The 72089-nt window shown below is 35.1% G+C and overlaps 1 protein-coding gene and 1 long non-coding RNA gene across 3 annotated transcripts; one reads left to right on the top strand and one right to left on the bottom strand.

The window, feature by feature from the left end:
• Positions 1 to 42271: 42271 nt before the first annotated feature.
• Positions 42272 to 71226, bottom strand: LOC149568993 (uncharacterized). The gene is made up of 2 exons (XR_016362676.1): positions 70969 to 71226; positions 42272 to 42567 (listed from the first exon to the last, which is right to left on the bottom strand). It is a non-coding gene; the product is annotated as an uncharacterized LOC149568993 (long non-coding RNA).
• On the top strand, positions 58156 to 70218 carry LOC149568994 (uncharacterized). 2 transcript variants are annotated; one of them, XM_089821806.1, is made up of 8 exons: positions 58156 to 58279; positions 58457 to 58791; positions 67177 to 67254; positions 67350 to 68171; positions 68235 to 68477; positions 68583 to 68686; positions 68973 to 69324; positions 69507 to 70218. In XM_089821806.1, the coding sequence occupies exons 2-8, from the start codon at positions 58462 to 58464 to the stop codon at positions 69900 to 69902; spliced, it is 2325 nt and encodes a 774-aa protein (XP_089677932.1). In that variant the 5' UTR covers positions 58156 to 58279; positions 58457 to 58461; the 3' UTR covers positions 69903 to 70218. The 2 variants fall into 2 exon arrangements, with proteins under 2 accessions (XP_089677932.1, XP_089677933.1); XM_089821807.1 differs by lacking the exon at positions 58156 to 58279 and having other exon boundaries at positions 58347 to 58791.
• Positions 71227 to 72089: the final 863 nt, after the last annotated feature.

Here is a 72089-nt window from a genome sequence, read left to right as displayed (position 1 = left end):
TGCTCATCATCTGATGTCTTCTTACAAGGTATGAAATGATCCATCTTAGAAAATCTATCCACAACAACAAATATAGAATCATACTCCATTGTTTTAGGCAATCCAAGAACAAAATCCATATTGATGTCACTCCCTCAAGAACAAAAATAGGTGTATACAAACCAGTATTTTGACTTAATCCCTTTTCAACTTGATAAACTCCACAACTCTTTACAAACTTTTGAACATCCTTATACATCTTAGGCCAATAATACTTCTCTTTCAACAAACTCAATGTCTTATCAATTCCAAAATGTCCATCCAATCCACCACTATGTTTTTCTGTAATCAAATTTAACCTCATAGAACTCTTAGGAATACACAAATGAATACCCTTAAACAATATACCTTCTTGAATAAAATACTCATCAAACTTACTTGGTTAATCTGTCAAACTAGGTGCTCTACACTCTCTCCACATCTTAGAAAAATTAGGATCAGTATCATACAACTCCTTCATCTCATCAAAACCAAGAACTTCAACCTTCATCTCGATTAGCAAAGAATGTCTTCTACTCAATGCATCAACAACTTAGTTAGTGACTCCACTTTTATGCTTAATCACAAATGTAAAAATTTGCAAATACTCAACCCAGTTCATATGTCTCTTATTTAACTTATGTTGACTTTCCAAGTATTGTAAAGATATATGATTAGTATACAACACAAAATCCTTAGGAATCAAATAATCTCTCCACTTTTTTAATGCTTGAACAATAGTATAAAATTCTTGATCATACATAGAATAATTCCTTTTAGCATCATTCAACTTCTCACTAAAGAAAGCAATAGGTTTTCCTTCTTGACTCAATACAGTTCCTACCACACTACCACTTGCATCACATTCAATTTGAAATACCTTGTTGAAATTAGGAAAAGCTAATACAGGTAACTTAATAACCTTTTGTTTCAAAGTCTCAAAACTATTGTCAACTCCATGTGTCCACTCGAATTCTTTTTTATCTCCTCTCATTGTCTCAATCATAGCATTACAAACATAATTGAAATTCCTTATAAACTTCCTATAAAAACTAGCCAAACCATGAAATAATCCTACCTCACCCACATTCTCAGGTGTAGGCCATTCCAAAATTGCTTTAACCTTCTTAGGATTTATTTTCAAACCATCATCTGAAATTACAAATCCCAAATACATAATCTCCTCTTGAATAAAAGAGCACTTCTTCATATTAATCATCAACTTTTCCTATTTTAATCTCTGCAATACTTGTCTAACATGCTCAAGATGTTCTTCCCTAGTCTTATTGAATATAAAAATATCATCCAAATAAACAATAACAAACTTACCCAAGAATCTTTTCATAACTTCATTCATCAACCTCATGAAAGTACTAGGTGCATTAGTCAAACCAAAAGGCATTACCAACCATTCATACAAACCATCTTTTATCTTGAAAGTAGACTTCCATTCATCACCTTCTCTGATTATGATCTGATGATAGTCACTCATCAAATCAATCTTGGTAAAATGCTTTGCTCCACTCAAATAATCCATTATGTCATCCATCTTCAACATAGGAAACCTATATTTCACTGTGATCTTGTTAATAGCTCTTGAATCAGTTCACATTCTCCATTCTCCATTCTTCTTAGGAGCTAATATAGTGGGTATAGAAAATGGACTCAAACTTTATATGATCAAACCTTTTTGCAAAAACTCATGCACTTTTCTATTAAGTTCTTCATTTTCAGTAGGTGTCAATATATATGGTGTTTTATTAAGAAAACTAGCTCTAGGAATTAGATCCATACAATGACTTATACTTCTCATTGGAGATAAACCATCAAGTATATCCTCTCCAATAATATCTTTATATTCATTTAATAATTTCTACTAGTACTCAATCAATACTGCCAGTTTCTAGTGTCACTCAGTTACTGCTAGCTTTTGTCACTCGGTCACTACTGACTAGCACTCAGTTAGCACTATTTTCTAACACTCATTTTCTACTAGCACAACTTGGTCTCCTATGAATTATGGAAAAATAAACTTAGTTCTTCTCCATTTCCTTTTCAAATTTCTTTCCATTAACCATGCAAATTTTCACAGTAGTACACTTAACCTCATATGGACTTTCAATCAAAGGCAACAATATTTTCTTTTTTCCATTCACCCAAAGAGTATATTGATTCAATCTTCCATCATGTATAGCATATATATCATACTTCCAAAGTCTATCCAAAAAAATATGACAACAATCCATAGGCATAATATCACATAGAACTTTATCAAAATATTGTCTACTCTTGAACTTCACAATGCACTATTCACTTACCAATATCTTGTGCTCATCTTTGAGCTATGAAACATAATAAGGTTTAGGATGCTCCAACCTCTATAATTGAAACTTTCTAACCAATTCTTTTGATTCCAAATTTGTAGAACTTCCACTATTAATGATCACCTTGCAACATTTTTCAACCATCTGACATCTGGTATTGAAAATACTTCTCCTTAGGATAGGTTCCTCATCACTTCTCTAATTACATAAGGTTCTTCTCACCATCAGATTTTCTCCAGCCTCAGGTCCACTTGGTGAACCCTTAGTGTCTCCTTGAACTACAACATTTATGTTACCTCGCCCACTTTCAAAAGATCTACATTCAAAAGATATATGCCCTTCTTTACCACATCTAAAATAATTACCACAAAAACCACCTCTAGAAAAAGAATTACCTATTCCTCAGTAAGAACCCGTACCTCCTTAGTAAGATTCACCACCTTTCCACTCGGTCTTGCCTTTATCATCATTCTTCCATTCATATTTTCCCTTATCTTGCACAAAATTATCAGATCTATCACCTTCTCCATAAGATCTACCTCTATCTCTCTAGAATCTACCAACTCTACCTCTTTGTCTTGTTCATGCTTCTTTGTCAATATCTCCTCAAATTTCAAGGCATATTGATATACTTCTTCCAAAATTTCCAATTTCAAAAAACTTATCTCATCTTGAATCCCAAATCTCAATCTATTTATGTACCTTGCAATTTCTCAACATCATCATCCACATGTCAAGATCTGATTACCAATCTATAGAATTCCTCAATATACTCCTTTACAATCATGTCTCTTTGTCTTAAATTTTGCATCTTTCTCAACAAACTAACTTGGTAATCAACAGGAAGGAACTTGTTCTTTACCATGTTCACCATCTTCGACCAAGTCCTGATCTTTTCCTTTCCTCTCCTTTGTCTATCAATTTGCAAATGCTCCCACCATAGTGAGGCATGTCCTTTTAACCTAGTAATTGCACTCTTCACCATCCTATTTGTTGAAAGAGGAAGATTATTGAAAATAGATTGATAAAAGTATGATAAATGTGTTTCAATCATTGTTTTGTCACTGATGTCAAACCTGCTATTTTGCTAGTAAGACAACTACTTATATGATTTAAGTACTATCACTTATTTGATTGATGAAGAGGATTTGATCAAAAGATATAACAATAGCACCTAGAGGAAAGGTTGAGTTATGATATAAAAATGGAGTACAAGAATTAGCTAAGACTATGATACCATAGTGCATTGATAATCTACTTAAGGTTGCAAAGATTGGTTACACTTAGCAAGTTCAGAAGAACAAGTTAAACAAAGTTTGTCTGCCAAGCTTAATAGAATGGATAGTAGGTATCGAGCAAAGATAGTGCAAGCTGAGTTGAAACTTGGTTGGAGCCAAATAAAAGTTCATTTTAGTATATGCCAAGAAAAATAGAGGATGCCAAGTAAATTTTAGTTGATGTTGACCATCCATAAACTTTAGTTCGTGCCGAGTGAATTTTTAGAAGATGTCGAGCAACGCAATTCGTGTTGAGATTCAGAAGCAAGTTAATGTCAAGTGTCAACATTATTAGAAACATCGTGAATTTGATGGATCTAAGTCAAAAAGTTTATTTTCTTGGATTGTGTGAACCAGATGGAGAATAAGATTTATGAGCTAGTGGCACAAAATTCATGATAAACTATTTTGAGGTGAATTCAAAGAAGATTGAAGGAAAAGTTTCTAAAAGTGATATGAAATGAGGGGTAGATTCATTGAATCCTATCTAATCTATCCTAACCCTAAATTGGACAATGGAGAATGAATGACAAAAGATTTTAATTTTTTATTTATAGGATGGCTAGTTAGAAGCAAGGGTTGTCATGTGCGAGAACTTAAGGAAGACAAGGATTCTAGGGTATTGCTTCATCAAGTGACCTAATTGAGTGTCTACATTGGCAAGTTACGCAAGAAGGCTTAAGGGTATAAATTCTTGAAGGGTGAACAAGCTATCACAACTTAAATGTGTGAGAGCCAAGCATAATGGAGGACTGAAATAAAGATTTGTAATCTAAAAATGGAGTTGTAAGTTGTTATTAGATCAAGCCTTACTATTACTCTCTAATAATTGTATCAGCCTAGGGTAAATCTTTTGGATTAAGGTTGGCCTAACAGTCATTTGTAAATCCTTTAACCGGATGACATTCCAAGTGAATGGTCTAAAGTCCTCTAACAAGGCTCACTCCTAATAGGGTGATTGAAATCCTTTTACAGGGTCACATTTAATAGTGTGCATTGTAACCTTTAACATGGTTGGCCTTTCACAGGGCATCACTTCAGAAGAGTGAAAAAGAGTGGCATATTACTGGTGGTTTTTCCCAAATTGAGTTTTCATGTAAATCATTTTGTCAAGTGTGTTGATGAATTAGTTATGTTTCATGTTTACATTTCTACAAATTGATTTGACAGTAACCTACAAGTTTTAAGTGATTGCATAATCTTAAGGATGCATGCATGATGATAAATGTTTTATGGGTTCACTAAGTTGTGAAAGGTTTTATTTATACATTTGGACCTTGAATAAATGATTCACCCCCCCCTCTTAGTTATTCTAAAGAATTCCAAAAATTGATATTAGATCCATCTGCTTAAGAGGACTAGTTTGAAGGTACTAAAAGCACAAAGATCAAGATGTCAAAAAGAGATTTACCTAAGCTTAACAAAGATAAATTTTTTGCTTGGAAAAGTTTGATGAAGTTGCACCTTGGAGGACTTGGAGATCATGCACAATCTACCATTACTATGGAGCATGTTGATCCTATTAGAACCCTAAGTACTGAGGATCTAAAAAAGAAGAAAGAACACAACCAGGCAATGTTGGAGATTGCCTCTGCCCTAATTTATGATGAGTTTGATGATATCAAAAGTCTTGGCAGTGCAAAGGAAATGTGGGTTGCTTTACATACCATCTATGGAGGAGACAAGAATGTTCTAAGAGCCAAATCTAAAAGCCTCAGAGGTAAGTTTGATGATATGAGAATGCAAGAAGGTGAAAATATTGCTCAATATTGCTCAAGGATAAAAGATTTTGTTAATGCAATAAGAGGAGCTCTACATTTAAAATAGATGATGATACTATACTAAGAAAAGTTTTAAGAACACTACAGCCTATATAAGCTATTAGAGTTTTTGCAATTCAAGAACTGAGATGCATACCAGGGAATCATCTAACTATTGAAGGTTTGGTAGGTAGACTAATTACTTTTGAACTATCTAACTTTGATAATTACAAACCTGAAAATATTGAATTTTCTTTCAAAGCTAAGTTGTCATTGAAGAAACCTAATGAGAAGAAGAAAAAGAAGAAAAAGAAGAAAAAGTATGTGTCCAGTGACAGTGATACAAATGAGGAGAATATAGATCAACTTGAAGCACTACTAGCAAGGATATTTCACAAAGGTAAAGGAAAGTTTAAAGATAAACTACCTATCATTTGTTTTAATTGCAATGAGGTTGGTCATATTGTTGCTAGATGTCTAGAGAAGAAGAATTATAGAGGTGGTGACAAGTACAAAAGTAAAAGAGATGAAGACAACAAGGATTACAAAGACAAAGGAAAGAAATCTTGCTACATTGCTAAAGAGGAAACAAGAGATGAATCTAATGAACATGATGATGAAGTGGTGTATGTTGCAATGAAGTATGAATATGATGAATATGAGGCAATTGCACTTGTGTCTTGTGTGAACAAGCATGACAAATGGATCATTGACAATGGGTGTTCACATCACATGACTGGAGATAAAAATAAGTTCATTACCTTGAATTGTTATGATGAAAATAGTGTAAGATTTGGTAATGATGCACCATGTTTGATAAAAGGAAAAGGTTCTATCAAACTCACAGAAAAGATTTTATGTGACAATGCTTACTATGTTTAAGGACTTAACTATAATTTGTTGAGTGTGTCACAATCAAGTAATTCAGGATGTAAGGTTGAGTTTGAAAACAAGATTGCTAAGATATATGATACTGATGGAAAATTGATTAGAAAGGGTGATCAATCTAGAAGTAATCTATCATACCTTGATATAGAGGATGCTACTTGTCTAGTTGTAAAATTTGATGATGTGTGGCTATGGCACAAAAGGTTATGTCATGTTAATTTGATAATTTGGTCAGTATCAATAACATGAGAAAAGTTAGAGGTATTCCTAAGTTGAAGAAGCCTAATAATATAATGTGCAAACAATGTCAATTAGGCAAAATGACAAAGTCAAGTTTTAAGAGCATAAATCATACCTCTAAAGGAATACTAGAGATTGTTCATACTGACTTTTGTGGACCAATTGAAGTAAAAAGTTACAAAGGAGATAAGTGCATTATGCTACTTATTGGTGATTATTCTAGAATGATGACAATTATATTTTTGAAACAGAAATCTAATGCTTTTTAAATGTTTAAGTGGTACTTAGCAAGAGTTGAGGAGGAAATAGGTAAAAGTCTGAAATGTTTGAGATTTGATAGAGGAGGAGAATTTACATCAAATGAGTTTGAGATGTTCTATAATGACAAAGGAATTAAAAGATAGACATGTGCTCCTAGAACCCCTCCACAAAATGGAATTATTGAAAGGAGGAATAGGTTTGTAATGGACTATGCTAGGACACTCATGATGGAGAAAAATGTTTCTTTGAAATACTGGAGAGAGGTTGTAAGTACATCTGTCTATACCTTGAATTGGGTACAAGTCAAGAAAGGTACTCACTCAACACCTTTTGAACTAGGGTATGGATACTCACCCAATGTAAAATATTTTAAGGTATTTGGAAGAAAATGTTTTATTCTCAAAGATTTTAGGAATGGTAAACTAGATGCAAAAAGTGAAGAAGGTATATTCTTAGGTTATTCCAAAATAAGTAAAGCTTCTAAGTGTTTAAATAATAACACTGACAAAGTTGTGGAAAGTGCAAATGTAAAATTTGATGAATATATAGAAGTATATGAGGTTGAACCTATGAAGGAACCAGAAGAATTTAAATCATGTGTATACTTTTACAAAGGTATATCTACTGAAGAAGATGCTAAAAATCAAGCTACAAACCAACAGCAAGTTTCAGTGACTATCGAATCGCATACTAAGACTGTCGAGTTACATTTAGGAACTGAGCTACATTCAGATGTCGAGTTACATAATGAAGTTGAGGCACATTTTGATTATGAGGTTAGTATACATGAGAGAGATGCTAAAAAATTTGACAAAGATGTACATAATGACTCTAAAGTTGAGAGACAAAATGACATCATCCTGCTACACAAATCATTGGAGATAAAGATGCTAGACCAATGACAAGAAACAAGTTGAAAAATTATACATATTTGTTGAGCATGAAAGAATCCAAAATAGTGAAAGATGTCTTAGAAGATGTGGACTAGAGTAAAGCCATGGAAGAAGAAATTGGACAAATTGAGAAAAACAAAACATGGACTCTAGTTCTTAGACCAAAAGACAAAAATGTGATTGGCACCAAGTGGGTATATATAAACAAGCTAGATAAAAATGGTGAAGTCACAAGGAACAAGGCAAGATTACTCTGTAAAGGATATGCACAAGAAGAAGGAATTGACTATGGAGAAATATTTTCTCTTGTTGTTAGATTGAAAGGAGTAAGAACTCTACTTGCTTATTTTGCATACAAAGGTTTCAAAGTTTATCAAATGGATGTTAAATCTGCATTTTTGAATGGCATATTAAAGGAAGAAGTTTACATAGAATAGTCAGAAAGATTTGTTGATGTTAAAAATAAGAACATGGTATGTAGATTACACAAAGCTTTATATGGTTTGAAACAAGCACCAAAAGCATGGTATGAGAGACTTCATAATTATCTTGTGTAGATTGGATTTGAAAAGATTGATGATAAAAATAATCTGTACTTAAAGACAAAGAAAGTAAAAGGTATTTTGTTATCTAAAATTCTTGTTGATGATATCATATTTGGAGGTCAAGATTCTTTATGTAAGACTTTTTCTAATGAAATGAAGCAAGAATTTGAGACATCTATGTTTGGAGAGATCAAGTTCTTTGTGGGTTTGCAAGTACGCCAGATGAAATATGGTATATACATCACTTAGTCAAAGTATGTTAAGGAGATACTGAAAACTTTTAGATTGGAAGATTCAAAACCAATAAGTACACCTATGGTGACAAGAGATAAATTATCGAAGAATGATGATTCAATTGAGGTGAATCAAACATTATACAGGTCTATGATTGGCAAATTATAACATTTAGTACATAGCAGACCTGATATTGCATTATCTGTAGGGATAGTTGCAAGATTCTCTACTAATCCTAGAGAGAATCATTTGATGGTTGTAAAGAGAATAATGAGATATCTAGAAGGAATAGAGGAATATGGTCTATACTATAAGAAAAATGAGAAATTTGAATTAAGAGCCTATATTGATGTTGATTGGGTTGAATATATTGATGATAGAAAGAGCACCAGTGGAGGAGCATTTTTCTATTGCTACTATAAATTGTACAAACATTGTATGGATTAAACAACTACTCAATGATATGAAGGAAGAGATCACTGAACCAATGATACTTAGTTGTGATAATACAAGAGTTATAAATATATTAAAGAATCCTATGATGCACACAAAGACTAAGCACATTGCAATAAAGTATCATTACTTGGGAGAATTAGTTCAAGATAAAGAGGTGAAGATGGAATGTGTTAACACAAAAGAGCAAATTGTTGATATCTTCACAAAAGCATTACCTAAGGATGTTCATGAGTATCTAAGAGGTAAACTAGGGGTGATACTCCTATCAAAGGCTATCTAAGAAACAAGAGGAGTTCCCTGCATCAAACAAGTTGATTGACATATGTTACACATTGATGCAGTGAATCTTACTTTAGGAACTTCCTAAAGTAATCAAAGTGTTGAAATTACAAATTAGTCACAAGCAAGGTGACTAAAGAGAAACTAAAGATGTTCATATCTACATATTAGGATGAAAAGTATTTGGCATTGTTTTCAAAGAGGGAGATAGCGACTAATCAGAAGATATATACAAGATAAGGGAAAGAGATACTAATCAAAAAAAATGTTGAAGAAAGATATCAAAGATAGACATAAAGGAACTAAACAAAGAGGGAGAAATCCTAACACATAGTATGAGAGAGAAATTCTAACTATTGAAAGTAAGTATATCTATTGATTACATCTACCTACTAAGAGGAAGATAATGTAGAGGGAGATATAAGAAATAATTCAGAGGGAGTTACAAGGATAACACAACAGAGTTTTGTAACCTATTCAGAACATGAAAATTTTTGATAAAGGGAGAGATTTAAATACAAGTAATTATTTTCTTTTTGGTATTTTGTTGGTCTTACTATTTTAACCGAGTCAGTTTGGTTTGCCATCAATTCCAAAGAGGGAGATTGTTGAAAGAGGGAGATTATTGAAAACAAATTGATACAAGTATGATAAATGTGTTTCAATCATTGTTTTGTCACTAATGTCAAACTTGCTATTTTTCTAGTGAGACAACTGCTTATATAATTTAAGTACTATCACTTATTTGATTCATGAAGAGGGTTTGTCTACCAAGCTTGACAGAATGGACAGTAGGTGTCGAGCAAAGATAGTGCAAGTCGACTAGAAAATCAGTTGGAGCCAAGTAAAAGTTCATTTGAGTGTATGTTGAGCAAAACAGAGGATGCTGAGTAAAGTTTAGTTGATGTTGAGCACCAGTAATCTTTAGTTTGTGCCGAGTGATTTTTTAGAGGATGTTGAGCAACGCAATTTGTGTCGAGCATCTGAAGAAAGTTAATGTCGAGTGTTAGCATTATTAGAAACATCATGAATTTGATGGATCTAAGCCAACGAGTATGTTTTCTTGGATTGTGTGAACCAGGTGAAAGATAAGATTGATGAGCTGGTGGCACAAAATTCATGGTAAACCATTTTGAGGTGAATTCAAAGAAGATTGAAAGAGAAGTTTCTAAAAGTGATATGAAATGAGGGGTAGATTCATTGAATCCTACCTAATTTTTCCTAACTCTAAATTGGACGATGGAAAATGAATGATAAAAGATCTTAATTTTCTATTTATAGGGATTGTTGTTCAGAAGTAAGGGTTGTCATGTGCAAGAACCTAAGGAAGACAAGGAGTCTAGGGTATTGCTTCATCAAGTGACCTAATTGAGAGTCTGCATTGACAAGTTAAGCAAGAAGGCTTAAGGGTATGGATGCTTGAAGGCTGAACAAGCTATTAGAGCTAAAATGTGTGAGAGCTAAGTAGAATGGAGGACTAAAATAGAGATCTATAATCTACAAATGGAGTTGTAAGTTGTTATCAGATCAAGCCTTACTATTACTCTCTAATAATTGTATTAGTTTAGGGTAAATCCTTTGGATTAAGGTTGACCTAATAGTCATTTGTAAATTCTTTAACCCGGTGACATTCTAAGTGAACAATCTTAAGTCCTCTAACAAGGCTTACTCCTAATAGGGTGATTGAAATCCTTTAATAGGGCCACATTTAACAGTGTGCATTATAACCTTTAATAGGGTTGGCCTTTCATAGGCCATCACTTCATAAGAGTGAAAAAGAGTAGCATGTTACTGGTAGTTTTTTCCTAATTGGGTTTCCATGTAAATCATTGTGTCAAGTGTGTTGTTGAATATGTTATGTGTCATATTTACATTTATGCAAATTGATTTGACAATAACCTACAAGTTTTAAGTGATTGCATAATCTTAAGGATGCATGCATGATGATAAATGTTTTATGGGTTCACTAAGTTGTGAAAAGTTTTATTTATATATCTAGACCTTGAATAATTGATTCACCCCCCTTCCCTCTTAGTTATTCTAAAGAATTCCAACACCTATTATTAGGAGTGTTTTCATAGTCAAAGAACTTTTTCATTTCAGAGATCCAATCCAACACAACATTGGTATCCAATTTTCCATCATAAGAAACAAATTCCATAGAAGGCTTCAAATTTTCCCTCAATAATACTCTCAACAACCTCACCTCATCTTGATATTTTTTGTATTCTAGATTAGGGTTTGGTGCTATTGCTTCATCATTACTCACATCATCAAGATGCAGTCCTCTCCTCTGGGCTATCTCTACAACATCTAATCTAGTTGCAATTTGTCTCAGTGTATCTAATATGACATTGTCAACATTTCCTCTACCTCAAACTATCTTTAAAATTAGGTTCCTGCAAGATCATAACCCTCTAAAAGTTATAGGTCAAATCCGTAGATCTACAACCCTACAACCAAATTCACTTAGGGTTCTACATGATTGATTCTTCACAAGGATGAACCTCTTCTCTAATACCACTTGATGTAGGAAGGGATGAGATAACAGGGCCAAGGGTACACCCAGTTATCCAAGCCTCCTACAAGAGTAAACATGGGATAAACTGAACACAAGAAAAAACAAATATAGAAAATAGAAGAACAAATGCATTTATAGGTTCATCAAATCAACAAGTGCATGCCTAGTTGTAAGGCCTTTTGGGTTATGACCAACATTACAATTCAAATTTGATCCACAATGATAATCTTCACATTTCAACTTTCCTTCTGCTCCTCCTACTCTACCTTGATGCCCTAAAACTCTACCCTAAAACCTTATTAAATACATGCACGGCCACAAGTCGACCTATTGCAAATATAAAAAAATAAACCTATATATTAAAAGCTAAGATAATCCATGAGTTGGATCTCAGTAGATACCTAACACAAAATTAAATACAAAGGTCGTCTCTAACTAGAAACCACACACAAAACTCTGCACACAAAGGACCAAACAAAATTTTACAACTCGAAGAACTCAAAAACAAAGGAATTCGGAAATCACTCCAAACAAGACAACCAAAGAAAACTCAGTGACAACTATGAGCTTGAAAAACATAGAGAACTCAGCAATGCAAGACATTAGAACTCAACAGCAACTAAGAAACTTGGTAAACATATGGAATAGAAATGTAACCCAGGATGTTCTTGCATCAATTAAAGACAAGAAGAAGAAAGGTAAAAGAGACTTGATTGAAAATAGATTTATTTATGAAATTGATGCATGGTAATTTTCAAGGTATTGATTCACAAAGGAAGAAGAAGGAAGAAAAAGAGAAAAGACAAGAGGAGATAGAAATATTAAAAAAAGAAGTAATGGAGAATACAAAGAAGCTGGAGGCACTTCTTAAAATCCTAGAGCAACAATTTACAAATGGTGAAGGGGATGAAGAATTTAATTTTCTAGAGGTTCAAGAAGTTGAAAAAGATGTGGAAAAAGAGAATGAACTTAAGGAAGAATAAAGAGAAACAAGGATAGAAGAAACAAAAGAGGAAGGGTTGATTGAATCTAATAAGAAATTTGAACCAATTGAAGACTCTTTGAAGGACATTGTTGAAAATAATTATGTTGAAGAATATTTTACAGATAAAGGATAATAATAAACATATAGTAGAGAGCAATCAGATTTATGTGTTGAAAATACAATAGGAAAAGTAAACTTTGAGGGGGGGGAGGGGGGCGGAGGTGGTGAATCATTACTTTAAAAATTGAACCATAAATTCATTCATCACATATCCATCTCACGATTTACATGTAAACTAAAATAGCTAGCTAAACATATTCATCCATAGTATGAAAGAAAATAACATTCAACACATGTCTGATACAAGATATTTGGTTATCTAGAAACTCTCCAATAAGAAGGTAAAACTGGGGTGGGGATGACATCCACAAATCTCCACTACTGGAGTAGTAAAGTGTATCCAATGAAGGTTACAATGTTTGATCATGAAAATGATCTACCCTATGAAAATTTTGCCCCATTAAAGACTCAAAGGATTGTTAGACCTTACCCTATTAAAGGATTTCAACACCCTATTGGAAGTGTTCCTGGTAAAAGGACTTTAACTTACAATGAAGTAAGCACCTTGTTAAAGGATTTACAGTAGCCTGTTAAGACTAATCAATTAAGAGATTTAACTAATTCACCTATTAGAATGTCTTAGCAATTATCCTACAATTAGCACTCTACTGGTAGATAACAAATCACATATTTCATGATGTATACTTGATCCTCATTGATCAGATGTATCTCTTTTGTCCTATAACCTCTTTTCTTTTTTATCCTCTAAATGATTTTGTAATGTATCTCAATTCATAATACCTTAGTCACCATGAATGCTCTATTTGCAAATGCAAACTTCTCTCTTTTCTCCTTTTACATTCATAAAAAGTTTAGGGTTTGTCCTCCTTAAGAAGACCTAGGTGACTTAGGATTAGGTATGAATCAATGACTGTAATTCATCCATCTAGCCGCTTAATCCTTCCCTTTAACTAATTGGCTACATGTACTGCATAGAGATTCTCAATAAAGTGTAATGTCCCCTTTTTGGATGTCCTTTGGAATGCTCTTAGTTTCCAATTTAAAAACTTCAAACATTCAATTTATACTTGGAATAATATAGAATTTGTAATTATCTTTAATGAAGTTCCAATCTTTAAATAATATAAATAAATTATAATTCGAGAGCTCTCCTTATTATAGTCAACTTATTATTCTTTCCTTATTAACCATTCAATCCACTTTAATTCTCCCTTTCGATGAAGTTGAAATAATAATAATGAATTGATGATTAATGAATACCAAAGAATGTTTAAGCTTCACCGTTATACGGATTGACGTAGCTCAATACTGCATGTTATACAACATAGCTAATTCCACACGGTTGACTGTGAATTGCTGTTGCTTATACTAACCTTGATGCCTTGTACTTTCCTGACCCCTACGCCAAGTCCACATCCTCCAAATCGCTGCTTTTCTCCCTTGATTAGCATGTGACGAGTTCAATGCACGTACAATACCCTATACTGTTTGTTGGTATTAATCTGGTGTTATTTTGTATTGCCACGTGTCGTGCTTTTCTCCTTCCTATTCCTTACTGTCTGTCCTAGAGGGTTCTGCATAGTGTACTTTTTTGACTTGGTATTGTTCCTATTATCTTCTCCTTCGATCTCCTTGCCTTCTTAAATAGGCTGAATCGGTAGAGGCATGAATGAAAGGACGCAACTCATTGTTATTATTTTTTATGGTTTGTGTTGTCTATTGAATTTTTTATGTATTGTATATATGAGAGTTTGAATATAAAAGGAGCTTATAATATAATTATATAAGAGTTATATTGAAAAGAGTATTTATAGTTAATAATTGATATATTTTTATAAGATATTTATTATGTAATTATAAGGAAAAATGATCGATATTAATTTAATCAATTTATAATTAAATTAATTTGATTATTATAATTGAACCTATAGTATCAATATTTATGTATTTAATGAAATATGTTTATATTATTATGAATAATAATAATGATGAAATATAATTATTATTATCAATAATTATAAATAAATGAATTATAAGTATTTATCTATATAGTTTATCTATATTCTTTCTTTTGTGAATAATCGATAATAGTATATGAATTATTTTATCCAATTATTATAGGATTCTCTTTAGGAGGGGTCATGACAGTCCACCCCTTTCGAATTTGCTTTTCCTCAAGCAATAAACATTTTCATATTTGTTTCACCTTATATAACGAAATTGTCTCCTAGATCCCATTCAAATTTTTACTTGTAATATTACTTCATTCTATTCTATAAAGAGCCACACATGTAGTATGTATTTGAATGCAAAGTATACATATGAATGTATGAAGACACAAAGAAAATATGAAGCATACACATTGATGCATGAAGACACGAAGTAGACACGATGTAGACACATCATACATAACCTTGATTAGATCCTAAAATTAATAATGCACAATGACGATACTTCTTTGTTAGTCTTATAAATCCTGCAACCACAAAATAAGCATCAGTAAATGCATATATATAAACTTCAAAGAAATTTGAATGATAATAAGTTAATCCAAGCCAATTCCCTGCTAAGCCCAAGAGCGAAACTTTGGCCCCCTTGGCCTCGGTGGTAGGTGTTAGGCATCCACACGAGGTGATCTACTTAGTGGATTGCTTGTTGGCTAGAAAGGTTCTTGTGAAAAGGAGTCATTACTATCTTTCCCTTAACTAGCACTACAATAGGGTGTCTTAACCGCTCTCCCTTGATTGCAAACTCCATAGGAAAGTTGATAGGGTGCCCTTACTATCTTCCCCTTAACTAGTACTACAATAGGGTGTTCTCCCCTAATTGCAGACTCCATAGGAAAGTGGTAGGATTCCCTTACTATCTTCCCCTTAACTAGTACTACAATAGAGTATCATAGCAACTCTTCCTTGATTGTAGACTCCATAAGAAGGATAGATGCCCTTATAGTCTTTCCCTTAACTAGTACTACAATAAGGTGTCTTAACAGACCTTCCTTAATTGCAAACTCCATAGGAAAGTTAAATGTGGCCTTTCCTGTAACTGATACTACAATAAGGTGTCTTAACAGACCTCCCTTAATTGTAGACCCCATAGGAAAGTTAAATATGGCTTTCCCTTAACTGATACTACAATAAGGTGTCTTAACAGACCTCCCTTAATTGAAGACCCCATAGGAAAGTTAAATATGGCCTTTCCCTTAACTGATACTACAATAAGGTGTCTTAACAGACCTCCCTTAATTGTAGACCCCATAGGAAAGTTATATACAGTAGGGTTTCTATATAGTCTTTCCCTTAACTAGTACTACAATAAGGCATCTTATAGACCTTCCTTGATTGTAGACTCCATAGGAAAGCTACTTGAAATCCCTAAATTATTTTCAAATAATCAACTTTACATCTTTATGATTACATTAATTAAGAAAATTTACAATTTCATATTTTAACTATGTTTGAACTTCCTCGAAGCTCCATCTGTTCCCTTGATCATATCTCATCTTCTTTGGTGTTGTCCCTTCTAATTCTGGGTCGAGTATTTCCTCTATTCTATGAACTTGGCTTTTCTTCCCACATTTATGTCCTAGTTCCCATGATTCCTTGCATTTGAAGCATAAATTCTTCCTTCGTAAGTCTTCTCATTGTTTTTGAGCTTTCTCATCTTGGCATAGCTGACCCTTTTCAAAGTCCTCACCACAGTGAAAACATTTTCTTTTTGGGAGTTCTTGCTTGTGCTTTTTATTCATATCGTGGAATGGTTTGCTATGATTGTTTGAAGGTCTACAACTTGATAATGAAATTTCTAATCTCAAAGCTGTTTCAATGGCATCGTCTAAAGATGTTGGTTTAAGAGCACTAACCAACCCTCTTAGTGAATCTTTTAATCCTTCCACGAACAAGTAACTGAGTCTGTCATTATCTACTCCTGTAACTCTGACTGAGAGTTTTTGGAATTTGGTTATATACCCTTTGATTGATCCTTGTTGCTTGATTTGAGTCAGCTTTCTAAAGTCTTCTTGAGGGTGCTTTCTATCAAACCTTTTAATGAGTTTTTGAGAGAATTCTTCATAATAAGTAATATTTTGGTGTCCTTGAGTAACAAGGCCATGATGCCACCAATCATGTGTCGTGCCTTCTAAGTGAAGGATTGCAAATTGAAGTGCATCCTCTTCTGTCATCGAGCTAAAGGTAAGATAAGTGTTCAATTTTTGTAGCCAAGCGCATGCAGTGGTCTTTTTCGATCCATCAAAATTTGGAAGTGTTACTTTATTTACTTTGCTTTTAAGATCTTGATTTTGCGGTCTTCTTCCTCTCCTGGGAGTTTCTTGCCTGTTGGCTTCACAAAATTCCCTAAATTTTACTAGCTCTCTGATTTCTAGTTCAAGACTAGCATAAGCTCTTGCATTCTCAATAGCATTATTGGTTGTTCATCCCTCTCCTTCTATCGATGGGTCCTCCTAAGGTAAGAAAGGGGGTTTGGGCACTCGAGATGATGAAGCTCCATTATTTTCTGAGTGGTTTGAACTTACGTCTCTTCTACTAACATTATTGTTTCTTAGATTGTTTATGGAATTTCCCATGTTTTGTAAGGCTTGAAGAAGTGCTTGGTTTAATTTCTCCATCTGCTCTGCTAGAGTTTGGTTTTTTTGTTCCATAATGTTCCTAAGTTCGTTAGATATTTGTTCGTTCATCTTTGCCCCTCTTGTCATTTACTATATTTTCAAGATGGCAGGATCAGGCTCTGATACCAATTGTAATGTCCCCTTTTTGGATGTCCTTTGGAACGCTCTTAGTTTCCAATTTAAAAACTTCAAACATTCAATTTATACTTGGAATAATATAGAATTTGTAATTATCTTTAATGAAGTTCCAATCTTTAAATAATATAAATAAATTATAATTCGAGAGCTCTCCTTATTATAGTCAACTTATTATTCTTTCCTTATTAACCATTCAATCCACTTTAATTCTCCCTTTCAATGAAGTTGAAATAATAATAATGAATTGATGATTAATGAATACCAAAGAATGTTTAAGCTTCACCATTATACAGATTGACGTAGCTCAATACTGCATGTTATACAACATAGTTGATTCCACACAGTTGACTGTGAATTGTTGTTGCTTATACTAACCTTGACACCTTGTACTTTCCTGACCCCTGTGCCAAGTCCATGTCCTCCAAGTCACTGTCTTTCTCCCTTGATCAGCGTGTGATGAGTTCAATGCACTTATAATACTCTATACTATTTGTTGGTATTAATATGGTGTTATTTTGTATTGCCCACGTGTCGTGCTTTTCTCCTTCCTATTCCTTATTGTCCGTCCTGGCAAGTTCTGCGCATTGTACTTTTCTGACTTGGTATTGTTCCTATTATCTTCTCCTTCGATCTCCTTGCCTTCTTAAATAGGCTGAATTGGTAGATGCATGAATGAAAGGATGCAACTCATTGTTATTATTTTTTATGGTTTGTGTTGTTTATTGAATTTGTTATATATTGTATATATGAGAGTTTGAATATAAAAGGAGCTTATAATATAATTATATAAGAGTTATATTGAAAAGAATATTTGTAGTTAATAATTGATATATTTTTATAAGATATTTATTATGTAATTATAAGGAAAAATGATCAATATTAATTTAATCAATTTATAATTAAATTAATTTGATTATTATAATTGAACCAATAATATCAATATTTATGTATTTAATGAAACATGTTTATATTATTATGAATAATGATAATGATGAAATATATTTATTATTATGAATAATTGTAAATAAATGAATTATAATTATTTATCTATATAGTTTATCGATATTCTTTCTTTTGTGAATAATTGATAATAGTATATGAATTATTTTATCCAATTATTATAGGATTCTCTTTAGGAGGGGTCATGACATAAAGATTTGTTCTTATCATCTACAATCATAAAATAATCCTCAAGTTGGCTCCAAAATGGTTTACATAGTAGTTTGTGTCATTACAAACAACTATGTCAAAATTGTATTACTTGTCACTTAAAGTCCCCGATGCTCAGCATCAACTAGAACTTTAATGTTGTAACTCGGCATTTGAATGACTTGGCATCCATTGTTTACTCAACATCTGAATCACTTGGCATCATATGTCTGCTCAACACTTGAGTGACTCAGCACAAACTATTTACTTGACACATACTAAGTATCTCACTCGGCATGCACTATTTGACATGTTATGCTCGGCATGCATTGAGTTATAACTTGTAAATGACTTAAGTGTATAGACACTCATATGTCAAGACCAATCTAAGATTAACAATCTCCCCCTTTAACATGAGTGGCAAAAACACTTGGTCATGCATGAATCATCTTAACTTATGAACACAACTTAGATACTCACTATCTCTGTTCGGCGTATGTACAAAATTTCAAATTTATGACTTAACAATGATACCTTAAAATCTTATAACTCCCCCTGAGTTGAGTGTGTTGTTCTAAATCTGAACCTATACTCCTATTGAGTAAATATGCATATGTTGAATTGCATTGTGCTCTATTTCTGTCTTTGACTCGCCCTTTGTTTGATCTCCCCAAAAAACTTATTACTTCCCTTTTCTGACACTGATGTCAAAGGGTTATACACGTATAGTGTGTTTTTCCAAAAAAGGTTTATGGACCTTAAGTATGATCTTCAAAGGTGCATCCTAGTTATCAAAAGCTACCTCTAATCATTTAATTTGGATGGCTAACTCGGTGGCAAGGTGAACTAAGCCTTCATGTGTAGAAAGATGGAGATCTTTCTTCATCACTATTTTAGAAAAGACTAGTTCCTTATGTAATATGTCCATGTGTGGGGTCAGCATGGATTGGATGCTTATCAGTGTGGCCCAAATATATGCAACTTGAGCATACAAGATTGCCAACTAACCTTGGTAATTCATCAAATTTCTAAAGTGCTTTTGACTCTAAGCTAGAAAATTGGGTATAGGAGTACCTATTAGCTCCATATCTCCCTCCAAATTTGCAATATGGCATTGCACTTCTTGTGTGAACAGGGTTGTATCACACAACTTGGTGTAAAGTGAGAAAACTTTCTTTACACTATCAATATTAGTTGCTAACTCAACCTATATAAGTGCAATGGAACTTGATATCTTTTCATTGACTCAGTTTTGAAATTTCCTCTCATACTATTCAAGTAGTTTGACATTTGAATCCAGGTCTGTATTATTTACCTACTCTACTATATTCACCAACTGCTCCATGATAGGCTTGTCTTTTGCAGGTGCAGGCAGGCTGATTGCATCAAGAAATATTTCCTTGATATCTTGCAATGCTTTTTTTCTGCTTATGCTCCCTTCTTAGCAGTTCTTGGTGCTTTTTCTTTGCAAGAGGGTCCTGAAGTATGCTCATTTGTTCAATAGTGATTGTTGCAAGATCAATTTTTTGCAACACAATCACCTCATTCAAGTTGACATCACCATATGATGCAACTTCATCTACCTTGGATGTGCTAGGACTAGGCCTTGATGACTATAATGGTGTAGCTTCTACACTCGATCTATGAAGAGCTTGACTTGGAGTAGCAATTTCTAGCAAAGTAACCAGTGTTTGTATTGCTAATTACTCCTTAGGCTTGGTAGTCAAGACTAACTCTTCAATCATATTATTTTCTTTCTTTTCAATCTCAATTGCACCTTGAGTTTGTGTTGTAGGTACAAAAGTATCTTCCTAACTTGCTTGATCTTGTGTCCCTTCTTGTGCTTTTGTAGCAACTTCTTGTACTGACACATTTTGCACCATTTTGCTAATATTTATCATTGTTGTCTCTTTCCTTTGGTACACTACATTGGGCATTGTAGGTTGTACCATAGTAAATTGAGGAGTTTGAGTTAAGGCTTGATTTCCTTCCTCTTCAAATGTCTTTTCCGCCTTCTCAATTTCATCTACACTCACCAATACAGGATGACTACATAACTATGCCTTAGTGGTGGTGTCTAACAATATCTTCTTCATGTCCTCCTCTATTAGGGGATTGATGTTCTGAGCTACAATATTAGAAACATCCTTGATCTTTATTGTATCTATGTTGGCATCTGTCACATGTTATGGACTGGCACTCGACATCTGTATATTAGGCATACTTTGTTCTATTTTTTGTTCATCTTCATCTATTGCCTGTGTATTTGCATTTATCTTGGTGCCTTCCACATGTGCATCTTTCTCAGTTTCATCTTTAGTAACCTTAGTTACTTCTTGTTCACCTTTTTCTTCACCTACCTCAACAAGTGTTTGCTCAATTGCCTTAGGTGTTGTCAGTCCATATATTAACTTCCATATCTGAGTGGACATCTGAACAACACCCTCAATTTCCTTTTGCAAAATATTGAATGCTCTATATTTGGGAGAAAATCTCCCTTTATATTTGTTAATGGCATTTGACATTGTGGCCTTATCTAATTCTAGGATCACTTGAGAAAGTGTAGTCTCTCTTATTTGTCTTTTTTTAGTGAGACTATATTGCCATTTTTGCTCAACTCTTGCATATAAACTTGTAGGTATAGAGTTAGCAAGCTGAATTGGAGTCTTCTTGAATGTTGTCATCATGGCATATATTGACTCTTCCACTTGGTTCATCTTAATCTTTCCAAGTTTTTCAAACTCAACATGTGTGAATCAAGATAAGTCAGCATTATTCTTTAAATTTTCACATAGGTTGTCCAAATCAAAAGAAGGATTGTGACTTACCACTTTAATTTGGCTATTGTCATCATATTTTGTCCTCTCTTCATCTAACTTAGCTAGAGCAATGTACTTTCTCCTTTGTCTCTTCTTAGACTCATCTTCTTATGGAGTTGTCATGGTTCTCTTCCCTTTTGACTTATGCACTTCTTGAACCTTTTTAGTAGTGGTCTTTGTGCTAGCCCTGGTGATAGGAACTATAGGCTTAGGTTGTGTAGGTTTTACAACTTTCTTTGGTTTACTAACTGTTGGAGCTTTAGCTTTTCTTTTCTTCTTTTCTTTGGCTACAGATGCTTGATTGGCTTCTTCTCCCTTGACACCTTCATAAAGCTTGGCTTCCTCTTCACCTTAGTCTTCTCCTTGACCTTGAGTAATGGCCAGTGGTGCTTGGGCTGGTACATTTTCATCTTCTTCATTGTCATCTTCTTCTACATCTTTTTTTGCCCCTTCACCAAGTTTTTCTTTATGCTTCTTAACAATTTTTTTCTTTTTCCTTATTATAGAGGTTGTCTTCAAATCCATGGTTATCTTTGACTTGGATACATCATAATTACCAAAAGTTGTAGCTTCTTTATCTACTTCTTTAGCCAGTAAAGCAGTAATTGTTGTAGATGCCTCATCCACATTTATCTCATAACCTAGAGGATTTAACCATCTCACCCTTGGAATTGTAGCCTACACATATGTGAAATCAGCATCAACTATAAAGCAAAAATCATTGAAGTGCTTCTCAACTAGTGACACTAGAATCCTATGTCTTTGTTTCATTGACTTCTTAAAGTTTTCAAAGTAGCTAGTCATTATAGACTCAAAGTTTTCCCCAAGTTGCTCAATGTATTCTCCTATCTATATTGCAATAGATCTATTTTTTTTCCATGAAACTTTGCCAAAATAAGGGAATGTGTTCTACACATAGAAAAATATACATACAAGTATTGAACCAAACTTGCACTATATACTCTTGGTTTTCCTTATGGCTCCCAAGTTTCTGATAACTGTTGTAACTGCAACTCAACAAGGTCATAAGAATGATCCTTCTTGACTATCTTGTTGCCAACGTCAACAATAATGCAAGGTACATTGTTCAATCTATTAGATTGAAAGAATTTATGTGCAATTATTCTTACTAAAAAATCAATTAGGGGATCTGTGATGGTGTCAATTATCATTCCTCTGTTATTCTATACTACCCCTGAGTTTTTCTCAATAACCTATTTTGCATCACTTCTCATGGTCTTAGGTCTACTTAGGGTTGGATACCCTATTATCCTCTACACAACCCTCTTGGTGATTTTTATAGGGTCGTCCTCTAACCATATAGAATTGTCATGAATTCTACTAAGAACAATCTTAATCCATTCTGTTTTGTAACACGTTTGGAAAATCTAGGGCACAAATTAACCTTTTTCTCTCTACAAGCTTGAATTCTTCTTTCAATACAGCCTTCTCACACAATTTTCCATAAATGTCTATTATCTCCATGTCACCTATGCTACCCACCTTACATGTGTACCAACATCTTACATCTTGAATCACTGAAACTTGTGGTGGTATCATGGATAATGCTCAATATGGGTTTTATTTATATGCAATGTCAAGAATTGCTTTAAAGTTCAGTTGTCTGATCTCATTACTAATTAATTGAACATTCAAAACTTCCTTTCCCTCTTTAACCTTAGAAGCAAAAGAACTAGATGCCATATTTGATACCTAGGGTTTGCACAAATTTAAATAGCATAGCTCGACACACAATAAATACCTTCATGAATCTGATGAATGGTCTCGAACAGTGGTTGAATTCAGTCTACAAATGCTTGGAATGATCTCTCCAATTCACCTTAAGCTCTTTATGCTCTCTTCAAATCTAAATGATGTCAAATGAATTAAAAAAAAGACCATATAGCCCTAAAAACTTCATAATTAATGCTTAGTACTTACACAGTTGTAAGCTTAGCTATAATACAATTCTGACTCACTCGACTTCCATGTAGTTCTCTTCATGCTCAGAAATCACTATGACCTCGGCCAATACTATCACCTTTGATAGCTTGACATCAACTAACTTTCACTCAGCAACCACAGTGAAACTTTTCATGCTCGGAAGCAACATGAAAAGCTTATAGATTTCTTCTAACCAATACTTTGCATCTTACTTCATGTATATATGATCTTTCCAGAACTCAATCCTTGGAATTGATGTATAATTGAACTTTGAAATATTAGTCACATACATACCTCTTAATTACCTAGTTGGGGATGGTGTGATCACTTGATCCATTAGATGAAGTGATCCCATCTAAATTTGATGTGATGTAATCTTCCTTCTTTTTCATGTCTTGTTCATCTGCACTTTGACTTCTTCAACATCAACCTTTCCTTTGCCTTTGTTAAACTCACTACTAGGTGCTTTTGACCTTGTTAGACATTTTTTGCTTATGTGACCAGTCTTCATATAACTAAAACATGTAGTTTGACTCAACCATCTTTTGTAATCACTTCTGAAATGTGTTATAATGCAATTTTCAGCAACATGTCCATACTCTTGACAATATTGATAACTATACCTTGTGTTCTAGTCCCAATTATAAGATCTTCTAGTATGGTTTACCTTAGCTTGCTTGTCTGAAAACTAGTTAGGCTTTGATCTACACTCATATGCTCTATGTCCATACTTCTTATAGTTATAGAAGTGACCTTCAAATCTTTGTGTGCTTGATGTCTTGGTTCTGCATTCATGTGTCTGATATCCTTGCTTGTTGCACTTGTGGTAGTGACCCATGAACTTCTTCTTAGGATTCTAATTTGTAGTCTTGCTCCTACAAACATTAGTAGTATGACCTATCTTATGACAATTATGAAAAATTTGGAGCTCTTACCATTAATATACCTTTATTCACCATTTTTAGATGATTCTCCTTCTTCACTACTAGTGTAACCCTATCTAGTAGTATCACTATTGGATCTAGGAGATCTCATCAATTGCTCAAAATACTTGATGGCTTCACTAGGTCTATTAAAACTTTTAGCAAATTATTTTTCTCTTTTTAGATCATCTCTCAATTGTTCGTTCTACAAGTTCAGTGTTTTCATCTCAATATCTTTTCCATTCAACTCATGATTTGCAATCATCATTTGATTCAATGTTTCCAGTTGCATGTGAGAAATCCTATTTACCTCTGATATCTTCTCTTCTAGTCTATTGGTCAGTATTCTTTTGTCATCTTCAATCATGACTCTGTCTTCTTTAGCTTTCTTTTTCTGCTCAGTCACCTCACATAGCAATATTGATTAGAGTTCTTGTTCTATCTTGAGATTTCTAACCTCTTCAATTAGGGTTCCATTCTTTTCCATCAGATCTACAAATTTTGCATCAAATTCACTTATGTTTACATCTAAAAATAATTTAGTAGTGTCAATCTCTTTGTAGTGTGTGTCATTCTCTTCAATAGCTATCTCTTTCCTTCTCTTAAATGATTGCTTCAACTCACCTCTTACTTTATTCAGCTGATATAGGCCAAGCTAGATTTCAATCTTCTAGTTCTAAATAGTCTTTCCCAACTTGTAAACTTCCATCTCCAAGATCTTTCTTGAAAGTTGTAAAGCTTTCCTTTTCAGAGAACTAAACTCTAATACCAATTATTGGAAATACAATAGGAAAAGTAAACTCTGAGAGGGGGGGGGGAGGTGAATAAGTACTTCCAAACTTTAACCAAAAATTCATTCCCCACACATCCATCTCACAATTTGCATGTAATTTAAAATAGCTAGCTAAACATATTCTTCCATAGTATGAAAGCAAATAACATTCAACACATGTATGACACAAGATATTTTGTTACCCAGAAACCCTCCAATGAGAAGGTAAAATTGGGGTGGGGATGACACCCACAAATCTCCACTATTGCAGTAATAAAGTGTATCCAATGAAGGTTACAATGTTTGATCATGAAACATGATCTACCCTATGAAAGGTTTTCCATGTTAAAGGCTTACAAAATTTTTAGATATTAACATGTTAAAGGATTTCAACACTTGTTGGAAGTGTGTCTGGTAAAAGGACTTTAACTTACAATGAAGTAAGCACCCTATTAAAGGATTTACAATAGCCTATTAAGACTACTTTGTTAAGAGATTTAACTGATTCACTATTAGAATATCTCAGCAAGGATCCTACAGTTAGCACTCTGTTGCTAGATAACAAATCACCTCTTTCCTGACGTGTACTCGATCCTCACTAATCAGATGTATCTCTTCTTTCCTTTAATCTCTTTTCTCTATTCTCCTCTAACTGATTCTGTAATGTATCTCAATTCACAATACCTTAGTCACCATGAATGCTCTATTTGTACATGCAAACTTCTTTGTTTTCTCATTTTATATTCATAAAGATTTTAGGGATTGTCCTTTGTAAGAAGACCTAGGTGACTTAGGGTTAGGTATGAATCAATGACTTTAATTCATCCATCTAGCCACTTAATCCTTCCCTTTAACTGATTGGCTACATGTACTACATAGGGATTCTCAATAAAGATTTTTTCTTATCATCTAGGATCACAAAACAATCCTCAAGTCAGCTCCAAAATGGTTTATATAGTAGTTTGTGCCATTACAAATAACTACGTCAAAATGGTATTACTCGACACTTTCCCTAATGCTTGGCATCAACTGCAAATTCAATGATGTAACTTGGCATCTAAACAACTTGGTATCCATTGGTTACTTAGCATCTAAATCACTTGGCATCATCTTTCTGCTTAGCACTTGAGTGACTCGACACATACTAAGTATCTCACTTGGTATGCACCACCTGACATGTTATGCTTGTCATGCACTAAGTTTTGACTTTTAAATGACTTAAGTGTATATACACTCATATTTCAAAACTAATCTAAGATTAATATTATGATGAGAATGATGGTAAAAGGGAAGAGTTGCCAAGAAGATTTGAGAAGAAAGATGCAAATTTTGTGATTGATTTTGATACTAATCAGTTAATTTTTGCCCATTAATTTGTTGTTATGCTCATTTCAATGCAAGTGATGAAGAAATAAGATTGGAGAGGACATAAAAAAATTTCTTAATAGGTTCGTATTCTCAAGAAAAAAGGATTGAAAGACCAAAAGTCAAGATGAAGAGATCTTTGAAATCCCATTTCTAAGAGGACTTGGAAAAATCTCAAAGTTGGAGAGTATGGTGCAGGGGCACCTATTAAGTGGATGTCTCATCGATAAATTCATATTTTAAATTGTCTTTAATATGGTTTCAATGTTATTTAAAGACCTAAATACCATTTGGAGTTCATTCAGATCATATTGTAAGGCTATACAAACCATTAAAAGCATAGTGACTTACAAGGTCCTGAAAATGGCAAGTGTGATAAAACCACTCAAATGTATCAAAATAGAGTGGAAATAGTTTAATTAGAGTCTTAAAGTCATCTATATCATATTTTAAGGGTTTATGGAAAGTTTGAAGTCATTTGGATAATAATTGTAAAAGTTGTTCAAAAGTTGCCAAAATTATAATGACAACTTTCACAACTTGGTGACAACTTTTTAAAAGTTGGTTTAAAGATGTTAATGGGTAGTTGTAGGTTGGTTGGAGAGTTTAATGTGCTTGAAAATTATATATATTTGGTATCCAAAACATGAAATTTTAATTTGGGTAAGTTGGAGAAGTTGAAGGAAGGATTTGGAATGGAAGAAAACTTATTTTGATATTGTATATTTCAGTTTTCTGGTTATTTTTCCTATAATTTCTCTGATATTTTGGTTGATGAGAACTCATTTTAAATGATACAGACTTGAAAATTATATTTTCAGAAATATATATGAGTTATCTTTGATTTGGTTTTGATTTGGATAATTTTCATTACGTTTGGAATAAGTTATGTCCGTTTTGGTGAAGACTTGTCAGATTCTGTCATAATATGAACACTTTGTAGGAAATTAATAACTTTTATTTCCTTGCTTGGATTTGGCTATAACTTGGAGAAAATGTTGGTAACTCACGGTTATTGAATCTCAAAACAAGGATTAGTTTTATTATTTCATTTATGAAATTTATTAATTACTAATTAAGGGTTTTAAATTCCATCCTCATTGAGAAATTATTCTTAAAAGTTGCAACATTCTTTGCATTCATTTATGTAAAGTTTCTTACCAAATTTCAAATTCGTGGATTGATGGTACAAAATTTTACTATAGGTATGAAAATTGTTGACAAAGGATATATTTTCTCCAGAATTTGTTTATGTTAGTAAAGAGATAATAGAGATAATATAATGTTCTTGAACTTGAAATATACTTTGATCCTTTGATGTGCTTGCATTAATTGATTTTGATGCCTTGTTTATTTGGGTGGATCAAGTATGCATATCACATGGAGGGGTGTGAGGGTTAATGGTCATGTCTCTGAATGGAGACATGAACATTTACCATCACACTGGTTCGATGTTAACTAATCATGCTTGATTTGTTATAGACTTAACACAAGTCTAATAATGTATAACCAATCATTATGAACAACAACCTGATATAATATAGATCGATAGTGATCTAAAATCAAAGGAATCGAAATAAGTTTTGCATGCCTAAATTATCTCATACAATATATATATATATATATATATATATATATATATATATATATATATATATATATATATATATATATATATATATATATATATATATATATATATATATATATGATCATTAGTTTCAACTGTACATATCATAGTTATTGTCAGACTGAAGCTACATGCTTTAACACCCCCTCTTAGCTAGGGAAGACAAAGTGCATATATATAAGTTATCCTTATTTGAAAAGTGATATCATATGGATATATTTAAGAAAAATAAGTCTCATGATATTCTTTCTGGTAATGGTGTGTACACAGATATCAAGTCTCATGATACCCACCATAAGGGATCATGGTATATCCATATTACATATCTTGCGATCACATAACACATGATATGAATTATCATCTAACATATAATACCTATTTTTACACATCACCTAACACCATGATATGAGGAATCACCTAACATGTGATAGTTTTACATATCACCTAACACGTGATATGAGGAATCACCTAACATGTGATACTTAGTTTTACATATCACCTAACATGTGATATGAGGAATCACCTAACGTGTGATAATTTTACATATCACCTAAAACCATGATATGAGGAATCACCTAACATGTGCTACTTAGTTTTACATATCATCTAACACTGTGATACTTGGCTTTACATATCACCTAACACATGATATGAGGAATCAACTAACATGCGATACCCAATTTTAGATATCATCTCAATATGATATCAGAGATATGATCTGATCAAGAATATCAAGTCTCATATATTCACCATAACTCAAAATTTTTCAAAGGTAATTTGTACTTACCATAGGAACATTCATAATCTAATGTGATTAGTTTCAACCATCATACAATGTCTATCACAATCTAGAAGGTCATGGTCTATTTTAAGGAATTGAATCCACCATGCTAGAAATCATCTATCTTGATTAGTTCTAGCCATCATACGATGTCTATCATGATAGAATATTAAGTTATTGTAAGATTACCATCTTCCAATAACATCAACAAATACAAGTGATAATAATTTGGAAGTCATCACTACCTCATAATTTACATAGGACCCATAAGGCATTAAAATTATCTCATTAGTAAAATAATCAATCAAGTTTACCTCATAAGTGTTTCATCTTCAATAGTAAAACTCCCTCTCAATCACTATGATCAAGATTGTCACAAGTTGTCTGAACCCATCTACTCCCTTTGAAGCTCAAGATCGTCGACATTTTAAACTCTTAGAAGATGCCAGACTCTCTCTGAATCCGAATCCCATATGCTTTTGTCCTTGTGGTTCAAATATTTCCTTTCATAAGGTGAGCCCGTATAGGAAATATAACGCATGAATCAATTTTCATCCTTCATTAATATTTAGTGCTTTGACTCGATGTCGAACATGGAGATGATTTCCTCTTAGATTAATCTCACTTTGGAATTAGCAAGAGACATCTTGATTTTAAGACCTTGCTTATTATGTTCCAATGCAACTAAATCCTTGTTGCATATTGCATGAGGATTTCAATCAACACACATAGAGTATCTTACGCGATCAAATTTGGTTTCTACAATCATACTACCACAACCAAGATTCTTAGTGAGGCTCTCTCCCAATCGTCCTTTCTGGCATACATATAATAGTGCTCCTAGCAAGTGGTGTGTATAGGGCCCATAGATCCCGAGCTCCTACTCATAAGGGGCAACCTACTTAGTTTATGTAGGTTGTCATAGAAATGAACATGGTGTAACTCCATAGTGAAGACACTTCCTTTCATTTCCACCAACAAGAGTTATGACTCATGAAGATCTCGTTTATTTTAGATAGCAAGCCAACCAACATAGCTTCACAAGGTACTATTGACTTTATCTTCTGCGACATTAAAGCACACTAGATCTTGTTGACTTTCATGGTAATAACTTCAGTATCATCCAATACTAATGAGTTATTCTTCAATTATGGATCAACAAAAAAATGATAAATCTTGGCCCTTTCATGACACAGTTAAACATCAGTTTGTGAACGAAGAAAATTTTGACGTATAATATGCTTTAACCAATGAACACAATGGTTGTGGGGTTTTTAAACTACTTCACATGGCTTCCTCTTGATTCACTCACATACAGTACTTATCTTCTGCATCGTTTATTGATACTTAATCCAATCATGATAACTATGGGATCTGGGGACCGTGTGTTAAACCTTTATTTGTCATTTCCAACTTAGGCATCTTCCTCAACTTCTACTTGTTAACATGCAACAATCATAATCCCTATCTCTATTTCCTTTTCACAGGGAGATATCTTAGTCACCCCCAATTTGATCCATTTTATTGGATCAATCAACTTAGTGATTCATATTTATCATATAGAATGTTTGATCTTTTGCAGTTTAAGCAGTTCAGTGTGAAGACAAAACTACTAATATTTCCACTATATTAATTGTTACAACCAAATCCACTAGTTACACAATCCTCATTATCTTTTTGTATGACCTTAATTTTGTAAATCACCAGGTCTAGAAAAGGAGGTATTCCTTAGTGATGAAGATGGTCCAGTGTACTTGTCAATACTTCTTGCTTTTCTATGGTTGTAATATCCTTTGATGAGACACTGAAACTATAGTATTACCAGTGCTAACATTCAAAGCAATGTGCTTTTGATCTTATTGCTCTAATGCATGTACCAAGACCAAAGGACATCTCTTACTTTTACTTCCGCCAAAGCCCAAGTTTGGATATAGAAGAAAACATTTTATACCAAGCATTATAAATAAGGGACAATCTTGCAAGAAAGGTGTTGGGATCTGACATGCCAGTTATGATACATGTATTTTCTAGTGATCTTTCCACCGGTGATTATTTTTCCACCTTCTTAGCAACTTTTCTTATTCACTCTTACTTTATCTATCTGATTCAAATGCTCACATTTGTCATCTTGAAGAGAAATGAGAGATTACAATTTAATGTGAACTCTGATCTCCTAGACTTAATGAGATCTCTTTTTAACAAGGCTCTGATACCATTTAAAGTTTCTTACCAGATTTCAAATTTGTGGCTTGTTGATGCACAATTTTAATGCAGGTATGAACACTAATGACAAAGGATAGATTTTCTCCAGAATCTGTTTATGTTAGTATAGAGATGATTGAGATAATATAATGTTCTTGAACTTGAAATGTACTTTGATCCTTTGATGTGCTTGCATTAATTAATTTTGATGCCTTGTTTATTCTGGCGGATCAAGTATACATATCGCACGGAGGGGTGTGAGGGTGAATGGTCATGTCTCCAAATTGAGACATGAGCATTTACAATCACATTGGTTTGACGTTAACTAATCATGCTTTATTTGTTACAGACTTAACACAAGTCTAATAATATATAACCAATCATTATGAACAATAGCTCGATATAATATAGATCAAGAGTGGTCTAAAATTAAAGGAATCAAAATAAGTTTCAATCATGCCTAAATGATCTCAGTCTATATATATGTATATGATCATTGGTTTCAACCGTGCATATCACAGTTATTGTCAAACCGAAGCTACATGCTTTAACAATTTGAGTGGTTGGAAAAGATGACAAATGTGAATCCCTACCTAATAATTGAGTGGAATAATATATTTTGACTTTTGGATTGATTCTATGTACCCATTCCTTGGTACTTTCTTAATAATCCAAGCCTAATTAAGCCTATTAGGTCTGTGAACATAGTAAGAATTAAGGAGTGTTGGAGTGGAGTTGGTTCTACAACTTTGAAATTTTGTGGAAGGCCCATAAAGCACACTTTTGTTGTGATCTCTACATCAATATCACTGAGTATGAAATAACATCCAATCAAATTCGGTAACCAAGTACCGCTAATCTTAAATCATAACCATAAAGATGACCTAAAAGAATTTGGCAATACAACATGAAAAGTGAACTAGGGATAGGCGTACATTATGCCCCTAGGGTTCCTAGGAAGATATGTTGTCATACAATGGGTCGAGAGGGGTCAAAGCATACCATATCACACCTTTAGATTTATTCAAATACATGATGCATATCCCTAGGGGTCCTAGTACCCCAAAGAATATGTGTTGTCATATAATGGGTCAAAAGTGGTCCTAGGGTACTCTACAACCCTTTTTGACTCATTTGAACACTTGATATATATGTTTTCATTTAATGGGTCAAAAGGTGTCATAGGAAACCCTATAACACAATTCAACCCATTCAAACACATGATGTATGTCCCTCGGGGTCCTAAGAGCCCTAGTAATATGTGTTATCATATAATCGGTCAAAATAGGTTATAGGGTACTTTTTGATCTCTTTCAACTTGTTCGAACACATGATATATGTTCCAAGGGGTCCTATGACCCTTAAGAACATATGTTCTCATTTAATAGGCCAAAAGGGGTCATAGGGCACCCTATGACCCCATTCAATGCATTAAAACACATGATGTATGGACATATGTTGTTATATAATAGGTCGAGAGGGGTTATAGTGTACCCTATGACCCCTTTCAATCTATTCAAACACATCATGCATGTCCCTAGGGGTCCTAGTACCCCTACCCCTTTCAACTCATATGAATAATTACAAGATGTCCCTAGGGGTCCTAGGACCCTTAGCTTATACATTATCTTATGACCCCTTTCGACCCATTGGAAAAAATAAAATAGGTCTCTAGGACCCCTAGGGACATATGTTGTCATGAAATTTGTCGAAAGGGGTCATAGGTTTTACCACCCCTTTTGACCCATTTGAACAAATGAGTTAAGTCCTAGGGTTCTTAGGACTCCTAGGGACATATGTTGCAACGAAAAACATTGAAATGTTTCATAGGTTATCCTATGGCCCCTTTCAACCCATTCAAACAAATGAAATAGGTTCCTGGTAGTCCTAAGACCCCTAGGGACATATGTTGTCATGAAATGCATAGAAAGGGGTCATAGGTTATCTTGTGACCCTTTTCGACCCATATGCACAATTATAATGTCCCTAAGGTCCTAGGTTATCATGAAATGTGTCAAAAGGGGTTATACGTTATCCTATGACCCCTTTAAACCCATTGAAACAAGTAAATAAGTTCCTAGGGGTCCATGTGTTATCATGAAATGTGTCGAAAGTGGTCATAGGTTACCTTATGACCCCTTCAACCCATATGAACAAAATTACAATATGTCCCTAGTGGTCCTAGGAACCTTAGGACATATGTTGTAATGAAATGTGTCGAAAGGGACCTATGATCCCTTCCAACCCATTTCAACAAATGAAATAGGTCCCTAGCAATCCCAAGACCCCTACAAACATATGATGTCATGAAATGGGTCAAAAGGGGTCATAGGTTATATTATGACCCCTTTTGACCGATATAAATGATTATAATATGTCACTAGGGGTTATAGGACCCCTAGGGACACATGTTGTCATGAAATGTGTCGAAAAGGGTCATAAGTTATTTGATGACCCCTTTCAACCCATTCAAACTAATTAAATAGGTAGAGGCATTTGTTGTCATGAAATGTGTCAAAAGGGGTTATAGTTTATCTTATGACCCCTTTCAACCAATTCAAACAAATGAATTAGGTTCCTAGAAGTTCTATGACCCCTAGGGACATATGTTGTTATGAAATGTGTCGAAAGTGGTCATAGGTTATTCTATGACCCCTTTCGACCCATTTGAACAAATTTAATAGGTTCCAAAGGAACCTAGGACCCCTAGGGACATATGTTATAATGAAATGCATCAAAAGGGGTCATAGGTTATCCTATGACCCCTTTCAACCCATTCAAACAAATGAAATAGGTCCCTAGGACCCCTAAGGACATATGTTGTCATGAAATGAATCGATAACCTATGACCCCTTCAACCTATTCAAACAAATAAAATATGTCCCTAGGGGTCGTAGAAGCCCTAAAGACATATGTTGTCATGAAATGTGTCAAAAGGGGTCACAGGGTATTTTATGACCCCTTTCAACTCATTCAAACACTTGATATATGTTCCTAAGGGTCTTAGGACCCTAAGGAATATATGTTATCCTTTAATGGGTCAAAAGGGATCATAGGTTACCCTATGACCCCTTCCAACCTATTTAAACACATGATTAATGTTGCTATGGGTCCTACGACCCCTAGGAACATATGTTGTCATAAAATGTGTTGAAAGGGGTCATGGAGTATGCTATGAGAGCTTTTGACTCATTTGAACACATGATATATTTTTCTACGGGTCCTAGGACCCCTATGACCATATAGTATCATTTAATGGGTCAAAAGGGATCACAAAGAACCCTATGACGCCTTTCAACCCATTCAAACACATGATGTATGTCCCTAGGGGTCCTAGGACCGAACCCTTAGGACATACACAATGTGTTGTAATGGGTCAAAAGGGGTCATTGGATACTTTATGACCCCTTTCGACCCATTAAATGTCAACATATGTTCCTAGGGGTCTTAGGGGTCTTATGACCCCTAAGGACATACCTATTGTGTTCAAAATGGTAGAAAGGGGTCATAGGACATGCCATGACACATTTCGACCCATTATGTAGTGCCCGCCCCTAGTTCGCATTTCTATTATCATTGCCAAACTCTTTTAGGCTAGTTGTATGCTTATGATTAGTGACATTGTTTTGAGATTATCAAATATTGTTTTATATTCAGTTGATTATATGATGAGATTACTTGGTACTCTACATTTCATGTATGCATGATGATTAGTTAGATGGATTATTATGTGTTTTCTTATGGATACTTACCCCATACTACATGTGTATGGTGTGTGTGTTCGTTTTCTTTATGTATGGCATTTTTGATGTGGTTAAGGAAGGGAGTCATAGTCACCTGCTAGTTGGGATTTACACGATGCATCACTTCCTGCCATTGCCTATTTAGCTTAGAATATTGTGTTTGTACATGCATGGATTTTATGCAGGTTATAGGTACCGAGTATTGACTTCCTTGAATTGCTAGGATGAGCGTACCTTATGGCATTATCTCAATGGTAAGAGAGGGGAGATAAATTCTTGAGTCCAAATCCTAAACCTTTAAGTCATTTGTCCTAATTGAAAATTAGGACAAGTATTTGAGTCGAGTACCCTCCGAATGTGTCAAATGACATTAATTTGTGATTATAACCTTTTAGTTTGATTTTGTATGTGTTTTTCTTTGATGGGTTTTTGTATGTTGTTTTATGAGTCTTAAGTAAATTTTCTATTAATTAAGTCTACTTAAAAGATTAAATTAATGATTTAATTTAATGAAAAATTATTATGGTGCTTTAATATTAAATCATATTTAATTAATTCAGAAATTAATTAAATAAAAAGAATTAAATTTGAAGATAAAAGTTATAAGGATGATTTTAGAACGTGAGAATATTTATTTAATTTAATAATAATATATTTAGAATGCATTTTTAAAAAAATGCTATATATTATTATTTAAGTTAATAAATACTTTATCAATTTAACGTTCAAAAATAAATTAGAAGTGAAAATATATTAATTTATTAAAAGCTTTTAGATTGCATGATGTATGCATGAGATTAAAATATAATAAATTAATTAAAAAGATAAAAATGTAAACTTAATAAAGATATTTTAATTTGCATAAAGTGCCATGAGATTGAAAATTAATAAATTAAATAAAAGAGTAGTCAAGTGGAGTCAAGTGAAAAATAAATAAAGTTATTTAATAATGCAATTAACGTGCATGGAAAAGATAAAAGAAAGATTAATAAAAGTTAATAGGAGTTGAAGTTTGGTGAGCACGGAGTTCCCCCGGGTGAATGAACAATTAGTGCCCCGATTTAAGGAGAGGACTCTTTATCTCAATTTGGGGTTTCATTTTCGAAGGAGGCAAATTTTGGAGATGAATTGGGACCACGAATTTTGGAGAAGCAAAAAACTTTCGAAAAGGAGTAGGTTCTGGAAGGAGGAATTTTCTCTATAGTTTTTTGGGGTGTAGCAATTAGCATCAGTGCCTAGGTAGACGCTTGTGATTTTCGTATATCTTAATATACTCTTTTCTTTCCTGTCTTCAACGTCTTTGTTAATAGTTGTTTGAATAATTTCTATGACGAATGTATCATGTTATGAGTTTTTGGTACGTCTGTTAATTCTTTTGTACATGGACGATTTAATTGATCAATATAATCCTTCTTTCGATAAACTTAAAATTGGAAATTACCCAGGGAGGGTTTTGAAATTAAAAAAGAAATCTAAAGAGAAAATTCGATTGGTTGCTTGAATTTTCTCTATCAGGTTATTGTTGAAAACAATTTTTTTTTAAATAAAATAAAATTTAATAAATATTTTTTTTTAAAGGGAAGTTTGTTTTATAAATTTTATAAAATAAAGTAATTTATTTTTAAAATGTTTTAAAAATAATAAATAAAAATTATTAAAATTTTAAAAGGTTTATATAAATAAATTTTATATATTTTAAAAAAATTAATATGGGGGGAGCTGGGGCCATCACCCCCCACCTTCCAACACCCCTGTCGACGACACTATACCTGATGTCATAGGTACTGCGATACATGTCACAGGCCATGAGATGGCAAGCAAGGGCCGCACAACCTTCTGCACTAAAGGTAAGCGTAGGTGAGTTTTTTTTAATTTATATTTTGTTTTTAGTTTTTATTAAAGTTTGAGTTATATGTTATAAGATATAAGTATTAACACATTTATTATATAATATTAAATTTAATGCATATTATTTAATATATATTAAATATTAATAAGTTTTAATGTTAATGAGTTTTAATTTGTTATTACTATTTAAAAAAAATTAATAAAGTTAATTATTAATTATTAATTAATTATGATAATTTTGTTTATTAATATTAAAAAAAAGAAAAGAGATATTAATATAAGTATTTAGTTGATAATCATTAATTAATTTAATTAAAAATTAGTTTGATTAAATTTAATTAATGATGAATATGGTTAAATAAAAAATGTAGATTTATTAATAAGATTAGTTATATAATTAACTTAATTAAATATAATTTTAATTAAGATTAATTAGTTAACGAAGTTATAGAAATTATTGAATTATTAATAATTTTAATGAAAATCAATAAAGATTATTTTAAATAAATGATTTTCGTTGGAATGTTTTAGGGAAATTGACTTAAATATAATGGGGTAATTTATACTTTTGATTCGAATAACTAAGGGGACTAACTCATAGGGTAAAATTGAGAATCTGTCTTACTTAAAATATACATTGAAACAAAGACTAAAACCTTATTGTAAACTGAAACTTTATGTCTTTAAAATCAGACTAAACTATTAGACTATTATGTTTTCTATGTATTGTTTATGCTTTGGGGGTTTTGGGTTGATTTAGCTTGACCAGTTTTAGGTTGTTACCAGAGGCTTGGGAGTTATGAGAATGTGATGTTATGATGTTTTGATCTCGATCTTGATTACTTTTACTTAACCATGGATGTAATGGTATGCTCTATGTTGAGTGTGTTTATTTGTTGATTACTATTTTCAGTGCCTTTGTGGGATAGCGAGACTTATGCTATGAAATATTTGACTTAACCATTTTTGAGTCATCAATCAGTTATATTTGATTTTCTTTCTAGTCACCTTGAGAGGACTGAGGTGTTTTGAATGGTTTGATCTTGGTGATGTCATGTTGTGACATGTTTGACTTAACCATTTTGAGTCGTTGATCAGTATTATTGAGATACTTTATGGTTGCTCATTGAGAACTGGTGGATATTGTGATTTATCTTTGGTGCTTTCCAGTTGTTCGTAGAGAATTAATGTGAATATTGTGGATTATCTTTTGATTCTTTTCAATCACCTGTATAGGACTGAGGTGATTTTATTATGATTCTTTGATTTGTGATTTTATTGACCCTAGGGTAGGTTATCTATATATAGTGTTGGGAAGTGGCTTGCAATGGGGGTCAGGGGCCCTAAGTGGCTTTGGGGGTAACCCATTGTAAGTTGTTTTAATAAGTGAAAAAATTACACTAAATGGGGATTAAAATGAACCTAATAAGAGTCTTGTATGTTCTCACCCATGCCTCGAGTGCTAGTACAGACTAGGATGGGAGTAGAGAGAATTCTTGGTTGCGACCTTGCATTCTGTAGTATGCCTTGTTAGTACAAGAGGATACTAGTGGCCGTAGTGGGATCACTAGGGACCCAGGAGTCCTAAGGGATTGCTCGGGTAACTTCGAGCATGATTCATGTGATGACACTTGACTGCTTACATAGTAGGTTTCCTACGTGTCTTGTGTGCCTTTGGGAATTAGATGTCGATCTATCTTAGAACTCTTGAGTTAGATTACTTATAGGATTCCCTGGACTTAGAAAGTACTTGTGATATGTGATTTGATATCTTGTTTGGGACTTGAGACTATCTCCTCAGCGTGGTAGGAGTGGGCCATTTAGGTTCCACGCGGTCGGGTGGTAGTGCTTTTTACTCTTACCATTGAGATCCGTCTGTAGTCACCATGGTTGGAGCTTCTTGGGATGCTTGTTTATTATGTTTAGATGATATTATTTACTAACGGATTTTCTTATATTGATGATTAGCATGTGATAGGTGATGCTATCTACTTTGTAGGATCATCTTATGCTTATTCTAGTATGTTAGATTTCCTTATGCTTATGTTGTAGTATGTTTAGTAGTGACGTCCCTATTCCGATAGTACCGATGATCTGATCGGTGGCTTGAGATGTTATGCACGAGGTATGGTTAGGGCCCACGATGGTCTTATGATGCTACTGACAGTTGGGAGGAATCACGTACTTAGTTAGTTGTGTTTTTATGATGGATAGTTGTATTTTATGATGGATGGATGTATCATGTATGGTGGATGGTTTCATTTATTTTATTGTACTTGTATGATGGATTTGAGGAGGATGATGTATTTCTATTTTTACACATGTATATTCTTTTAGCCTTTCATACCCTGTGACATGTATATATTTTATTGGCTAGCCTTACAAAACAAAATTTTCACTCTGGATAACCTTATAAAAAGAGGACAAATTCTGCCAAGCAGATGTTGTTTATGTAAGAACTAGCTAGAAACAGACAACCACTTGTTCATTCATTGTTCCTTCTCTAGGGAGGTCTGGGACTTTTTGACCCAAGACTTAGGGATTAGCTGGTGCATGCCAAATAATCTCCTGAATTTTTTCTACCAATGAAAATCCTTGTTCAAATCCCCTGTTTTGCAAGAATTAGGAACCTGGATCTTACCTCACTACTGCTGGAGCATATGGAAGGAGAGAAACAATACAATCTTTAGAGACAAAGAGGAGCCAGCCATTGTTCTCAAGAAGAAGATTCACAAAAATATAAAGGAAAACTACCTAGAAAGGAAGGGGGGAGATATCGAAGTGGGTGGTAGGAAAATGGAGAAGGAAAAAGAAACAATGTTACATAGACAGGAAGCCAAGTGTTTTCTCCCCCCCAGAAGGATGGCATAAAGCCAATTTTGATAGGGCCTTTAAGGGAAATCCTGTCTCCTCGGGATGTGGAGGCATAATTAGGAATGAATTCGGGGATGGAGTAGCAGCCTTCTCTCTCCTGGTGGGATTCCAAACTAATCACTTTGCGGAAGCAAGTGCGGCCTACAATGTGGTGAAACTGGCCTTTGAAGTTGGAGTTACTACTCTATGGCTTGAAGGGGACTCAAATAACATTATTAAATGTTTAAATGGAAAATCTCATTATTCGTGGTTGATTGCAAATCTTATTGATGAGACACGTGAGACTCTTGCTAAATTTAATAGAGTCCATGTCACTCACGTTTTCTAGGAAGCAAACCTGGTAGCAGATTGGTTCGCAAATAAAGGTGTCCAATCTGACCAAAAAATGTCTTGGCAACTGGGAAAGAGTTTTTCGGTGGATGTTAAGAGCCTAATCGAGCTGGATAAGATCCAAGGGAGTATGGAGGAGATCAATCTACAATTATGAGTAGGAAAGGCTTATGGGGAAAGGGTACGTCTCTTAAAGGCTATATTGGTAAATGCAAGAAGTGGGAATTATTACAGTTTATTCGGCATGCTTTATGGGTCTTTTTTTGCATTTGTAACATGAGCAATGACAAGGTTTATTTCTTCAGTCTCTCTCTAAAACACAGAGAACCCTATTAGTTGGTGAGGTGTCAAAGGGTTATGCTTATGAGAATTATGGGAGAGAAAAGTGCCGATATAGTGGGTGAAAGGTGCAAAAAAGAACTGGTGGGAAAAATGGAGGAATGGAGAAATAGGGAGAAAGTGTGGGAGAAGTTGGTTCAGGGCGGGATTTCAAGGTATATCATGAAGCTACCTAGTTACGACCAAAATGTGACTGACAGCATGGTCAATTCATGGAAGGATGGTAGATTCAAGGTGAATGGGATAGCTTTTCTGATAACGAAGGAGGTGATTTTGATTGTTACTGAGATTTTGATGGTGGGTTTTAAGTTCTTTAGGGACAAAAAGCTTTCGACTAGTGCAGTGAAGGACTTTATTGACAACTCTAAGGAGCTGAATGCCTTGAAAAAGAGTGATATGTTTTATGATCCAGATTCTATAATGAAGATTTGGAGGTATGTTCTACGTGTTGTTATTGAGTACATTACTCTTGACCCTAGGTTTGATTGTGTTTGCACCCACCATTTCATTCTTTTGAATCATTTTCGACATGATAACAAAGTTTCTTTCCCTTTCTATTTGTTGAACTCTATGAGCAAGCCAGTGTCAAGCTTCAAAAAGAAACCCTTTGCTAACCTTGCTTTGCATGAGGGGCTGTTACTGCTCATCTATGAGCACTTCAAGGCTCAAACGATAAGTAACATCCCTTCACAGGCTGGGAATGAGGAAATCAAAAGCTCTAGCTACTCCTCTGACTCAGATGATATTCAGAGCATTAGTTCTGAGGAAGGGGGCTTACTTTCTTTGGTAAAAAAGCAACGCCTACTGTAAAGAAGTTTCCCTCCCCCATTACCCCTAGAAGAAAAAGCCCTAGAGATCATGGTTAGAAGAATCTTGGGAATGAGGAGCAGGACAACTATGATGAAGAGGAGGCTATGGAGTCTGAAGATGAGGAAAAGGAGAGGCAGGAGGAAAATAAGGAATCCTAGGGTGGGAAGAAACGCAATAGGGTGGGCACAGAGGATGAGAGGTTGCAGCAGGACCTAGACTCTTCTCCGCTCCCTCTCTCCCTTGTCCATCCCCAAGCCCACCTGGAGGAGTAGATAAAGGATAGTTCTGGAGCTACAGGGGGGAGGTGTTGGCCAAAGATAGGAGGAAATCCTGGAGAAATTTTAATGTGAGGAGTTTGAAAATGGGTATTTTCAAAGAAGTGATGAACCCCCAGATCCTGGTGGACAACCAGGAGGAACTGTGTCTTGAAGAGCTCATTGACCCTACGATTGTGGCAATCTCTAATAATGCTAGGGAATCTAGGATGAACCTCTTGAACAATGCTTGCAACAACATGATAGACAATTATAGGTCAATTAAGGGGCTTTTTCATGAGCTAGAGGAGGTTAAGGAGAAGGTGGTTCAAATGGAAGGAGCCAAGAATCTAAAGGGCCTGGAGAAAGGGATAGATTATGATGATAGGCATAGCCTAGCAAAAAGGAGGATCCACAACCTAGAAAATTACAATCACAATCTATCGAGCTAGACGATCTCACTGCTCAACTCGATCAATAACAACATTCTATCTTTAATTGTTTGGCTTAAAGATAGAGGCATGCAGGGGGATGTGGATGGAAAAGATAGGGGTAAGGCCATATTTTATGATGATAATACCATTGGTATCACTTTTTCTACTCTGGACTAGGAACAACACAAGACTCACCAGCAAGAGGTCGAGGAGAACTAGATGGCCTAGGAGGTTGCCCAGGTCATGCAAGAGATGGAAAGAAAGATCGAGAATTAGGTCCTGTCTTTTTCCTTTTTGGCTGGCTTTTTGTTCTGGGTTTTGACTGTTTCGTAAGTCTTGTCTTTTCTATTTGGCCTTTGTTTATTTGGCTGGGCCTAGTGCTTATTTTTAGCCTTTAGACTTGTAACTTTTGTGGCTAGGCTTCTAACGCTTATTTTCAGCCTGTTATGTTTTAACTCTCAGGTTTTAAGATCCCTGTAAAACCTGTTTATCTAATAAAAAACAATATAACTTAAAAATTGGTTGCACCCTTTAGTTTGGTAAATAAAAATCAATAGTTATCTTAAAAATTGGTCCCCACTCCCTTTACATTTGAATTTGGTGCACCATGATTTGGGCGCATAGATCGGGTACCCATTATGAAATTGGGTACCCATTCTCAAATCAGATACCTGTTCTCAAATAAGGTACTCGATAAGGCAAGGTATTCCATTTTTGGTTTGGTATCAAGATGGGTGGGAAAAAAGTCAAAGTAAATTTTGAAATGCTTTTAGATGTTTTGAAACTACATATTTTTCACATCGCCATTTTTTGCAACAGCATGATCCTGCACATAGCCAAATGATATCTTCATATTTAGTCATAATATCTAACATTCTATCGACACACATAAATATATGATTATTAATAATTAAGATACTCTTATGATGTTCTCTCAATATTTTAATTAAATATTTATAAATTAAAATCTAAGAATCTCATAAAATTTACAAGAGTTGTACCAAATGCAGGCATGACAGGTTAATTTAAAGTTCAAAACAAGGAGGGGATAGTATTGGAAAAAGATAAACCAAGTTTAAGACATAGCATGTACATAGTAATAAACTAGTTCACTAAGGAGATCATTCCCCAAAATCCTAGACTAAGAAAAAGTGGTACAAACACTATATGCCAGAGTTTGAATACCTTGTATAGTTATATGCGAATCAAGAAATGAATTTGAATTATTGATGCAATCCTAAAAAAATCCTTAGTTAGCTTATTCCATGATAGGAAAGATCCAAAAATCACAGAGATAACAAATAGACTATTGTCAGATTGAAAATTTAGAGAGGTAAGAGAAACAAGTTCTTATGCTAACGTACTAAAGATGGACCTTCTTTTGAAAATTGATCTTGATCAAGTTTAACTAGAAATAATTATTTACTAGAGCATTAAACTTTCAAGAATGTTGGATTTGTTAAGGAGTATTCAAAGAAGTCCAATACATGATCCACAACTGTAATACTAACATCATCTCAAAATTTGAAATACTAATAGACTCTTGGAAAATTATTGTCATTAACAAGATGTTTATGTATTTCTTACATTCATTCAACTTGAAGCAATAGGAATCACATCTTTGAGGTGATCAAGCAAGATTTAAAGTTAGATTCCACAATGAGTTACATAAAATATTTGTTCATCATGACTTCTAATAGAATTTGATTAAAATGGCAGGTGTTAAACAAAATTATTAGAACCCATATAAAGATTATTTAAAAATGACATATTTAAAAATAAAAATGAGAATTTTATCAAATTTTAATAAGGGTCATGATTTCAGTGCAATAATTAGAATCAATACCAATATTATTATCTGAAAAGTTAATCTTGTAATTATGATCCTATAAGATACCTCACATGCCAACATTTTTAGCATTGTCTTTGGAAGCTACATAAATTTTACTTTAAATCAAGTTTGGAGGGATCCATTCTCATCTAATTATTTAAATATCCAAAAGGTTGTTATTGCTAGAGAAATGAAAAGAAAATAAGAAGGAATGGATCATAATAGCTTTGATTTCTCACTTAAAAAATCCTAATAATCATAAATCAAAATTTGATTGGTTTCTTCACCCTAAACCTTAATGATAGGTTTATTTACTCTCAAAACTTGATTGATATGCCTAGTAGAAGTTTCATTAAGAATTGAGGTGTTTCAAAGAAATCTCAAACTGATCAAATCAAGAACGCATCATATTTTTTCTTTGTGATAACTTTTTATCTTCAGAAACTGAATTGCTTTAGATATTGAGGTTATCAGGAAAACCTTTCTTAAGCTAATTCGTTGATTTTGTTTGATCATGGTTAGTGCATCTCTAGACAATAAATATAGAAGAAACATATAACATAAGAGGAAGAAGCTTTTTAAGATATTATGTAAAATTCTAAGGGATCTAAATGAGAAGTCTATGACTTTTGTAAGAAACTAAAATAAATCTAGGTGAAGATTGTCTCAAGGTAAATATTGTATTTCTACGTATTACTTGTGAATGTATTTAGTGCTTTTGGGTTCAACTACATAAAAAATTAGCTTTAAAAAATGTCTAGCTAAAACTTGGGTAAGATAAAATTATGTTGAAGAAATTAAACAAGAAAAGGTTTAGTTCTATTATAGTATCCAATTTACACAGCTTCAATTAATATCTTGGTAAAATATTGACAAAAAATGAATTGTTGTGGCTCTTTTAGACATGAAATGCATCTAGTTAGTAAAACAAATTTTTCAAATTTTATATATACAATTGTCTACAAAAAAACTCAAACTCAAGTGTAGGCTAGAATGCTAGAAAGATAAACCCAAGAGAGAGATTAAGTTTTAAAGACTAGTTGATTTCTTTGGATTACAAAATAATGCTCTAATACAAGGCTAAATAAAAATGGCAAACAAGTAGACATGAGAAATAAAGCACTGATTTTTCTTTGAATACACAATATTTATAGTGTCTCTAAATGCTAATTTTTCTAGTTAATATTCATAATGCTCAAGAAAGACTCAAAGGGAAAGGCTATCTAGGTAAACTTGAGAAACATGGCATTAGCCTTTAGAGATTGGAGGCATTTATAGATGAAACTTACATATCTAGATTCCTAAAGATCACGCTTCAAGAAGCTTCCTTAATGATGCACTAATCAATTCACCTCAAATAACAACCCTTATATTCTTCAAACAAAAAGTACTCTTAAGATAAGATAAACAAGTAGGGAATACATACAGACTTGGTAAAACTTCAATTTTTATATTGGAATAAAATCAACTCAACATTGCATGAATCACACACAAATTTGTATCTTTAAATTAACCCACAAGCCATGTGTTTGCACCTTCATGGAGTGAGATAACAATGTGGCTCTAGAAATGCAAGTTTGTTTGTAATACAATATGTTGGTCTGATTTTTCATACTTGCAATTTTTTTTATAAAATTATGGCGAGAAATCATTTGAGTTTTTAGGATTGCCCTAGTCTTGCCCTATTTCATGTGTTATCAGAGTCTATTGTTTTCTCCAGATTGATCTCCTAAAACAGCCATGAAATTGTCCCAGGTCTGAAATTGATGGCATCCCTTTTGAATTTCTCAGAAGGAGTTGTAAAATGTTTTAAGATTAGTCTTTTACATTCTTATAGTGTGAGGTTTCACGTAACAATGGAATGCCTTTTGCCTTTGGTTTCCATGGCCACACTTTCTGATACAGCGAAGAGGCGTAAAGGATTTATCGCGCTTTGAAAAGCTCTTGTTACGGGCTTACGAGTAAACACCTTGAGTGAAGGAGCGGGGAAGCCTGCAGTGTGATCTATGCTTATACGTTTTCAATGGGTAGCGTAAAGGCATAAAGCGTGATCTGAAGGGCGCACGAGGGTATTACGGTGTTACAAGTAAAGGATTTTTCGTAAGGACGGAGGCAAGGTTCCATGGTGTTTATGTGTCTATGATTCTTGGGTTTGCGGACGACCGTAAAGCTTTGTTTTAGCGGTAAAGGAATCATGTGGGACTTGTTGTAGTGTCAGAAGGGCCCAGTTGCAGCAAATCAGATGGAGGCATGACATTCATGTTAGATGGGCCCATCCCTCGTGGCACATGACTTAAGTTTTTGATTTTATGCCCTTACGCTTGTAAGTTAAGTGTATGAACGAAGAGTTGTTTTTTTTCTTTTTTCATGGATATGGGTCCACTCTCAGCGTATAAGCGTAACGAGGTGAAAAGGAAGATCAGTAAAAGGGGTTTATGCTCATACGATAAAAGGAAAACGTGAGACCGCAATAGCAGTTGAGAGGGCTCTCCAGTGATACGAATAAAGCTAAGTTGTAAGAGCGGAAGATAAGTTTTGAAGCCTTACGGTGTCCCGGGAAATGAAGTAAGCGGAACAACATAGAGGGAATTTCCAAGGTCTCCGCAGATACGTGCACGTAGGAGCGTAAAGGATAGAAGGACGACTTGAGTGAGGGTTTTACGCTCACACGAGGAATGTTGAATCGTAAGAACGGAGATGTTAGTAAAAAGGTTTTCGATGTTTCGGTGTAAATAGTTACGTATAAGCATAAAAGGTAATAAGATAGAGTTAAGGATCTTTACGCTTATACGGAAGAAGCTTAAATCGTAAAAGCGAAAACACACAGTAAAAGGGCTTGAGATCCTACGGGGTAAAAGGTTTCGTAGGAACATAAAAGGGATTTGCAAAACAGTGTAAAAGCATCATTCCGTTCCTACGATTAGGGCATTTTGAAGCTTCTCCAAGTGAGCGTAGAGATCCATCGAGAGCATTTCTGGCATCACGAAGATTGAAGGTTTGACTCAGCGTAAGAACGGAAGATAGTCATATAAGAAAGAACCTTTGATGTGTCACGAAAGATAAGCAAAAAAGGACAAAATTACTGTAGCCAAGCAAAGTAAGGCTTTGAAAAGTACAATCAGAATCCAATTTTGCGTCTGATATACCCTGATGGCAACCTGCGATCATAAGTTTTAAAGCTCATGCATGCTAAATTTATTAAAAAGGTTGGCAGATATATAATTAAAACATCGAGGATTTAATTGAATTACCAGCCTCAAGAAGCTTGTTTCTGTGTTGTTCTGAAGTTTTGAAAGCTACAGAGCTCTGTGTATCCTGTGAAATTGCAGAAGAATTCAAAGTATAGTAAAAAAACATGGTCGACCAAGAAGTTGAAGAGGTACACGCAGAAGAATTCAAAGTCGAAGATGAGGGTGATGATGTGGTAGAAGTCACACCAGAAGGAAAAAGGAAGAAATTTGCTGTCAAAACAGAAAAGAAGACAAGGGTCAGAAAATCGAACAAGCATGCAGAAGACTGGCTAAAACTCCTTCTAGGGTCGTCAAATGCAATTTCTGCAAACGATCATATATTCAGAGACCCTTATGCTTTTGTTCGAGATGCTGAATGCCCTAGAATTACTGGTTATGATCTTTTCATGTACTTTTATCAGAATAGAATAGAGAATGTGCCAGTATGTAACCCATGGAATAGAAATATGGAAAAATTAATTTTTCCAGAAGTGTTCGTTGATGTTGACCTGTTGAAGGCCCTAATAAATTCATACAATCCAATAACCAGGACTTTCCACAGGCATAATGGGAGTGTATTATGTACATTAGACAGAACTTCTTTTATTGAGGCTTTTGGATTGATGGAACAAATGGATGTACCTATTGACATTGCAGACTTACAAGGAAAATTCGCTAGGAATAAAACCTATTTTGTAAACAATGTCATGCTGCCGCACATTCCTTACAAAGTTAAGAAGGCAGGGTTAATCCCAAAAAAGGTGGGAGACTTTTTACCTTTGAGTAGGTTCAAAAATTATTTCAAAAACACAGTGTATGGGTTGCACAAAGTATTGGGAAGTGATGGTGCAGAGGATTGTGTATATGGTTCTCTTTTTCTGATGGCATGCGACATACAGGATCCTTTTCATCATAAGGAGTATGATTATGTGGCCTTTATCATTGACAGTATGCACATGCAGATTTGTGACGCTAAGAAAGGAGAAATGAATGACTTCAAGTTCCACCATTATTCATTATTGATGCACCTTATCCTGTATAGCAACATTGGGTACATCAGTGGAGATTTCATTGATCAAACTTCTGATGAGTTTGGTGAGTTACCTGTGCAACTCTGGACTTGTATTTGGCATAAAGATTTCTTCTATTCAAATGCCCTAGTTTTTTTCAATTTGTTCAGTTCTGTTATTATGAGGCAGCTAGATCATACTTTCTTTAGGGCACCCAATGTTTTGAAGACTCTACTTAGGCCCTCTTTCTTAGATGAAAAAATAAAATTAGATCATAACTGGGGAAGCATATTTTTGTTTAAAGAATGTACTTTAATCAGAGTTTTTGCATGCCCACAGCGTCCTCATCTATTGCCTAAATATCTACCCCCTAGATTGGCCATTATTGAATTCTTTTGGAAATTCTTATTGATGAATAAAGAAATGATCCCTCCCTCTCTACATAAGCCTACTTTTGTATGTAGAACCTTTAAGGTAGGAGACTTTGAAATAGGCAAGAATTCTTTTGAGGAATTGAGTGACTATTTAGGTCAGTATAAATTTGCTATTGGGCCCTATAGGATGTATGATCCTGACAATTATATTGCAAATGAGGTTAAGACCATTAGGGGTTTTGTTCTGCCTCCAAGTAAGCCTATCCCTGTAGAGGACCTAATTGCCAACATAGTAGCAACAGGGGAGGCAGATGAGTTATTGAGGAAGTATGAAGAAATAAGGAAAGTGGAGAATGCTTTGAAGAGAACCAACCCTGATTTTAAGGGTTTTTATACAGAAGTTCCATATCCTAATAATCCGAGAAAAATGATTGACAATTTTGATCATATTATGTTACAAATGCCTCATGAGCCAGAGGGAGAATAAGCCATTGTAAATAGAGAATCCCCTGAACCAGATACACAATTAGAAATTGATTTAGAAGAAGAGCAGCCATCAACTTCAGCCTGGGTGCCACAAGGAAATAAAAGACAAAAGATAATGCACATCCCTGAAAAGGTGGTAAGCAGAGCTATACAAGTCATGTCTGGAAGTAGTGAGTATTTTGTTGATATTAGGAAAAATTATTTTCACCAAAGGGCTACTGAAGCAGGAAAAGCTTCTACTGACATGCAAATTGCAGCATCAAGGTTGGATTATAGGGTCATTCAATCTGAGAAATTCATGGAAGATGATGATTTTATTAAATCATCAGAATTTAAAAGTTTTCTCTATAAAATCAAACAAAATGAACTCACATTGAGTCTCATGCCAGGAGAAGATTCAGAGAAAAATAAAGAGTTAGTTGAAAAACTATTGGCTTGTGACCCTGAAAGTGAAACAATGACTGCTGCAGAAGCTAGCGAATTAGTACATAGGAGTGGAATGATTATAATACCACATTGGGATATTGAGAAAGCCTTTGTGTTGGACCAAATGAGAAGACAAGATAAGACCATCAGTTATGAAGCCACTAGCAGTGAAGGCTTTAAAAGAGGGTCAGGTTTTAATGTGGACACTAAAACCCTAGCAGTATGGAGTGTGGCCCCTGACACCAAGAAGCCTAAGATGATGGATATAAAAGAAACTGCTCAAGGAAATATGATTGTGTTGACATTGGAGAGCACTACTGGGAAGGAAATCTCCAGTTTGGTAAAACATTTTGCTCTTATGAATGAGGAAAAGGTTGATGAAATTGAGGATAAGCTAGCTGCAATGTTTAATGAATGCCTTGATATTAGGAGAACATATGAAGAAGAGCTCAAAATGAGCCATGTACAAAAACAAAGAATAGAGGAGTTGGAGGAAAAAATTAAGATTCTGGAAACAGAAATAAAATCCCTCAAAGAATAGCTCAAGATAGTAGCAGAGGCAGAGCATGCACCAAGGCAAGAGGAAGAAAGAAGGCACGTAGTAGAAGCAGAGGCCCAAACAGAAGGAATACTTATGGGAACAACAGTGTCAGTGCCTGTGATTAGTGTGGAAACAGAAGTTTCCCAAGTTGACAATAATACCAATAAAAATGCTTTGATGAATGTATTAAATCATAGAATCAGCATTCTGAAAAGAATATCTCAGGATACTTATAATACATTCATCAGTCTACAATCTACAGAACAGGTATGCATGGGTGCAGTTAGATGGCTTGAACCTATTTTTCAACAGTGGGGATCATATATGCAATTTTTTGACAGATTGATACCCTTGTTAGCCAAGAAGCCAGATCTCCCAGATAAAGTTATTACTGTGAAGGAGGGTATGGACAAAGTGAAAGAATTATTGCAAATCTTCACAGGGAAGCTGGCAGTAATCCAAAGCAAATTGAAAATACTAACAAATGGTTTATATTCTTTGATTCCTTCTGTTATTGATTCCAATGATAGGTTAAAAGATTTTGATGAGTGGTCTAATTCTTTTGATCACATTATAGACTTGCCACAAGTGGTATCCGTTCTCCAAGATGGTATTGATGAATGTCTTTTCAATGAACTAATTGATACCCTTTTCAAGATTGAAACTGAAGTGAATAGGTTTATCATAGAAGGAAGGGTGATTACTGATGCCAGGTGGCAGAAAAATGTGGATGAATTAACAACAGTTAAGGAATGTGATTGGCCCACTAAAAGAGAAATATTTGTCTGGGAAGCAATCGCAGAAATCAAAGCACTACCAACAGGGAGCAGTTAGAGAAAAGGACAAAATTGAAGATTTTATGCTCCAGCTATCATCTGCCTTCTGTTTTATTTGTTTTGTTTTGTTTGTTCGGTTTTCTTTTGTAAAGGGGTAATTTACCAAATTCTTGTAAAAGGGGACTCCTGTCACTTTCTTTAGCCTGAAGCTTGTTGCATCTCACACTATTTAAGTGAGATCCCAAGGCTAAAGAATGGTCCGAATTTTATTTCTTCTAAGTATTATGCTTAGTCTGGTTTTTGGTCTAAATTTTGAAAGCAAGTTTGTAATGTATTTTTCTACAAATTCTCTGAGAATACATGAATATAGAATGAGCTGTGTTTCTTTCTGAAGGCCATTCTGAGTCTATTGTAAAGGATATACCATTTTCAAAGGAAATGAATACAAACTATGAACTGTCCCCATATCAGTTCTTTCTGAATTTTGTCTCCTTTTAAATACTTAGCTACCTTGATGTTGTATGAGTAAAAGCTTGTGCAATTGAATGCAATCTAGTTAGGTTGTATATCCATTTATCATTGCTGTTAATTCAATGGATTAAATAAAGGCTTTGATGAATGTGATAAGATTCCTTAAGTATTGAAAAGGATTTTGAATGATAAGTTCTGATAAGAATTGCTGATAGAATTTGTTGTAAGGCAACAAATTAGATCTAAGAATTTGCTATAGACTTTGAACCCCAATGGATTAGGTACTGATCAAGTTATTTCAGTTGAAGGAGAAATATATTATAAATGGTTATTCAAATGCATCATCAAATCAAATTTTACTTTTATTTCCTGTAGATCTTCAAAGTTGGCCAGCACTTGTCTACATGGAATGTTTTAGCTTTAGTTAGCCATTGTTGTTAAAAACATCTGCAGATCTATAGAAGAATTCTTGGCCATATCTGTTTTATGGGATGTGTTTACCATGTTAGTGAGAATCATGTATATGTTTGAGGATCTTGAAATGAGAATCAGAATGAAACTAAGAATAATCCTCATACAGTTGTTCCAGTTTTGAACCATCCCTGGGTACACCCACCCTAGTTTTGCAGAGCCAAAAGAGTAGAAAACCATCTGTGGTTTTGTTGAAATTGGGTCCAAATACCTTACATATGCAATTGTTAATAAGAATAGGCTAGTCTTTAGATTGTGTATGTACTATCATTTTGGTATTAAGCATTTTGTCGCTTAGTAGTTTTAGTACTTTTTAAAACACCAACACAATACAATGATGAGGATTTATCATCAACCACAATGCCAAAATCACTATCAAAAGATTCAACCTAAATTCATGAGCATTAGAATGGAAAAATTATATATCTACATATATATGTAAGTTTTTTCAAAAGCACATCTACACATAAATAAAAAAGAAACATCTTGAATTTGAAGAAACCCTAAAAAATAATTTGTTTAGTACAACTTGAAATTGAAGAAACCCAAAAAGGGAGAATTTGTATAGTGCATTTGGTTTCTCCTTCAAATCAAATTGGTTAGTTACTACATTTAATATATAATGTATACTAAAATGTCAAAATTGTTACATCTATAAAATATCTATAACCCAGACTTAATCTCTTCCTTAAACACCAGATGTCTTATGTATAAAATAACAAACAAAAATGCAACAGTTCTACTTATGCATTAATATTATTTAAAATAAAAATTAGCATGAAATTGAAAAACTACCAGCAATTCAACTAAGACTTTGTTTCTTGAAAATCGATAAAAAAAAATGCTTGGAGTAGACTAAGTATCCAAGTCCAAAGGCTTACTCCATTTTAAGACCATTACAAGATGCATGGAGTGGACCAAATATCTTTGCACTCAGACCTATACAAGTAAGTCTCAGTGATAAATCATTATGAATTTTTATTATTTGTGTCTGAAACTTGGGCATGAATCTATTCCCATTGATGTCAAAGCTAAGAACCCAATTATGACATTTTTGGGAAGAATTTTGGTCGGTCTATCTAACAATTTAACACAAGGGCTAATGATTTTGACACATTTTTAGATAGAAATACTTAAATCCTCTTTACTCACCTTTTAAAATTCTCCCATGCATCTCAACTCTTCCCTTCGTTCAAATTTCCATTAACAACTTTTTTTCTTTCCAAAACCATTGAATTAACGTGAATCCCGACATGATTACCATTAAGGTTCACATGATTTTTCATTCCTGTAGAACTCATTAAAACTATTCAATTTCCTAGATTGTATAATGCCCAATCTGGTACCCCAAATCACATAGAATCTTATAAATTTTCTTATTTTGATAATCATAAGCATGTAAGGACATTTGTTGATTTTAACAACTTTGTCATCATTTGTTAGGTGCTAAGCTACAAGGCATCCCTTGGAAGTTGACTAACCACAATTTAAAAATGGTAAGTGGAATGATACCATTCAAATTTTTGTGAGATAAAATTTTATACTTTGTCAATCACATCTAGAACGAGTGCACATAATTGAATTTTTGATGGATCCAACACAACAACAACAAAAATAGAGTAACGAGATTTTTTTTGAAAGTTCCAAAAATTGGGTCCTTGTGAATTTAAGAAAATTGAAGACGATCACGAGTTGCTTGCAAAATTGTAAGAGTTTAAAATTGTCCAATATGGTATCCATTTATAAATTGAAGAAGTTAAGATGAGAAAAACTTGTAGAAGCATTATTCTTGTTGTAACACAAGGAATAAATTAGCTCTCATTGCTATGTAGTTCCATTAATTTGTTGCAATGAAAGGGAAGCTACATCACGAAGATACACTTAAAAATAGAGACTAAGCACATGCCTCCCAAAATTAGAAAAATACATGCTTTGTATATCTACTGTATCTCGTATGATCTCCATATCCTCTATAGATATAATTTTTGCATATGAATTTTTTTAAGATACATCTTTTTTTCAAAAACTTAGCCTTCAAAACCTTTGAACAAAAACTAATATACACGACACACCTCTCATCTACACGAGGAGGGATAAGCCCTAATTGCCAATTGGTATGTTTTAGTGCAAGTAACTTGCATTGACACTTGATTTTTTCTCTTGCCCTTGATTAGCTCGACATAGCCTCTAGAGTGGATTGATTGAGGCAACATATAACATAAGAACTGCAATCCCAAAGTTCCATATGTGTTTAAACTCTGTGAGAACAACCTCTAGAATCTCGTACATTCTCTCCCATTGAAAATCATGAGAAACCCTCTAACCATTGAAATGAAAATGAGAGAGTGCCAAAATAATTATTAAAAAAAAAACAATTTATAAACTTCAACCATTACAAATTGACTATCTACAAATTCTTCAAACAATTTGATAGGGTGACGAAAGACATAATAATCACTATTTTTTAACACTACAACCTCCTCCATTATATCCCTCCCAAACTAATAATACAATCTATATAGCTCTTTTGAGCTGGTTGTGTTACCATTCAGCTGTAATGTTCTTTGTTTGGTCATAGCTCTTTAGAGCCGGTTAGTTGCTGATTGGTTGTAGCTCTTTAATGGAGGAGGTTGTATTATTAGTTTGGGAGGGATATAATGGAGGAGGTTGTAGTGTTAAAAAATAGTGATTATTATGTCTTTCGTCACCCTATCAAATTGTTTGAAGAATTTGCAGATAGTCAATTTGTAATGGTTGAAGTTTATAAATTGTTTTTTTTTTAATAATTATTTTGGCACTCTCTCATTTTCATTACAACCTCCTCCATTATATAGCTCTTTTGAGCTGGTTGTGTTAACATTCAGCTGTAATGTTCTTTGTTTGGTCATAGCTCTTTAGAGCCGGTTAGTTGCTGATTGGTTGTAGCTCTTTAGAGCCGGTTAGTTGCTGATCATGTTGTCCACTTTATGAACTTTTGATTGACTTTCTGTATATTATTCTTTTTGCATTATTCAATAAAAAAAAAAATAATACAATCTATACAAATTATAAACCATTGCAATTCTCACATTTATAATACGAATTACTGAAACCGCCGAAGTTGGGAAAAAGAAAAGCCGTCCCCTTGGTAACAGTCAGCACATCATAATATTGAGACACTGCTTTTCAGGCACTCCATACATGTAAATATTTTTAAGTGATCTGTGGTGCAAGTAAATATTCTATGGTACATTTTGATGGTCTTGAGATTAAGAACACTACTGGTCACTGTACAAAGACATCCGTTATACCTAATACTTCCCTAACAAGCAACATAATTATAAGGAACCATGGCTGCGACGGGAATCATGGAGGAGAAGCTAATTAAATTTTTCTTTTCTTGGCAAAGATGACACGATCTAAAGCGAGCAAATATGGTACGCGCATCGTCGGGGTGACAAATATTTGAAGTGAGGAGTGGTTTGGGAGCTGCTCTGGATCTTCAGCTTGCTGCGAAGTACGATGGAGAAAAGAGGGTTTAACAGTGAGAATCGGTCACGCAGCCGAACCGATGACATTTTCAGCAACAATTCATCCAACAGGGGTCGTGGTGGATCCTCACAAAGCTCTTCTCGGAGACGTGCATCACCATCTTCTAGTTCCTCATCTTCTGAACATTTTTGGAGAAACCAGCCTCCTACTCCTTCCAATCTCTCACGAGGAGGCACTTCCAGAAAATCTGCCATCAACAAAGGTAAAGTTGTTTCTTTGCGTTTGAGTGAAGGTTATGGTTTTCTTGCTCCAATTGTCCCAGAGGGGCAGTGGCACCATGGCAGTAACAGCAATATATATTTTAGAGTAGGAGAGAGTACCAAAACAGAGACTGGCTTGTTTGAACTTCAAATTGGTGATGTGCTTGAATACATTTCGAACGATTCAGTGGAGAGTCCGAGGTGTTTGTATGCTTGCCTTGTGGAGTGTAGGCCGAGAAGCCTAGAGGGTTTGCTTTCTTACTTGGATGTGCTTTTAGTGCATTGTAAGAGCAACCCAGAGAGAGTTTTGCAAGAGATTACCAAATGCCCCGCTGGGTTTCTTCAGCTCCTCAATTACAAAAGGCCGCCACTTGATCTTGTAAACCCTATAATGGAGCTAGTTAGGATTATCTCTGAGTACAATCAGACCCCATTATATGCTACGAGGTTAAAGAAGCTTTACAAGCTTTTCTCTGATACCCTTCTCTTGCAACGCTCTCTCAGGGAGCTCCGCCCTCAGATGGAGGAAAATCGACTAAAAAGCTTTCTGATGCGCCTAGCAAGCCACAACAGCCAGAGCGTTTCAGAGGCTCTGCCCCTGTTGAGGGACATCGTGAAAGATAAGGGCGGCGAAGAGCTTGATTGCAACTGTCAGTTTCTTTTGCACATGCTTTCTGCTCAAGCTGGCGATGCCATGTCTGTGTGTAATCTCGAGTGGAGGAAGATGCAGTTAGTCCCTATGGATTCTGAGATGACAGACAGCTTGAGTACAGATGAGACATCTATAGAAAGTTATTTTAAAGGGTTGCCGTGTCTTAAGAAGCAGGGAAGCTACGGATCATTTGAGGAATATATGAATACTTACTTCCGATTGCTCAAGGAGGACTGCTTCTGGGGTCTGAAGAAGGGAATATCTGATCTAAAGAAGAACAAATGGGATCCAAAGGGCATGAGGGTTTGGCCGAATGGGATCGTCAAAGGATTCCATTTCGGTGGAAGCCATTCAGGCGTCACAATAGCAGTGGCAACGGAGAGGGTGTACGGTAGCAAGCTGTGTCTTAAAGAAGGAAGTCTCCTTTGCCTCTCTGATGATGGAGGGCATTTCGATTCCCCAATTTGGGGTACCGTAGCGCATTGTGAGGATACCAGGGATAAAATGTTAATGATCTTTGTAGAGATTGTTGATGGAAGAGGTGGCTCTGCAGAAGTAGAAGCCGAAGCCATCGGTCGTCTATTGATGACCTCAAGAATTGTTATTGCGGAGAGCCCTAAATTTTATAAGGCATATCAACCGGGCTTTGAAAGCTTTGCAAGACATGGATCTTGATAGATTTCCCTTTGTAGAAGAGCTGGTCTACCCACGCTGGCAAAGCTGCCCTCCACAATATCTTACTCCCTTGACGACCCTAGACTGGAGCTGTTTGTTTGTCAAGAAAGATCAAGTCTTCTCTGATGAAAGCTTAATGGAAGGAAGAGCTTCTGTCTCGGAACTAGACAATTTACTGAAGAGTGGGCACAGAATAAGGCTTGATGAGAGTCAAACCAAGGCACTTAAGCTTGCCTTAAACAACCGATTAGTTTTGATACAAGGTCCCCCTGGCACAGGTATGCACACAAAACCACCACTTATGATAATGTAAGTTTTCTCAACGGCAAATATCTCAACACAGAAATGAAATTACTTTGGCCACAGCTTTTTTGTGAGCTCATCTTATGCTATAATGTTTCCTTGTTTCGAGAGCAGGCAAGACTTATGTTGGAGTGAAGCTGGTGCAGCTTCTTCTAACCGCAGATACTTTACCCGCCGGTCCAATACTTGTGATCACTTATAAGAATCATGGTTTGGATAATTTTTTGCTGGGTTGCTTGCCATTCTGCGAGAACTTGGTGAGGGTAGGAAGGAGAAGTACTGAATCTTCACTACAGGAATACAATTTGAATGAGAAGGTAAGTCGGGTGGATGAATTTTCTTCGGAATGGACGGCTTGCAGGCATTTGTTAGAAAAGATTCAATACAAGATGGAGAGAGTTCTTCACAGCTTAATAGACAGTAAAGTTTTCGATTCAAAAATGCTAATCACTCACATGCCAGATAGCCAAATAAGGCTATTGCTATCTAAATCCCAGTATAGTAAACAACTCCTTGAAAATTTTCCTGAAGAAACCCCGCTCAGGGAATTGATTAGAAGAAAAAATGGTGAAAGTGAGGAAGCAAGACGGCTTGCTACCTCGTTATATAATGCAATCACAAAACAAATTCGCGAGTGGAGACCGAGCATGAAGACCTTCGAACTGGTGGAGAATTGTTTCTCTCATTGTAAACCTCAACGCGGAGTTGTAGATGACATTTTGTCTTCTAACAAGATGCGTAGAGGTACCAAGGGAGGCTTTTGGCAAGATGTTGAAGAGGATCTAAACGACGACGAGCTCACGATGGAATTCTGGGAACCTACTTCAGTGAGATTGAAAGACAACGAATCATGGCTAGAGGCCGATAACTACTTTCATTTCCAAAGAGAAGAAGATGCCTGCAACTTATTCTCAAAGCGGGATAATTTGCGTTTCTTAGCCATGTTTCCTCCAAGCAATCACGCGAATAACATTAGCATTCAAACTAAGAATTTTATTTCAATGCAGATAGACATAGATAAATATCGATGGCTGCTGAACGAGAATCCCTGGCACTTAAATTAACATTGCCGCGTATTACTAGTACATGTGATAATGCATATCCACTATGAGTTGGGTTTGAAAAAACTTGCGGATTTAAAGAAGGAATATGACGAAACCAGCGAGATGATAAAGGAGATCATTCAACGTCGGCAGCTGCAAGTTCTTCAAAAGGCTAGCATTGTTGGGATGACAACGGCTGTAAGTGTTTTTTGGCCAACTTTTTTCACACTTCAACTCAAATTACACTAGTTTATTTGTTCAAAATTTCAAATTATAAACATAGGTTAATCCCAAACCTCGACGTCAAACCTCTGATTATGAAAGTCTTTTCAGGGTGCAGCGATGCATTTGAGTATTCTTAAAATGCTCAAACCGGCAATTGTTTTTGTGGAAGAGGCCTCAGAAATTTTGGAACCTCAAGTGTTGGCTACTCTTCAACCCAGTGTACAACATCTGATTCTTATTGGGGATCATTATCAGTTATCTCCCAGTGTGGAATGTCACGAGCTGGAGCGCTGGTATGTATGCACGCTCATGTCTAATACGTATATCAAAATAAATAATATTCTATTGCAAAATCTTCAGAGCAATCAATATTTAGAAGGTTCGGTCTTTTGGTGAGAAGAGAGTTCTACCTATAGTTGGGTCGGTACTGATCACGAGTGTCCCTTGTTATTGCCCCCATGACTTTTCAGTATCGATGTTTGAAAGATTAGTTGAATACAACCGGTTCCCCTTCCAATCACTTGCTGTACAGAGCCGCATGAGAGAGGAGTTTCTACCAATGATTTTGCCCATATATCCACATGTCCGTTCAAACACAAAACTTGTTAGAGGGAAAAGGAACGAGGCGCCTTCTTGTATAACAACACCAATGCACTTTTGGGGTCATACATATCCAGAGACTAGACAGGAACGCAGTTTCGCAAACAAAGGAGAATCAGAAATGGTAGTTGCCCTTTTAAGTTTGTTGCTAGTGGAAGGAGAGAACCCCCAGAATATAACTGTGCTTGCAGCCTATAATGGACAGGTACGCTTCCTTTACTTAATTTTGCGATTTTGTATTACACTCAAAAGCATGTCCAACCTTCAAATTGAATAGGATGATGCTCAGCTTCACGTAAGAAATCCATTAATCTTATCGACTTTAAAACCATGTCTTATAAGTGGTCGAATACCAGATTTCCATAATATCCTCGCCTTTGCTTCCCAGAAACCAATTGTGAAGTTTTTATATACTTAACCAGCACGAACATGAGCACTGTTGAAAGATTTGTTATCAATGGGCCTTTATGGTGCAGGGGCACCTAGGTAGGCTTGTGAAAGATCTAAGGTTCTTAGGTATTTTGGCTTGTAGTGGTACTAGCAACATCACTAGGTGAATAATAAGACTAACCTAGTCTTAGGGTGAGGTAGGTTAAGGTGTGGAAGTTTCTTAAGGTCTAAGTTGCTTATAGTTGCTCAATGAGGTCAAATGGAGCATCTTTTTGTTTTATAGGGTAGGATGGCACAAATGATGATTTAAGGACCTTTTTACCAAATTGAAAGAAAACTTCTTACAAGAGGACTTTGAAATCCAACTTCACAAGATAGAAACAAGGATTGACAGAGAAGGATTTGGATGTGGCCTCTTATACAAAGGAGTTTTAAAGATTATGCCTTGGATCCAAGAAGTAAGAGGAGGAGCCAATATAGGTGGCAACTAGCCCTAAAGGTGGAGGAAAAGAATAAGAAGAAAGGGGATTCCAACTTCACAGACAGGGGCAAGGGCAGAAATCAGAGAGGACAAAGAGGAGGTTACCAAGGTAGAGGAAATGAACAGCGGAATCAAGGTGAAAACAAGTTGACAGAGCAAGCCACTGAAAGCACTCCTAGAGGAGGATATAGCAGAGAAAGAGGCAACCAAGGAGGTTCTAATAGAGGTAGAGGACCAAGCTGAAGTAACTCATACTTTGCTAGTATGAAGTGTTACAACTGTGGTCAACTTGGCCATCCTGCATATAGGTGCCGTGGAAAGCCCTCTTCTTCAAATCATGAAAAGAGAGTGACATATGCACAAGAAGATAACTCTAGTTGCAAGGAGAATGAGGTGGATCATAGAGTCTGAAAAAGGGGAGAACCTCATGTTTAGGAGGGTACTAATCAAACAACTTGCTCCGGATGAACCTAAGCATAAGAGGGCTCTGTTTAGGATCAGATGCAAGATCCTTGGAAAAGTTTGCAAGGTTGTGGTGGATTTAGGTTCTACTAATAATATATTATCAGATGAGGCATTTGAGAAGCTTAAGCTAAACTAAAATACCACATGTGAATCCATACAAGGTAACTTGGCTCAACTAAGGTCAAAGCATACTAGTGAATGAGCAGGCTTGGGTTGACTTCTCCATAGCAGGGTACAAGGGCACATTATTGTGTGATATTTTGACCATGGATGCTTGCCATCTACTGTTAGGTGGACCCTGGCAGTATAACAGAGAGATAGTTTATGATGGCAAGGCAAACTCAATATCTTTCAAGAAACGAGGTAGAACTTTTAAAATCCAATCTTTGTTGGAGGGAGAAGAGCCACAGTCTAAGCTGCCTAGTGTGTTGTTATGCAGTGGGAAGGAGTTTGTTAAGGATCTTAAAGGTGAAGAGAGCCAAGGCTATGCAGTGGTGCCTCCATGTGTAGTCCCTGTTGTACTAGCATCCAAGAAGGGAGGAAAATGGAGACAATGTATGGACTGAAGGGCCATAAATAGGATCACAATTAGGTGTAGGTTTCTCATACCTAGGATTGAGGATCTCATGGATTATCTTGGAGGAGCTCTATGTACTTCACCAAATTGGATTTGAAGAGTGGATACCACCAAATCAGGATTAAGGAGCATCCTGGGTTGCCTTGTTATCCTGCTCATTTTTGTTTATTATGCAAGTTGGTGCCTAGCAATTCCTTCATGTGCCTAGTTACTGTAGCAATTCTTTCATGTGCCTAGCAATTCTCATGTGCCTAGCAATTCCTTCATGTGCCGAGTTATTGTAGCAATTCCTTCATGTGCCTAGTTATTGTAGCGATTCCTTCATGTGCCTAACAATTCCTTCATGTGCCAAGTTATTGTAGCAATTCCTCCATGTGTCGAGTTACCCAGTGTATGTCGAGTGACTCTTCATGTGCCAAGTTACCCAGTGTATGCTGAGTGTCAGCATTCAGACGTGATTTCTAAGAGCCGACTTGTAGGATTTATTTTGATCACGATATTTATGTTAAGATCTTTTCTTGGGATGTGTCCATACCGTTGTTGGGTCGGCCTTCCTCTTATGTAATGTTCTAGAATAATCTGTAAGCCGTTTTGGCAAGTATATATAGAGTGTTTAGGCTTAGAGTTAGGCAAGTTTTTGGGAAGAGGAATTCTGGAGAGCAGAACTGAAAGTGCGAATTTGCAGTTGGATCTTTGAATGTGAATGTATTTGTAATTGGCCGTAACACGGAAGGCCTTACAGTTGGGCATGTATGAAGATGTTTTGATGAATCAATAAAAGTATTTCTCTCTTCTTCCTCCTTTGTTTGCTATTTCTTGTGTTTGCTTCCATTGTGTTAACTCTTGCAGGGTGGTTTGGATAGCTGGGTGAGCCTTTGGCCCTAGTTATTCATCTTTTGGCTGCATCAAGGAGGGAGATGAATGGAAAACAACATTTAAGACAACAAATGGGCTTTATGAATGGCTTGTGATGCCATTTGGTCTCTCTAATGCTCTTAGCACATTCATGAGGCTCATGAATGAAGTGTTGAAAGGCTTCACTAGTAGGTTTGTAGTGGTGTATCTAGATGACATACTCATCTTCAGCAAGACCAAGGAAGAACACATCAAACATGTTCAAGCAGTATTGTAGAGACTTCATGAGGAGAAGCTTGCTATAAACCTTGAAAAGTGTGACTTCTTCAAGAAAGAACTGGTGTACTTGGGTTTTGTGGTGTCTAAGGCATCCTTGAAGATTGATCAAGAGAAGGTTGTTGCTATCCTCAACTGGCCACAACCTACAACATCCACTGAGGTAAGAAGTTTTCATGATCTAGCTCAATTCTATAGGAAATTAATTAGAAATTCTAGTGGCATATGCGCACCTTTACTAGATACCATAAAGGGTGGCGTGAAGTCTAAGTTCAAGTGGACTTCAGAAGCAGAAAAATCATTTGAAATGTTGAAGAAGCAAGTAGCTACCCAACCTGTTTTGCAATTGCCTAGTTTTGAGAATCTTTTCACCATAGAATGTGATGCAAGTGGCCTAACAATAGGGGGAGTGTTAAGTTAAAAAGGTAGGCCAATAGCCTTCTTTAGTAAAAAAACTTAATGAGGCCAAAAAAAAGTATTTGTCCTTGACCTAGAACTCTATGCCCTAGTTCAGTGTCTTAGGAAGTTGAGACACTACCTATTACCCAAGGAATTTGTTGTATTTATAGATAATCAAGCTCTCAGCTATATTAACACCCAAGAAAAGTTGAGTAATAGGCATTTGAAGTGGATGGAGTACTTGCAAGCTTTCACCTTCACAATCAAGCATAAGAAAGGGTAGATGAATAAAATGGTAGATGCCTTGAGTAGAAGGTTGTTAACAGTTCAAGAGGTACAGTTGCATAGCATTGGGATAGAGAGCTTCAAGAGTTTCTATAAGGAGGATGAAGACTTTGCTGAGGCATACAAGGTATGTTCTGACTTTGAGAATCACTTGCATAGAAAGTTCTCTGAATTTACATTACAGAATAGATTGTTATTCAAGGGTAATCAATTGTGTGTACCAAGAAGTTCAATAAGGGAGAACCTAATTCAGGAGAAGCACAATGGAAGCCTAAGTGGACGGTGTGAGCAAGACCTTGGAATTAGTCCAAAGGTTCTATTATTGGCCAAAACTAGCAATGGACGTGACTAAATAGGTGGAGAAATGTATGGTGTGTATGAAAGCTAAAGGTGAAATGAGTAATACAAGACTTTATCAGCCCCTACCAGTGCCAAATAGACCATGGGAGTGTGTGAGCATGGACTTCATAGTAGGTCTACCTAAGACAAAATAGGGGTATGATAGTATCTATGTAGTTGTTGACAAATTTAGCAAGATGGGGCACTTCATTCCTTGTAAGACTACTAATGATGCAAGCCACATTGCACATTTGTTCTTCAAAGAGGTTGTGAGGATTCATGGACTTCCCTTGAGCATAGTTTTAGATAGGGATATCAAATTCACGAGTCATTTTTGGAAGACTTTGTGGAGCAGACTTGGTACAAACTTGTCATTTGGCTCAGCCTACCATCCTCAAACTAATGGCCAAATTGAGGTGGTTAACAGGGTGCTAGGTAATCTCTTGAGGTGCCTAACTAAGGAACATGGGCAAACATGGGATGTCATTATTCCCCAAGAAAAGTATGCTTACAATGACAGCGGGAATAGGACCACAGGCAAAAGTCCCTTTGAAATTGTCTATGGAATGCATCCAAGGGGTGTGTGTGAGTTGAGGGATCTTGGAGGAATGGAGCATACGAGTGGACATGCTGAGGATTTTGCCCAAACTATGAAAGAAATCCAAGAACAAGTCAAGAAGACCATCCAAGACAATACCTAAAAATTGAAGGCCAAGGTGGATGAAAGGAGGAAAGACATTCAGTTTTCTATTGGTGACTATGTCATGGTGCATTTAAACAAATCTAGATTACAAAAAGGTATGCCAACAAAGCTGCTAATGAAAAGAGTGGGACGTTGACAAATCACAGCCAAATATGGAGCCAATGTCTACAAAATTGATTTTCCATTAGATTCGGGCATCTCTCCTATTTTCAATGTGCAAGATTTGGTTGAATTCAAGGGTACACTACCTTAGAGCAGTCAAGGAATTGATACTGATCTGGAACTTGTAGTAGAACCTTCATCAAGCAAGTTGGAAGTTGAACAAGTGTTAGAATCCAGAGTGAAGAAGGCCACCAGACATCAGGTGTATGTGGAGCACCTCATCAAATGATAACCCTGATTCAGAAGCAACTTAGGTTGCTAAGACAAATTTCAACAAGGTAGGCATCCCCCAAGACCTATTGTCCATAGGAGTGACATAGTTTTCTTTTGTGGGGGAGTATGGTGCAAGGGCACCTAGGTAGGCTTGTGAAAGACTTAGGGTTCCTAGATATTTTGGCTTTTAGTGGTGCCAATCACATCACTAGGTGAATAGTAAGACTAACCTAGTCCTAGGGTGAGGTAGGTTAAGGTGTGGAAGCCTCTTAAGGTCTAAGTTGCCCATAGTTGCTCAATGAGGTCAAATGGAGCATCATTTTGTTTTATAGGGTAGGATGGCACAAATGGTGGTTTAAGGACCTTTTTACTTGTATTTGATCCATGTAAGGCTTTTGGCAAAGTTTAGTAGCCATTGGATCAAGTTTGAAGGTCGAACTCCAAAAGATGTAAAAGTTACTCAAAAGTTGTTAGGGGAAGACCTGAGATGTGTTTTTTATAAGGCCATCCTCAACCTTATTGTAGGGTTGGAAGTTTGAGAAGATTTTGTGTGTACGGATTGAACGGCAAGTTTATTATCACAGTTTTATGCTTTTGAAGTTTTTGCCACTTTAATGGATTAGATTGAGAATTGTTATTGCTTGAAGTGTTAGAAGAGGTTAATGTGAGATTCTGTACATTGCTAGTTTGTGTTTTTATGAAGTTTTAGTTGCTTGTATAAATTATTTTGGTTTTTGTGTGCCTGTTGTTTTGAATCCAGTTTTGGAGCAAGATGGGGTCATAACTCCCTCTCCCACTGTAGAATTTGTATGGCCTCTTGAGATTTGGGAGATAACTCCTTGTACATATTGTACAACAAAGGAGGGCCCTTGAAAAGAAAAGCAAGTGATTTTATGGTGATGCTCTAGGCAAGCCAGAGATGCATGGCTAGGGATCACAGTCAAGTGCATAAGAGTTAGAATGATTGAATGTTATTGATACTTCAATCAAAGCTTGGAAAGTATTACAAGGATGTGTAATGAAGCCCAATCTCAATGGAAGGCAGTGGTGGAAGTTCCAAGGTGGACAAAATATGTTTTCTTTCATACAACCTGTTAAACCTTTAAAACCCTTATTTTTAGGCATATTTTGTGGCCGTACTATAGGCTAAGAACCCTAGACCACTAAAATCTTTAAGTTCTTTGAAAAGGGTGTCTAGATTGATGGTTTGTTTGACCCTTTGTTAAGGACTTTTGCAAGTTATATGAGTTTTCTTTGATTAGGAGGGCTAATTTCTTGTAGCCCTATTACAAGCATTTGAATGAATTCTTGTTTGATATTTGGAACTAGATTAGGGTTTCAAGTTTGATTGTGGCTATGAATATTGAAGGGGATTCAAATGCCTTCTTAGGCGACCATTCAGCCATTGGGGTGTCATTTGAGCATTTGGAGTTGGTTGTAGTGTTGAAGAGTTGTTAACCTTACTAATTGGTGTGCACTAGTTGAATGGCCTAGGACCTCATGGTTAGGTTCCTAATGAGATTAGGGTAATTAGCAACCCTATTAGGTCAAGTGGAAGACCTAAGGTGCCCCTAGAGGAAGCTAGGGTAGGAGCAAGACTCGTTTTCACATCACTTTGGTCTATCGAAGGCTAATACATTAAAAAGCGATGAGGCCGGAATTTAGGTAAAAAGATTTCATGAAAGAGCTCTATAAAATTAAATAAAAATAATCATCATCAAACTGGGTATCACAAATCATATAACTTTCCTTTCAACTCAACACAAATTTGCAGTATTTTTCTTCTGCACTCCATATCTTCTTAGAATATTCTTTTCATACTTCAACAACAACAATGCCTTATTAGTGATACTATTCTCAGTTCTTAGTGATACTATTCTCAGTTCTTAGTGATACTATTCTGCAAGTAGGGGCAAATTTTCTTAAAGACTGCTATCTCCTCAAAATTCTTTTGTCACCAATCATCCAACACAACAATTCAACTTGCAAATATCATCTCATTTCCTTGCCTCTACTACCAACTAAAGGAATAGAAAAATGTATATAATCTACAATAAAAGATACATAAAAACATAATATTATACAAGAACTTTTACCTTCAATCATATTATCTAAATACATTGATGTATATATAGATTTTAGAATATAATTGAAACTTACAACTACCATAAACAAATAATTAATTAAATGAATTGATATTCTGAATGAAGAAAATTTATTTATACATAATGTTCTAAAACTTAAACTAAATAACTACTGTGTAAGGGATGATAGCTGATTTCCAATAAGTACTAACAAAATATATATATATATATATATTTTAAATTACTACTTTATCTGTTACATACCGAAGATATATTTTTAAGAGGTTCTCATTGTAGATAGCCATGGGCCTTTTGAGGATTACGATCTTCTTGGATCGGTAAAAAGACTGCAAAAAGGTAGGCTGTATAACTTAGGTAGGCTGTATAACTTAGAGAGTGTGGCTGCTTTGGTGTGGTGGCAGCTAACAGAGCTGAGAATTTCGTAGGGTGCGTAAGGGCAAATTTCTTTTGGCAGGCTGGAGAAAGTTTGACAGTTATAGTTTTTATTTTTTGCTATATTGCAGGTTTGGTAGGTCTGCCCTGGCGGAGGGCATGTTATTTTGTTGAAGGTATGGATCTATGAGAGATTTAAAATTTCAATGTAAATAAATTTTATAACCAGAATTGTATAGATGCAGTATTATTTTTTTCATTTTAGAATTTCAATATGACTAGCATTTCATATCTATTTGAATTATTGTATGTGATGGGGTCTTGTAGCTCATCTAGTTTCATCACAAGATCATTTAAGTTTTGGTAAGTTAATTTAAAATTATTCAATTTAATTAAATCAAAAAATCTTCTGACAATTCTGGGCTTTTACCTTGGAAGACCTTTTAAAAATAAGATAAACTTAGATCTTTTAAATGAAAGTCGAGTAAGAAGAAAAGTATTGGAGATAAAATAGAAACTTTCTGATTTGGTTCTGATAGGCTGGTTGAAAAGCCCCTAAATCTGTCCTTTTGAACAGAAAAATATTACACTATCTGAATATCTTAGACAAAGAGGCACAAAAACAGCTAGCTGAAAAAAAGGTCACCCTTAAACATATTAGAAAAAGTAATTCAATTTTAACTGATTAACACTTTTAATCTAAGAATTAGTCAGACAAATTAGTTTATATAGAATGTCATAAGACTACTAAAAATATGTTTAACCTAAAAACAAATACCCTACTGCAGCACTGCATAACTGCTGGAAAACAAATAAAGTCGAACTCCTATTTTAGAATTACAAAATTATAAAATTATAACTATGAACCAAATTACCAAAGGAAACACCTGGTTAATTTCGCACGAAGAAAGCTCCAATATTATGAACCCTTAACATTCTCTATTTTATTTTTTATTTTTGTCTTGTAGGTGTCCTTGTTAAGGAAGAAGTTGCAGGGAAACCCCAGTGCTGCAGGAGTTCAAGTTCATTCGATCGATAGATTTCAAGTATGAATATGTCCCTCTTGGCTAAAATTGATGTAGTGCAACAGATAGTATTGATGATGACAATGTGGTTGTTTGACGTTTTGTTGGGTTTTCAGGGTTCAGAGAATAACATTGTGATTGTTTCTCTCGTAAGATCCAATGATGATAGAAATACTGGATATCTGGCTAAGCGAAATAGGCTGTGTGTTTCTGTTTCGAGAGCAAGAGGAGCACTATATTTCTGTGGCAATCACAATTTGTTGTTAGAAAAGTCTCCGCACTGGAGAACCTTGATCGAGTATTTCAAAAAGCGGGATTGTTTGAGCGAGGAAATATATCTTCTTTGTCCAAGACATCCTTGCGACCCTTCTTTTTCTCTGTGCAATAAAGATGCATCTTCTTTCAATCCGCTGTTCTGCACATGGCCTTGCAGGGCTCTTCTCCAATGCGGTCACCTGTGTGCAAGCACTTGTCATGATGGTAAGCATCCGCTCTGTGTCGAACAAGTTTTTTTTCACTTCAAAGATTGTGGCCACGAATCAACAAAGAATTGCTCACAAGATGAGGAAACAAAGCTCTGTTTGGAGGAAATAAGCTACACGTTTGATAAGTGTGGACACACAGATGTTTTCAAATGCTGGCGAGTTACGAAAAAGCGAGGCTTGCTTTGTAAGCATTCCTGCCCCAGAGAGTTGGAATGCGGACATCCATGTACTCTCAAATGCTACCAAGACTGCAAAGCGAAACCATGTGATATTTGCCTTAAGATAGAAAAGGAGAAAGCTGCAAAAGAAAAGAAACGGGAGGTTAAGGAGCTTGCACTGAAACAGGAAGAACTAGACAAAGAAATTTCGAAATTGAAGTCACAGGATGTGTCTGAAAAGCTATCAATCTTAGAGCTTGATTCAGAGAGTGACATGGCTGCGGAATATTTACAGGTACGTTTGCTTGTATACGCATTCTATCGAGTCTTCTAGCCCTGACTTTGATCTGGAACGCAGGTTAGAGACCGAACGGAAAAATTCATCCAGCCAAAACATGGAATTCTTCCTATCGTGACGAAGATTGAAAAGGTTTTTAATCTACATTTACAAATCGAGTTTTTAGAGACTCAGAAGCATGTCCTCAGTCCCACTTCTCCCACGCAACTTCTGTTCCACGGAACCAGTGACCGAGCTATTCAAGAGATTACCAAGAAGGGCTTTCATCTTCCACCTTCGAGTAAACGAAATATGTTTTGTCGGGTAAGACATCCTTAAGGTTCTCTTGGATTTTTGACAAGCTCTTCCTTCACAAATTGAATGTAAAGATTATTTGGTAATTTCATTCTTATAACATAATTGTAACAGGGAATTTATTTTGCAACCGATTCTTCCAAGAGCGCGCAACAGATTTACACCCAAGGCAGCAACAAACTCTTACTCTGCGAGGTTCTTCTAGGGAAGACTTGGACGTAAGTCCTGTTCGACTTGTTCGGTGTTTGCCAATTACTGATCTTCCCGAGCATTTCAAATTCAAGCCCATTAATCCTATTTCCAATCTCAACTGAAAATATAGTTCTCTTGGCAGGCTTCATTAGGAAAACGAAGTGTAAATAAATTCTTCTTTATCTTCAACCTTACTTGAACAGGATCTGTTCTGAAGTTTGATGAACGTCCTGCCTGCTAATTCCTAGCAATCAGTGAGCGCCTAAGAGTGTTCTGACAGATATCAAATTCTTTATTATTTTGTTTCCGTAGGGTTCAGCAAGCTAATCCAGATATGGCAAAGATGGATAAGGAGCAACTAAATAAAAAGGGATATGATTCTCTGTTTTCAATGAGGGACGGAAAAGGTAAAGGAGGCACACTTTACGACGAATTTGTGGTGTACGATCCTCATCAAGCGATTCCCCGATACGTAGTACACTATAAAAACTTGGCACTCGAACCTGCAGCCATCTGCTCGCCAATTTCATCATCAATGGACCGCAACCTCGTCAGGGTGCAGTATGAAATGTCTCAGAATTTTACTGCCGATACTCCTGCTGAATATCATTTCAGACTTGCCGAGTCACAATTTTTTAGGATGTCTAGCAGGCACAATTACAAGGCGAGTTGATAAATATCTTCACTATTTGATAAAGTGACAGTTTAGCCTTGCGTTTCAATTGCTCCATCTAGGACAAGTTATATGCATACAGTTAAAAATAGGATTCATATTTCCGAAGTATTTCTTTTTTAGTGTTTCATTTTTCCTTCGAACTCTCCAGCTAAATTTATATGTAGAAGCAGGTAGTAAAGGTTGAGCATATATTGAATAAAAAATTGCAAACGGCATATGATAAAGCCAAAAAAGACTTTGAAAAGCAGAGGAAAAGTGTGGAAGAGATGCTAGTCTTCCATGGAACTGACAGAGACGCAATAGAGAAGATTATAGAAGGTGGTTTCAAGATAGGCGGTCAAGGAGTGGAGGTGCGGCATGCTGCTGCTTTTGGGAGCGGTGTATACACTGCCCTAGATCCCAACACATCAATTAGCTATAGCAAATGCGGGATGATCCTTCTCTCCTCTGCTTTAATTGGTGAGAAAGAAAAGGATTTCAAGGAAGGAGGTTCTAGCAACGTGCTCGTGCTTCACAAAACAGAGTACCCGCTACCGAAGTACATTGTCCATTTTGAGAAGAAATAGCTGGTGAATTGCCTCAACTACACTTCCCAAAATACAAAGTCCATTTGTAAAGAAATATACAGTGTCTTCCAGATTCACCTGAATTTTGGAGGTAAAACAGAGCACTTGCTAGCAATTCTGTAAAGAATAGTTAATGTATATATCCCTCCGCACTTCCTATGCCAGGCTCACTGAATTTTGGAGGTAAATCAGAATACTTTCTTACTGAGTGCATCGTTCATTTTGAAAGCAAATAGATAATGTAAGTATTCGAGACGCCTAAGAGGTTTGCAAACAATATAAAATGGGATGTTTATGATATTTTAATTTTATAAAAGGATCTATGTATCAGCCGGTTCCTACTTATTTAAACATTATATAGTGACCTTGTATATATTTGTACACATTTTGGATTTCCCCGTAAAAAATTGTGGATCAAAGCATTTGACTTTAGAACCTTCCTTCGAAAACGGTTTCTAAATAATGCTAGAAAACAAAATTTGCAGAATGAAGATTGTCTAAAATTCCTCGAAGAAATCGAGTAAAAGAAACAGAGTACTGCAATCGCTGTGGAAAGAAGAGATGTTAATGCCAAAGGATAGTAGAAACATCATTTTGAAAAGAGATGAGGATGAGGCTTCATTTACAATTATTAGAGTTTTCCATCGTCCATAAGGTTTTAATACTCTGTTTCTCATTAATATTTAACAGAAGCTTCTCTGGTGTCAATTTGGGCAGCAAATGAAAAGTTAACACCGCACAACACTATTTGGGTCCTTAAAACTTCAACCCAATCCGATTCATTTCACTGGATGATAATGGAATGTTCGTATGAAATTTTAATTCAATAAAACGATCTTTAAAATCGGCCGGTTCCTACAGATATTACATAAGGGGTTTTTCATATATTTGTACACATTTTCGATTTTCCAGTAAAAAATTGTCGATCAAAGCATTTGATATTTGAGCCTCCCTTCGAAAAGAATTCCTAAATAATGCTAGGCAAAAAAAAAAGGCAGGAGAAAGATTGCGTAAAACTCATAGAAGAAATCGAGTAAACCAAAAACAGAAGGCTGAAACTCCTCACCTGTAAAAAGGCTAAGTGGTGTTAACGCCAAAGAATCGTAAAAGCAGCATCTGGAAAAGAGATGAGGATCGGTCTTTATTTCAAGGTGAAAGAGTTGCCATCATCCATCGTCCATAAAGTTGTTAGTGCTCCGTTTTCCATCATTATTTTACAAAAGCTTTTCTGGGGTCAATTTTTTCAGTTACAACCGTGTTACGGCAAACCAAAATTTAATACGCAATAAAAACTCTTCCGTAGTGAAAAAATGAACTCAATCAAAGCTAGATGATAATCAAGGGTGTTAATGAGCTGTTTCCCATCATTATTTTACATAAGCTTTACTGGTGTCAATTTGGTCAGTTACAACTGTATTATAGCAAACCAAAAGTCGACACCTAGACAAATCTCTTTGCTAGAGAAAAAATCAATCTAATTAAATGCATTTCGCTAGATGATAATACAGTCGTGTTGAACTTTCATTGTGTTGATATTCTTCCTAGTCGTGTATTTGCCCTTTCCAGGGTTACAGTTTGCCATAACAAAACATAATATTGAATGACTTTTCTGTCATATAGCGTGAGAGAACTCTTATTTATTTAAAACTAGCAATTGTATTTCAATAAGGTGCAATCATTATGGTGGAATCATTATGTCGATAGAAAGATATGCTTGGATGATATATTGTCCTATGATATATTAAAGGACAATGAGAATTTTTTGAATATTTTCTTTACATTTATGACTATAAGATAAAGTATAAATATTATATGTAGAACAAAAAGTAAATCCTTTCCATTAGATATATAGTTATTTTGAAAACATAGGTCTATCTATGTTTCAATTGATTTAGTTCACTAAAGGGAAAAGACACAAAACCATCATTAACACAAGAAACAAGTATTAGTCATATCCAAACAACTCTACATTGAATTTAATTTTGAAGTTTTTAGTAGTGGAGTCTCAAGCTTATCCATAATGTCAATCAAATTCAAGTTTAAGTGGGGATGGAGCGAAAAAGTAATAAAAATGGCACCTCTTATTTAATTTTCAATTGGATGGTTGGAAGAGGCTAAAATTAATAGAAATACCAACAAATTCACTTCAAGTTTGAATTATATTAAGGATGCTTTTATTAAAGCCTA

This window comes from Cupressus sempervirens, chromosome 3 (genome assembly GCF_028749045.1).
Source record: "Cupressus sempervirens isolate cs-2001-9-10 chromosome 3, ASM2874904v1, whole genome shotgun sequence".
Classification (NCBI taxonomy): domain Eukaryota; kingdom Viridiplantae; phylum Streptophyta; class Pinopsida; order Cupressales; family Cupressaceae; genus Cupressus; species Cupressus sempervirens.
The sequence above is the reverse complement of the archived record's forward strand: the minus strand, read 5'-3'. Positions and strand labels throughout refer to the sequence as shown.

Coding starts and splice junctions, on each gene's coding strand:
- LOC149568994 (XM_089821806.1), top strand. CDS start 58,462: ATGTTTGAAAGATTAGTTGAATACAACCGGTTCCCCTTCCAATCACTT. Junction 58,792..67,176: donor TTGCAGCCTATAATGGACAG/GTACGCTTCCTT, acceptor TTTGTCTTGTAG/GTGTCCTTGTTAAGGAAGAA. Junction 68,172..68,234: donor TGGCTGCGGAATATTTACAG/GTACGTTTGCTT, acceptor TCTGGAACGCAG/GTTAGAGACCGAACGGAAAA.